Source organism: Squalius cephalus (assembly GCF_949319135.1).
Source record: "Squalius cephalus genome assembly, chromosome: 7".
Lineage (NCBI taxonomy): Eukaryota > Metazoa > Chordata > Actinopteri > Cypriniformes > Leuciscidae > Squalius > Squalius cephalus.
In genome coordinates this window covers 2,273,700-2,345,788 of record NC_137128.1, presented here as the reverse complement: position 1 = coordinate 2,345,788, position 72,089 = coordinate 2,273,700, and the positions used below count along the sequence as shown (strand labels likewise).

Below are 72,089 nucleotides of genomic sequence, written 5' to 3'. Positions count from 1 at the left end.
GCTAAAGCATGCTAATTCAATGAAACAGGACTTTGTTGTTACTCAAGAAGGCAATGTACAATCTACCCCAAACGTCACACGTTTGATAAGAGTTATCTCTTGAACACATGTCCATGCTCATATTTAGTTATAGTCATAGCGCCACCTGCTGGCAACAGGAAGTGACGTTTAACACTGTTCTTGACTCCTAATAACATATAAAAAAATGCCAGTAGGTGCTAAACATCCTACCAACATACTAGAGACATGCTAAAACATAATAGCAAACACTTAGCTAAGTGCTAAAGAATGATATTACTGCAATTAAATATGAATTTGCTGTAACTCAGGCATGGAATGTCCAATCTGCCCCAAACTTCACACTTTTGATAAGCGTTCTGTCCTGAACACATGACCATGCTTATATTCAGTTACAGTCATAGCGCCACCTGCTGGCAACAGGAAGTGACATGTTTAACACTGTTGTGGACTCCTAATAACATATAAAAAAGTGCCAGCAAGTGTTAAACATGCTAACAACATACTAGAAACATGCTAAAACATGCTAGCAAACTCTTAGCCAAGTGCTAAAGCATGCTATTATTGCAATTAAATAGGAATTTGCTGTAACTCAGGCATGGAATGTCCAATCTGCCCCAAACTTCACACTTTTGATAAGAGTCATGGCCTGAACACATCTACATGAGAATGTTCAGTTATAGTAATAGCGCCACCAACTGGCAACAGGAAGTGACATGTTTAACACGTTGATGCCGTTCTAGCAACATGTTAAAACATGCTAACAATGCTTAGCTAAGTTCTAAAGAATGCTAATTCAATGAAACATGACTTTGTTGTTACTCAAGAAGGCAATGTCCAATTTGCACCAAACTTCACATGTTTGATAAGAGTTCTGTCCTGAACACACATCCATGCTCATATTCAGTTATAGTCATAACGCCACCTACTGGCAACAGAAACTGACATGGTTAACACCGTAATGCAGTACTAACCACATAATTATTGTGTACTAAGCATGCTAGAAACAGACTGAACATGCTAGCAACACTTAGCTGAGTCATGAAGCATGCTATTATCACCATTATACAAAACATTTTGTAACTGACTTTGACATACTCTTACTATATATACCTCCTTAAATGTACATTTCCCAACCATGCTCTGCCTTCCTAAAGCCACCGAGTGTTGATGGCACGGGTGCGAGGGCCCTTTCATCGCTGCTTGCAGCTTTAATTATTATTATTATTATTATTCTCCGCATTGAATTGCATTTTTGAGGGCCTAAACATGCTCGAAAACTCACGAAACTTTGCACACGCGTCAGAACTGGCGAAAATTTACATCTGATATAGGTTTCAGAATTGGACGGGGCAAAATGGCTCGATAGCGCCACCTATAAAAGTTCAACGGAGTGTGCCTCCCGCAACGTTCCACGTACGTGCACGAAATTCGGTACATACATGTAATAACCTAATACCTACAAAAAAGTCTCTTGGAGCATAGCCCTAAACACAACAGGAAGTCAGCCATTTTGAACTTCCTCTCAGATTTTTGTGCAGTTTTTGCCATTTTCAGGCCTCGTACTTTAACAAACTCCTCCTACAGTTTTAATCTGATCATCTTCAAATTTGGTGAGTGTAATCTTAAGGCCTTTGGGACGTTAAATTGCGAAGATCTTGAGTTTTCGTCAAAGGGCGGGTCCTCGGCGGCCTGACAAATTTCGATGTTTCGCCATGAAACAGGAAGTTGCTGTAACTCAGGCATGGAATGTCCAATCTGCCCCAAACTTCACACGTTTGATAAGCGTTCTGTCCTGAACACATGACCATGCTCATATTCAGTTACAGTCATAGCGCCACCTGCTGGCAACAGGAAGTGACATGTTTAACACTGTTATGGACTCCTAATAACATATAAAAAAGTGCCAGCAAGTGCTAAACATGCTAACAACATACTAGAAGCATGCTAAAACATGCTAGCAAACTCTTAGCTAAGTGCTAAAGCATGCTATTATTGCAATTAAATAGGAATTTGCTGTAACTCAGGCATGGAATGTCCAATCTGCCCCAAACTTCACACTTTTGATAAGAGTCATGGCCTGAACACATCTACATGAGAATGTTCAGTTATAGTAATAGCGCCACCTACTGGCAACAGGAAGTGACATGTTTAACACGTTGATGCCATTCTAGAAACATGTTAAAAATGCCATTGAGTTCTAAACATGCTAGAAACATGTTAAAACATGCTAGCAATACTTAGCTAAGTGCTAAAGCATGCTAATTCAATGAAACAGGACTTTGTTGTTACTCAAGAAGGCAATGTACAATCTACCCCAAACTTCACACGTTTGATAAGAGTTATCTCTTGAACACATGTCCATGCTCATATTTAGTTATAGTCATAGCGCCACCTGCTGGCAACAGGAAGTGACGTTTAACACTGTTCTTGACTCCTAATAACATATAAAAAAATGCCAGTAGGTGCTAAACATCCTACCAACATACTAGAGACATGCTAAAACATACTAGCAAACACTTAGCTAAGTGCTAAAGAATGATATTACTGCAATTAAATATGAATTTGCTGTAACTCAGGCATGGAATGTCCAATCTGCCCCAAACTTCACACTTTTGATAAGCGTTCTGTCCTGAACACATGACCATGCTTATATTCAGTTACAGTCATAGCGCCACCTGCTGGCAACAGGAAGTGACATGTTTAACACTGTTATGGACTGCTAATAACATATAAAAAGTGCCAGCAAGTGCTAAACATGCTAACAACATACTAGAAACATGTTAAAACATGCTAGCAAACTCTTAGCTAAGTGCTAAAGCATGCTATTATTGCAATTAAATAGGAATTTGCTGTAACTCAGGCATGGAATGTCCAATCTGCCCAAAACTTCACACTTTTGATAAGAGTCATGGCCTGAACACATCTACATGAGAATGTTCAGTAATAGTAATAGCGCCACCTACTGGCAACAGGAAGTGACATGTTTAACACGTTGATGCCGTTCTAGCAACATGTTAAAAATGCCATTGAGTTCTAAACATGCTAGAAACATGTTAAAACATGCTAACAATGCTTAGCTAAGTGCTAAAGAATGCTAATTCAATGAAACATGACTTTGTTGTTACTCAAGAAGGCAATGTCCAATTTGCACCAAACTTCACACGTTTGATAAGAGTTCTGTCCTGAACACACATCCATGCTCATATTCAGTTATAGTCATAACGCAACCTACTGGCAACAGAAACTGACATGGTTAACATAGTAATGCAGTACTAACCACATAATTATTGTGTACTAAGCATGCTAGAAACAGACTAAACATGCTAGCAACACTTAGCTGAGTCATGAAGCATGCTATTATCACCATTATACAAAACATTTTGTAACTGACTTTGACATACTCTTACTATATATACCTCCTTAAATGTACATTTCCCAACCATGCTCTGTCTTCCTAAAGCCACCGAGTGTTGATGGCACGGGTGCGAGGGCCCTTTCATCGCTGCTTGCAGCTTTAATTTATTGTTATGTTTTGTAAAGTTTTTCATTCATAAATGCAGATTCTGTTTAAATCTAAACCCAACTTTAATCAGTGGATGAATGAGGTTAAACTCTTGTGCAAATCTTTAAAATTAGTTCAAAATCAGAAAGCCCTTAAATTGATTTCTCTTTTGGATACGTTTAAATTAATATAAAATGCCCCTTTTGATTTAGTTTCCATTTTATTTATTTTTGTACTTCTTCTTATTTAATCATTTGTTTGTTTTATTGTGAGTTTTCTGTTCTTTGTACTAGCTGTGCTTAACCTACGGCTGAACAGGTGCGGTTATATTCAGAGATTTGATAATGTTTGTTTGTGTTGTTGAAGCATAATAAAAAAATAAAAATAAAAACTTATAAGCCCATTCCTCCAGCCAGCAGAGGGAGCCGTCACTCCTCGAGTCTGTTCACACCTGATGTGTGGTTGGATTAAAGCATAGACAGTATATAAACTGGACACAGCGACCCCATTGGATTCAACGGAGAAAAGTGAAGTCAATTAGAAGCTCTTCTTCCTGATGGCTGAGCGACTGCGCAGACTCACACTGAGCTTGACGAAGTAGATGTGAAGTGAGCAACCCGTCTGTCTTCTAGTAGCTGTGCCGAGAGAAATCTGAATCATTCCCTTCCGAAACTTGCAGAGACGGAGAGTGTGAGTAGGAGCTGTCCATTAGCAGGAGCAGGAGAAACTTTTGCTATGTATTCTGATTAATTATTTTGTCATTTTGCCTCCACGTCCCCCCGATTGCCCGCGAGCTTCTCCTCCCGTCCATACGGTAATCTCTCTACTGTGCGACAGAGAGTCGCGTGGTTATGACGCAATCGTTAGCCTATTTTTACAAAAACTGCTTCTACAGGGCCATAACGTAAGCTACAAGGTAATGAAGCCTTTTATACATTTTCGTGTTTCTTTAGAAATAAATAATGGACAAATGGAGTCTTCAAACACCTCAGATGTAAAGTTATTCGCTGTCAAAGTAACGCCAAAATGAATGGGAGTCAATGGGAATGCTAACAGCAGGTGATGGTCCGCTAATCAATGGCGGCGCCCGGGGAAGCTTCAGTGTTTTCCGAAACACTGCCCCCTGCTCGCATTCATACTTAACGTGATCAGGCTATATAGTACCTACTCTTTTAGCGCTCGTTAAACAAGTACTTATTGAAATTAAGTGCCTACTCAGTGAATATGCGGATTCGAACACAGCCAGAGTGTAGCAAACACACTCACAGTCCTTTTAAACAACAATTAGTTAGTCATGTGACAATCACCTGATTACGTAATGTAGAATAGTCACAAGAGAGACGAAATTGTTAGATAAATATAGAGGACATATCTCACCAAAAAAAATACACAACACAACATAATAAAATATATATATATATATATAACATACATACATATACATATATATACACATATATATACACACACACACACACATATATATATATATATATATATATATATATATTGTTTTATGGTGCGTAATTTTAAACACCTTTAACCTTATTTTAACCCCCTGAGGTCGGCTATCGCGCCGGCGCGATAGGCTCGTTTTTTTCCTTATCATTTTTTTCCTTGACTTGAAAGACTTGAAACGCAAATGCTCTGAGGCGATCCATACAAACCAGTGAAACGCCCATATCAGCTCGAGAACACACACCGCGAGTTCACTTTCAGACTTATGTACTTTACGATGCTGTGAGGAATAATACTATCTTATTCAGGAATGATTCCTGCTTCCTGCTTTGCTACTGTTCGGACGCTTTTGCCTACTGCTCCGCACTTTTGCCTACTGCTCCGCACTTTGCTCTATCGCTTTCGTTATTATTACATTTTATCACCTAATTTTAACTTCAGTGAATCAGCACAGTGCTCAGAACGCTTGGATTACTATAAAAAAGCAGAATTATTTTCATTCCTTCAGAATTCACTGAAGCTTACATTCCGAGGAAGAGAAAACTGAACTGCTTACATTCCGGCGGAAGAGAAAACATTCACAAGGATAAGAGAAAATGCGTCCTTTTGATTCTACTTGCTGTACTAACTGCCAAAAACTTTTACAAAGGATTACAGTTCTTGAAACAAAGCTAATGGTAGGATCAAACCAGACGGAACCCACAACAGAGTTTCATCATGGACAAATACAGCGCACAGCCGGTGAGTGTCATGAATTTAATGCTCCTCAACAGAACATACCTAGTGCAGAGAAACAAGCCGATCGACCTACAAACCGTTGGTACAAAGAGGGGGCAAAACCCAAAAATAGAGACATTAGACTCTCTCAGGCAAAACTAGTTTCATCTACACCATACACAGCTACAAGGATTACAAACACTGGTCGTCTTCCACAACCTATTCATCTTAAGAACAGATTTGAAGTATTATTGAATGAGGAATGCTCAAATTTGTTAAATGTGGATGAACACAGACAGCCAGGAGCTCACTCTGATACTAACAGGCGCTCAAGGTCAAGCAGACAGCGGCACTCAGCTCAGAGCGCAGCCGAGGTCAAAACATTGATAGTTGGGGACTCTACGATCAGAGATATCAGCTCGAAAGATACAACTACATGCTGCCTTCCACAAGCAACAACCTCTGACGTAAACAGAGAAATTCAAAACATTTCGATGAAACATAAGACTGCAAATCGACTCATCATTCATGTGGGGAAGAATGATATCCATAAAGAGCAGTCAGAACAGCTTAAGAAGGATTTCAATGAACTTTTTGAAACACTTAAAAGACTGAAAGTACAAACATTCATCAGTGGACCACTCCCAGCAAGAGGAAGTAACAGGTTCTCACGGTTGCTTGGGCTTAATTCATGGCTGCAAAAAACCTGTAATATAAAAGGAGTGAACTTCATAGACAACTTTAATCTTTTCTGGAATCAGAGGCCACTGTTTCAACAAAATGGCCATCTTCCAAACAAACTGGGTTCAAGAGTGCTAAAGGACAATATCCTTTTCTCCCTTCATCATCCTTCTGCCAATCCAATCAACCAGAATGGCACATACTCACCTGGACACAGTTTGAATGACCACAGGACTTCACTTCAGGACTTGAATGGACATGCGGCTGACACATCTCACAAAGACAATGATAACACCATGCAGCCAAAACAACTTCTGCTCACGGACACAACTTCAGCTGAGCCCTGCCCACTGAGCTCACCAGAGTCAGACTGTGACATATTAGAAATGTCACAAGATTCAGCTCCCAAGGACAGCATATTACAGCCTCGAATAACAACAGATTCAGCACCCAAGAATGACCAGGGAAGCCAGGACAGCATATTACAGCCTCCAATAACAACAGATTCAGCACCCAAGAATGACCAGGGAAGCCAGGACAGTACATTACAGCCACCAGTAACAACAGATTCAGCACCCAAACACGACCAGGAAAGCCAAGACAGCATATTACAGCCTCCATTAACACCACAGCCACTCTCACCGCTATCACTATCTCCTACATCCCCATTGATGTGTTTCTCAGAGAAAATGGAAAAACTAGTGTATGCTGGAACCCAATTCGCTGGAAGCCCCCAGATATCAACCAGAAAAACATCACTACCACCAAAGTCTATGAGCGCAGCTCGCCCTCTCCCCCCTCCCCCTCTTCCTCCTCCTCGAGCATTAAGGCCCCTTCCACAACGCCAGGGCCCACAACTTCCACCGTCTGCTCGAGGTGTTACAAAATCAACCGATACCAGCTCCAAGTGATTTGTGCCGGGTCCCCGCTGTGATAACAGTAACTTTCTCAAATGTTTACAGAACAAGTGGGAACCCAGTGTTCCTGTATCATCTGTTCATTCACATGTTAGAAAGTCTAAGGCCTTTAAAAGCCGTACAGCAAACCCATCTAATCTGGTGCCTTATCACACGACAAACTAAGATTGTGGACACAAAAAGCAAGACTGTTAAGTTAGCACTTTTAAACATCCGCTCACTTAAAAATAAATCACTTCTAGTCAATGACTTTATAAGCACATACAACCTGGACTTTATATTTCTAAATGAAACTTGGCTAGAAGACAGCTGCAGTGCAACAATCCTCAATGAAACATCTCCTCCGAACTTTACCTTTATGAGTGTCTCCAGAGCTGGAAGGAGAGGTGGGGGTGTAGCTGCTCTTTTTAAAGATGTCTATCAATGTAAGCAAATATCATTTGGTAATTACCCGTCTTTCGAATATCTGGGTATTGTGTTAAAAGGTGCTCCACGGATTTTACTTATCACTATTTACAGGCCTCCAAAATACTCTTCAGCCTTTGCTGAAGACTTTACAGAACTGTTATCAATAATTTCCTCAGAGTTTGACAGTTTCACTATTGCTGGAGATTTTAACATTCACATAGATAATGCAGAAAATAATATGGCAAAAGAAATCATTACTGTTTTAAAAACTTTTGATCTGATTCAACATGTACATGGGCCCACACACAATCGTGGACACACTCTAGATTTACTTATCAGTAAGGGTCTAAACATTTCATTGAATGATATTAAGGATGTCGCACTCTCTGATCATTACTGTATTTTCTTTGATTTATTGATCTCTCCTGCCATTGAAGTTAGATCTGTGTCTGTCAAGAAGAGATGCCTAAATGAGAACACTTGTGTACTATTTATGAAGGCCATATCCCTAAGACCGAGCATATCTGCTGACTCGGTTGATTCTCTCCTTGATTCTTTTAACTCGAAGGTTAAAAATGTAATTGATGATATTGCTCCTGTGAAAGTCAGGAAGAATGGTAAACAAAAAGCACCTTGGAGAAACTCAACAGCAGTGCAAATTATGAAAAGACAATGCAGAAAATCAGAGCGCATGTGGCGAAAGACTAAACTTGTAATCCACTATAACATCTATAGAGACACCATTCGTGCTTTCAATATGGAACTAGGCAAAGCTAGACAGACTTTCTTCTCCAATATCATAAACAGAAACCTAAATAATACTCGAAATCTCTTCGCTACTGTCGACAGACTAACAAATCCCCCAAGCCAGATTCCCAGTGAAATGCTCTCCGACAGCAAGTGTAGTGAGTTTGCTACCTTTTTCTCTGAGAAAATCAATAATATTAGAAAGGTGATCAGCACATCCTTGAGTTGCGCTGGGGTCAGTCAGATCAGACTACAACCTGAGAAAGTAGTTACTATGTCTGATTTTGAAGAAATTGATGGCAAAATTCTGAAAGAAACCATTCAGCACCTTAAAACATCAACCTGCGCCCTTGACACACTTCCCACATCTTTTTTTAAAAGTGTGTTAGACTGTCTAGAAGCAGATCTCCTAGAAGTGGTAAATGCCTCACTTTTCTATGGAAGTTTTCCAAACTCCCTTAAAACTGCTGTTGTCAAACCCCTCCTGAAAAAGAGCAATCTGGATAAGACTATATTAAGCAACTATAGACCGATCTCAAATCTTCCTTTCACAGGCAAAATCATTGAAAAAGTTGTCTTCAACCAGCTGAACAAATTCTTAAACTCAAATGGATACTTTGATAATTTTCAATCTGGCTTCCGATCGCATCACAGCACAGAGACAGCGCTCATAAAGATAATAAACGATATTCGCTTAAATACGGATTCAGGCAAATTATCAGTGCTGGTTCTACTCGACCTCAGTGCTGCTTTTGACACTGTCGATCACAAAATACTTCTAGACAGGCTGGAAAACTGGGTGGGGTTTTCTGGGACAGTTCTAAAATGGTTCAGGTCATACTTAGATGGGAGAGGTTATTATGTGAGTATAGGAGACCATAAGTCTGAGTGGACGCCCATGACATGCGGAGTCCCTCAAGGCTCAATTCTTGCGCCACTCCTGTTCAACCTGTACATGCTCCCAATGAGCCAAATAATGAGAAAGAACCAAATCTCTTACCACAGCTATGCAGACGACACACAGATCTACTTAGCCCTATCGCCTAATGATTACAGCCCCATTGACTCTCTGCTTCAATGCATTGATGAAGTCAACAGCTGGATGTGCCAAAACTTTCTACAGTTAAACAAAGACAAAACTGAAATCATTGTGTTTGGAAACAAAGATGAAGTTCTCAAGGTGAACGCATACATTCACTCTAAAGGTCAAACAACTAAAAATCAGGTCAAGAATCTTGGTGTGTCTTTGGAGTCAGACCTTAGTTTCAATAGTCATGTCAAAGCAATAACTAAATCAGCATACTATCATCTGAAAAATATTGCAAGAATTAGATGCTTTGTTTCCAGTCAAGACTTAGAAAAACTAGTGCATGCTTTCATCACCAGCAGGGTGGATTATTGTAATGGACTCCTCACTGGCCTTCCCAAAAAGACCATAAGACATTTGCAGCTCATACAGAACGCTGCAGCCAGGATTCTTAGCAGAACCAGAAAATATGATCATATCACACCAGTACTCAGGTCATTACACTGGCTGCCAGTTACTTATAGGATTGATTTTAAAGTATTATTACTAGTATATAAATCATTTAATGGCCTAGGACCTCAATACATTGCAGATATGCTCACGGAATACAAACCCAACAGATTACTCAGATCATTAGGATCACATCAGCTAGAAGTTCCAAGAGTTCACTCTAAGCAAGGAGAGTCTGCTTTTAGCTATTATGCCAGCCGCAGCTGGAACCAGCTTCCAGAGGAGATCAGATGTGCTCCTACAGTAGTCACATTCAAATCCAGACTCAAAACACATCTGTTTAACTTTGCATTTAATGAATGAGCACTGTGTCACTGTTTGTCCGACTGTTTATCCTGTGTCTTATTTTAGTCTTTATTCTAAACTGTTTTAATTATTTTTAGTTCTTTCTTGTTTCTTTATTTTAAACTGTTCTTTATTCTAAACTGTTTTAATTATTTTTAGTTCTTTCTCGTTTCTTTATTTTAAACTGTTTTGTATATTCTTATTTCTTCTGATTATTTTTAATAGTATGTAAAGCACTTTGAATTACCATTGTGTATGAAATGTGCTATATAAATAAACTTGCCTTGCCTTGCCTTGCCTATCTTGATAATAATCCTGGAAAATTTACCTCAGAAGTGCTGGAAGTTTCATTTCGAGGAGCAACGGATCCGGCTGAGGAATAGGTCAGTTCTATATCTGCTTTGTTCTAATCTGAATGATTGAACGCACAGATGCGCGCTGTTGTGGAGCTACTACAGCTGGCAAAAATACTGTTTAACCCTCTGAGGTCGGATTTTTGCTGGATTTTCTTCACATTGTAGAACTATAAACTTAAATTACTCCGTCATTTATGGTCATACAGAAAAAAGAAATATAAAAAAAGAATCTGTGATATTTCTACTTTTGTATGTGTCCACTTACAATCAAATCAAAACATTGTGATTTTGTAAAATAAAGAAAATAAACAGGGTGTGCGTTCTGCCTCTCCGTCGCGGTGAACTTTTTTTTCTTGAGCACGTCTATAAACTGAAACAAAACTCAGCGAATACTTGTCACATATTTATGAGCCATATACCTTTATAAACATTTAAGTTTTAAATGATCGGATTCAAACTGAAAACAAATATTCTCTGTTTAAGTAATTTGTATAAAACCAACAAGATGTCCAGCTTCTCAAACGCTTCCTAATTATTTTTAATTTGAACACGCCCACTCGCGCAAAAGATATTCACATGCAAATCTCCACATGGAACGCGAACGCGCTCATTACCTCAAAAACAAAACACCAAAACTCTTCACAAGTCTCTGCTTTTCGTCGAGTTTGAAAGGCGCACCGTGAGCTTACATTGGATTTAGGCTACCTCAGAAGAAGAAGAATGCGATTTGAAGACAAGAAAGATGTAAGGTAAGAAATTCTTACTAGTTTGTTATTGTTGCATAAATTTCACATTGCAGTTGAACTGTTGCTAGATATATGGTGAATATTATAATATTTAGACCCGTGTTTACTGTTACTGTGTTTGTGGATATCTGCTCAAACGTAGATATGTATATGGTAACCATAATGTTTTATATTTGTTTTATAATTATCATATTTGATACATTCGAAAAGCAAAACGCACAAAACGGCTTCATGTTTTTACTATTATCTCATTTCATATCATCATAACGAATGGAAACATTTGAAGTAACATGATAATCAATATATTTTTCTCTAGTTTAGTTGTTACTGAAATATTTTGGAAGATTTATAGGCTGCTATGGTTATTGTTATTATTATTTTATGCAGCACTGCGCATAGCCTATGCCTACAAGGCACAACAAACCTGGTGTTCATTATATTATATATTGTTGGAAACATTTGTGTGTGTGTGTGTGTGTGTGTGTGTGTGTATTCTGTGAATTTTAAAAAGCAATTTTAACCAGAAAAATCTAAAATGTATTCCCAAAATCGTGCAGGCCTTTCTCTTGATATCAGTATGTTCACTTTTTTTTTTTTTCAGGGCCCAGATGCCACTGAGTCCTGCTGACTTCAACATTCACATGAGTCTCTGTACATGAACCTGGTAAAGTGAAAATCAAATACCTTGGAAATGAAAGGTATGTACAATGTTTTTAGGAATGGCACAAAGGTCTCTGTCTTTGGATCATTGGTTTCAATGAGTGCTTTTTGTCATTTGTTGTGTATCTTTGGATGTTGTGTTGTAAATAAATCAAACAATCTAAAAGCCATTCTTTTTAAAATCTCCTCATTCTTTGTGCAAGGTTGCTCAGAATGATAGGGCCTGATAGCTCCTTATAGGGCCGTTAGGGGAGGGTCTTTGTCTTTCTCAGGTGTGAAAAGCTTACATATTAATGAGCTCTCGCATAAAGCTTTGTCGCACAAAACACGTCGTAAAATTTTTAAATCAATATATTGTCTTATCTGAATGAGCAGTCAGGGTGATTTTCACATCGTTTTAGAGCAAATATTCTAGGCTACGTCATACAATTTTCAAAAGTCTTGTGAAGAAATAATCAGTATGGGTTTCATGACCTTACTTCAGTGAGAATTATTTTTGTATTTTCACAAACCACGCATAAATGTCATTATCTCTATAAACTACAAACTTTTACACACATGCTGCTGATATATTATTGTAGCAGAGTTTGTGCTGAATACAGTGTAATTAGACTTTAGCCATGAAAATGTCACAAGTAACAGAAATAAGCACAAATGTCAGAGCATGTCAGAACACCTCCAGGGCCCAGAAAACAGCTCAGACCCCAGAGGGTTAAATATGAATCGCGTTTCTATGTGTGAATGAATGAACAGCTTTTACCAAACTCTATTGCTATACTGAGATGAGTAAAAATCGACTACAAAATCGGCTAGATTATAAAATTTTTACTGTAAAATACTGCCACATCAAATAAGCTTATAATGTTGCCAATTTCTTCTCATATGAATTGAATTTGTCACAGTGTTGGTTTATGTTTCCTGGTGTCCACTAGAGGTCCTCTTCCCCCACGGTGTCATTCACATTAGGAACTGCATTCCCCACAATCCTTGTCTGTACCAATCACTGTTCATTGCACTCAGCTGTTCCACGTCATCATTGTTCCCAGCTGTTCCCTGTTTCATTGTTAGTTCTGTGTGTGTATATATACCCTGGTTGTTTCAGTGTTTGTCACGGAGTCCTTGTCTTATATCACACCACTTCTGAGTACTACCTTCTTGCCTGTCTTGTATTGTTCTTGTTTTGGATTGCTTCTCTGGTTTTGACCCCTGCATGGACTGTTTGTGAGTACGGATTCCCCAATAAATAATACTGCTTTTGGATCTAACCCGTTTCCGGTGTGTGGATCGTGACGGAATTACGTATGATAAAATGTATACTTTAGTTTTTACAAAGAAAGATTACACTGGAAATATTGTTACAATTTTAAATGTTGTAATTGTATAACCTTTAAAAAAAAAAAAAAAAAAAAAAAATATATATATATATATATATATATATATATATATATATATATATATATATATACAAGGATAGATGTAAACAAAATCTTAAAAGGTCAATATAAGCCTTCTCTTTAAATAATTTTATTATGCTTTATTAGTGACACATTTGGGTGGAGAATATATTCCAAATCTGAAAATACAGTATGAGAACAATTAACTGCACAATTACTAGAAATGTTTACCTTGGATATTGTACAATATGCAAGCACAATTTGTGGAAAAAACAACAACAACTGTGAACCAGTTATATATATATATTGTCCTTGCATTCTTGTGGCTCAGTCACACACCTGAATGAAAGGCTCATTAAGTATGCAGCCTCATTATGCGGGCCCCATTGTCTCCTCAGGTGTGAATCACGCCCACTCACATATTGCCTTTCCAAACAAAAAGTGTGTTACAAAATTTAAATCAATGTATTGTTTTATGTGAATGATTAGGCAGGATGATTTTCACATCATTTTGAAGAAAAAACTCTAGGCGACAATATCCATTAGTCAGAAGTCTTGTGGACACATATTTAGTATGTGTTTTGTGGCCTTATTTCAGACATTTTCATTTTTAGTTTTTTAAATAACCATGCATAAACATTATTCTCTCAAAAATACAAACATGTACATACATGTTGCTCACATATTATGGTAGCCCTGTTTGTGCTAAATAGAGTGTAATAACACCTTTGCCATTAATATGTTTATAAGCAACTGAAAAAAGCACAAATGTAAGGGCATGTCAGAACATCTCAAGGACCCCAAAAACACCTTAGACCCCAGAGGGTTAATTATTCTCAGGTAAGGTAAAGTAAGTCAAGTCTGCTATATACAATAAGCATGTAAATTTCCATACTTACAATATTTAGATCACAGAAGACTTCTCCGTGGTCAGTTCAGCTCAATCTTTCGAAAACAGAGACTTATGGCATATTAAATGCAGGTTAACTAGTTTACATATAACGTATTAATATATATATATATATATAAAAAATAAAGTAAAACAAAATCAAAAAACAACAGTTTGCAAGTCTTAACTGCAAGAGGCACAACAGCAAAGGCATATAGCACCGGAGAGGCAGTCCAGGTGGATCCACGTCTGACTGGACATTCCTTTACAGTCCTTTTTAAAGTCCATCAAACTTTTTGACATGTTCAGAAATCCCCTCCTGGAAACTCCCTCTGTATACATTGTCTTTTACAGACAACTGTCATTAGTTCTGTAAAACCCCTAAGGACTTTATAAAGCTCTTCGTCTCTTTGTCCTCTTTCTACGGGCTTTCCTCCTCTGCCTTCTCCTGCGTCCAGTCTGCAACACAACAATCGGTAATACTTGCATCCTTCTCTTAGTATTCCTTAAAATGCTTTCTAATACATGTTGCATTTCTCTTAATATTCAGCTAAATGCTTTCTAATACGTTACATTTCTCTCTATTCTACTTTTTGCTTACTAAATGTCTTTAACATTCAGTGTGGTATTTTTCTTTATGAGCCATTTTCTCAATAAATGGTTACAAAGATTATTATTACAAGTGTTTTACATTATATAACACTTTCTTAATAAATTGTTTAATAACTTATGGTACTTTTCTTTATAAAACCACTTTTTAATACAGTTACAATTGTGCTTTACTATAATAAAGTAATTCATATACCAAAAGGCATAATTAGAATAGAATAATTGCATATTTCACAACAATATATATATATATACACACACACACACACATATATACTGTATATATAACAAATCAGAGTCACAAATGTATTCCAAAACATAGATTTTACAAAAAAATCTATAAATAATCATTTTTTTTTTATATAAGACATGTACAACTTCACATAAAATATCAATTCAATTTACAAATCAGAATCAACAATATATTCCCAATTCCAAAACTTGGATTTCACACAAAACTAAATAGATATTTATAATAATGAATTATTATAAATAATTATTAAACATCCTAAACCAACACTGATCATTCAATATCACGTTTCTAAAACGCATGCTAACACACACGCTGCTTTATTTAATTGTGAAGTCTGAGTCTCTTCCACCTTTATGAAACACATTTACACATTTATTTCTCCTCATAGACAGTAGTGAGACTCTTCTGTGGATCACCTGATGGTTTCTGCTCCTCTCATGATCATTTCACACTACGATATAATGCATTTATCAGAGTTTGGTGATCGAACTTTATCAGGGATGTTTGGTGATCGATCTTTATCAGGGATGTTTGGTGATCGATCTTCATCAGGGATGTTTGGTGATCGATCTTTATCAGGGATGTTTGGTGATCGACCTTTATCAGGGATGTTTGGTGATTGATCTTCATCTACTCTGTAAAGTGGAACAGAAGAGAAAACAATCAGAGTTCAGTGGAACAAAGTGCAAATTATTATATTTCAATTACTGTTTTTTTTTTTTTTTTTGTAAAAATAAGTTAAATTGAATTCCTGTAATCAGATTAATTACTGACTCTACATGATGTTGCATAGATATTTGTTTTAAATATAATAGATATAAAGCATGAATCATGTTCATATGTTTGTGTGTGTGTGTCGGTGCGACTCCTATTCAGTCTCTGTAAAGGAGAAACTAATGAGTGTACGGCGTATGGAATAAACCACAGGGAGCAAATACAAATGTTATTTTGAGTTCAAACACAAACCTTTAGTTAAAGCCGTTTGTCCTCTAGTTTAAACATGTTTGTAGGCTCTTAGCAAATAACTGAGAGTAAAGTAAGTGTAAAGTAGTGTGACGTGTGTCTTGTCACAGTAAAAACACACAAGAGACAGAGACATTTCTCATGTGAGCTGGACGCTGTGAGCTGAAGCTGGAACTGCACTGATTTTAGCAGGAGTGCAGCGTTTCCTACAATCTGACCAAGTCTGTTTTCACACTGAAATGATTCACTTCTACTGACACAGTTAATAAAGCAGGTGTTGATGTATAAAGCTGTGACAGTGAGCTTTTCTTCTCTTTCCTCCTTTGTGTTGAACATTTCAATAACTTCACATTTTGTTCTCACACAAACCCTTTGTTGCAATAAAGCTTAATGATAATTTCCTTTCACGAATGTTTGAAAGGTTTGTTCACATATCAGAGGTAAATGAAGATCTCTTTAATATCTCAGTGATGTTTCCTCACCTCAGGACACAGTTTGAGTCTCGTAGCTCGTCTCTGAGCCGCTGCTTTGAGTCTCCTATCTTATTGTCTCTCAGATCAAGCTCTTTTAAAAACTGCAGTGCTTTTGATTTAGTCAAAGACTGAGTTAAAGAAGAAACATCTGTAATGCCACAGTCATATAGACTAGAAAGACACAAACAGAGAAAGAGAGATTATCTTACAAACAAATCATGAATGTGAAGAATTTTACACAAATATGATGTGAACTCAGACTCACTGTGAGATATTGAGTATAAAGTGTTTTAGTTTAAAAAAAAAAACAGAAAGTGCACTGCTATAAACAATGAAACATAAGCCCTGCTGTCTTCAAATAAATAAACTTCAGTCACACTGTAATTGCTGTACAGTATAATGATACTAACTGTAGTTTCTCCAGCTTGAATTGTGGGTTCATCAGTAGATCACTGAGGTTTTTCACTCCAGAGTCTCTTAGTTTATTCACATTCAGGTCCAGCTCTCTCAGGTGTGACGGGTTTGATTTCAGAGCTGAAGTCAGGATGAGACTCTGTTTCTCTGTAATACTGCAATTCCACAGACTGAAGACAGAGAAATAACAATAGTTCACATGATGTTGTGAATTAATTAGAATATAAATGTTTAATTAATTATCTTTAATAATAACAGAATCAGTTTTGTCATTTACAAGGTTGTTCAGCTTTAAGAAAAGTCTACCCATAATGCATAGTGGGCGAGAGCGCGCAGATAGAAAAAAGATAGAGAAGTGAAATGAGATTGACTCCATGTGTGTGCGCTGTATTTGTGTAAACCCGGGATAACTTGCAGGCTACATCCGAAATGGCGGAACGACTTGAAAGACTACTCAGAAAACGGAGAGCTGTACGCGGTTCCACGACGAGACTTTTGCAAGACATAGAAACAGAGGTTGGCAAAGATGATCCGATTGTTGACAGATTATGTGAACTGTTAGCCCTGTTATCTGCAAAAGAGGAAACGCTGCTGGAGTTAGATCGCGAAGTAGAGGAGTGTACAGAAACGGATGATTTGGAAAATGAAGTTGTTGATGCGGAGGAGTATGGAGAGCGAGTCGTCAGCGCGTGATGCAGAGAATCCGGGAAAACACCAACAGCAGGCCGTGTGACGCAGTGCCATTGCAGCGCGGACAGACAGTTAAGTTACCCAAGTTAATTATCAGCAAGTTCAGCGGTGAAATTAGCTTGTGGCAAGACTTTTGGAATCAGTTTGAAACCGCTATTCACAGAAATGACGCGCTGAGCAAAACAGAGAAGTTTAATTATTTAAAGACATATGTAACCGGCGCTGCTTCAAAGGCAATAGCGGCACTGATGTTGCCAGACGGCAATTACGATCACGCGATCGATCTGCTTCAGAACCGGTTCGGAAGGAAGGATCTGCTCATTAATGCGCATATGACCAAGTTGTTGAATCTCTGCCCAGTAAAGAATCACACGATGTCAGTGCTCTGAGACAACTCTACGATGAATGTGAAGTACAGATCCGTAGCTTAGACTTGCTGGAGTTGCATCAGAAGCATACGGCAGCCTGCTAAGCCCTGTTCTGCTACAGATGATTCCAGACGACATTGCTCTTCAGTACAGTCGCCAAAGAGGAACCAATGATGAATGGAAGGTCTCAGAAGTTATGGAATTTCTGCAGAAAGAGATTCTGAGCAGAGAAAGAGCCATGCAGCTGATTAAGCCAGGTAGTTCCAAAGACAACCAGAGCTATCATAAACCATTTAAAAAGACCAGACACATCAATTGAAATGAAGCAGAAAAAGCATCACATGCTTCACATGCCGTCAGCTGCAGTTCTGCAAACCACCAGTCAAAGAATACAGAACTGTCTTTTCTGTGACAGTACAGCACACAAAACAGAACTGTGTCCAGGAACTGATATTGCTGCACGAAAGGTAAAATTGATGAAACTGGGACGATGCTTTGTTTTTCTTGGGCCAAAGCACATTGCACGATTCTGTAAAGCCAAGGTGTGCTGTAATGTGTGTGGAGGCAGACATCATAGTGCTGTGTGTGAGAAAGGAGAAACAAACACTTCAGACACTGACTACAAAGATGATGTAGTTTCTTCATTTGCTTCACATTCTGTTAAGATCCAGCCCAATAAACAGAACACTGTGCTTCTTCAGACTGTAAGAGCATGGGCAGAAGGACCTGGTGGACGTAAAAGCATTCGCTGCTTACTGGATGGGGGCAGACAGAGGAGCTTCATCAGTGAGAACACAGTAAGAGCTTTAAAATTGCCTGTGACAAAGCAAGAAACTTTCACTCTTCATACTTTTGGCTCTGCAGCACCAGTAACATCAAAGCGCAACACAGTTAAGTCATTCTGCAAAGCATCTGGAACAAAGAGCAGAAGGTGGAAGTAGAAGCACTCGAGACCCCTCAAGTGTGCAGTGCTGTGATGAAGATTCCAGGGGAGCACATCCAAGCAGAGTTGAAACGAAAAGGCTTGCAGTTGGCAGACTATACAGACCCCAGCACTTGTGATACAGAGTTGTCTATGCTGATTGGTGCAGACTATTATTGGCATGTAGTGTCAGACCAAGTGGAAAGAATCACAGATGCTCTTGTGGCCATTGAGAGCATTTTTGGATGGTCAGTGCAGGGCCCAGTCACAATGTCCAGTGTTTCTGACGCAGCATGCATGCACATACAAATGAATGAAGACACGCTGGTCTCAGAACGTCTGAAAGCCTTCTGGGAAATAGAGTCCCTTGGCATTACCATGCAGCAGACAGACCGCCCTGAAGAAGAGAAGGCTCTTCACATGTTTCAAAAAACAACTCTGTACAAAAACGGACGATATGAAGTTGAGCTGCCATGGCGACCTGACAAACCAGAACTCCCAGATAACTACAGAATCGCAAGGAAAAGATTTGAAGGGCTTAAAAGAAAGTTGCAGTCAGATGTAGTGCTGTATCACAGATATAATGAAGTTGTGAATGATTACCTTGAGCAAGGCATCATCGAAGACGTGATGGAGGATGGATCATCTCCAAACGCTGTAAAGTATTACATGCCTCATCATGCTGTTCTTCGCGAAGACAAGGTAACAACAAAGCTCAGAGTAGTGTTTGATGCTTCATCACATGACATTGGCTTTCCATCACTAAATGACTGTCTACTTACTGGTCCTAACCTGAATCCAGATCTGTTCAGCATACTAATAAAATTCAGACTGAATGAGATTGCATTTACCGCAGACATCAAGAAGGCTTTCTTGCAGATTTCTCTTGCTGAGAAGGACAGAGATGCAGTGCGGTTCCTCTGGCTCACTGCACCACCCCATGAAGACGCAGGTGAGAAGCTGCGTGTGCTACGGATGACGAGAGTGGTGTTTGGAGTGTCCCCCAGTCCATTCCTCCTGGCAGCTACAGTAAGAAAGCATCTGAAGGAATACAAAGACCAACTTCCTGAGGTAGTAAAGATAATATAAGAATCACTTTACGTTGATAACTTAATCTCAAGTGCAAGTGATGTCGAAAATGCCTTCTCCATAACTACTGGTGCAAGTGAGATTATGTATGCAGCTGGCATGGACCTTTGCAAGTGGACAACCAACTGTGCTGCATTAAGGGAGAAATGGAAGACCACAATGAGTGAACCTGCAGAGACAGAAATGCATGGATCAGTACTGAAGGTACTAGGCTTGGTATGGAGAACTAAAACAGATGAGTTCGTCTTTGACCTGACTGCATTGCTGGATGCTGTAGCTAAAAGAGAGAATACTAAAAGAAGTGTTCTAAAGCTCTCTGCTCGCATATTCGACCCAATAGGCTTTCTTACCCCATTCACTGTGCGAGTGAAATGCCTTTTCCAAGAGATGTGGATACGAGGCCTCGGCTGGGATGAGGAGCTGCCCACAGATCTTGCACAAGAATGGCAAGGATGGTGTTCAGAACTTCCACAGATCCACCACATACACATTCCTCGTTGGTATGGAATAAAACCAGTGCACAGACACGACGCACATCAACTCCACATGTTTTGTGATGCAAGCGAGAAAGCTTATACTACTGTCGCTTACCTGCTACGAGTAGCTGATGATGGAGCAAAGACCACATGCCTTGTTGCTTCAAAGTCCAGGGTAGCCCCCCTGAAGAAGATCTCACTGCCTCGTCTTGAGCTGATGGGAGCAGTGATTGGAGCAAGACTAGGAAACAGTCTGTTAAAGCCTCTGAATATGGAGCTCCATCAAGTTTATATGTGGTCGGATTCGATGATTGTGCTGCAGTGAATTCGCAGTCCAGCTTACAAATGGAAACAGTTTGTGTCAAACCGAGTGTCAGAAATCCAGTCTTTAACCAATCCTGCAATGTGGTCTCACTGTAAAGGCAAGTTCAATCCTGCAGACCTTCCCACCAGAGGTCAGACTGCAGCTAACCTGAAGGAAAGTCAACTGTGGTGGAAAGGACCTTCATTTCTGACTGCACCGAATCTATTGGAAGACAGCGATGAAGATCAAAGTGATGAAGATGTGACTAGTGAGCTAAAGCAAGGTCAGCAGATCATTGTGCAACTCAGTAGCGGCAGTGACGAAAAGAGAATGGAACCTGTCCTGGATTTACTGAAGTACAGTAAGCTAAAGCGAGTTCTGCGAGTCACCACTTGGATCAAGCGGTTTGTGCACAATGCAAGTTCAAGCTCCAAGATGCGAGGTGAGCTGACTGCTGAGGAAATATTTGAGGCCGAGAAGTACTGGATAAAGTTGACACAAGATAGCAGCTTTAGTCATGAAATCAGTTTGCTGAAAGCTGGTAAGACCCTGAACGCAGATTCAAAAATCAGAGACCTAAAACCTTTCCTTGACGAAGATGAATTGCTCTGTGTTGGAGGCAGACTGCAACAGTCAGACTTCAGTTACAGAGAAAAACATCCATGGATTCTGCCCAACAAAGACAGATATTGTGAGCTGCTGGTTCAGCACAATCATGAATTTATCATGCATTCTGGTCTGAGAGACACACTAGTACAAATTAGAAGTAGATACTGGATTTTGCGAGCCAGACAAATTGTGAAAAGTATTCTGTCAAAATGTACTGTGTGCAAAAGATTTAAAGCAAAGCCCGCACAGCAGGACACTGCTCCATTACCACGAGACAGAATATCAGAGACCCCCCCATTTGAAGTAACTGGCATAGACTTTGCAGGTCCACTGTATGTGAAGAATGATTGTGCACTATGCAAGGCTTATGTTGCTCTGTTCACATGTGCTGTCACTAGAGCAGTGCATTTGGAACTGGTTTCAAATCAGTCAACAGAAAGCGATTTGTTTCCAGAAGAGGGCTGTGCAAGGTCATCTATTCAGACAATGCCAAAACCTTTAAGAGAGCAAACCAAGACCTTAGTGAGCTGTGGAAAGCCATCAAAGATCCACAAATTCTGGAATACTTCTCAGGGAAGGGCATCACTTGGCGTTTCATTGTAGAACGAGCAGCCTGGTGGGGTGGATTTTGGGAGAGGCTTGTTAGGTCTGTGAAAACGAGCCTGAGGAAGGTGCTAGGAAAGGCATCGCTCACCTTTGAAGAAATGTCTACACTCCTTGCAGAAGTAGAGGCCACACTGAATTCCAGACCCCTCACCTTTGTCCACAATGAGCTCGACGAGCCGCAGCCACTAACACCAGCACACTTCTTGGTGGGTGAATGACTTACTTCACTGCCTCCAAAACCATTTCCGGCAGACTATGATCATCCCACTGTGAGTAAAGAGGATGTGACAAAAAGGTGGAGATACAGGAACCGACTCATGACCAACCTGTGGAATCGCTGGAGGAAGGACTATCTACTGGACCTGAAATCTGCACATTCCTGCAACACACAGAAACCTTCTGAGATGAAGATGGGTGACATTGTTCTCATAGGAGATGCCAACATGCCGAGACAAACCTGGAAATTAGGAAAAATTGAAGAGCTGTTCCCAGGCCGAGATGGCAAAGTTAGATCCTGTGCTGTTCGCACATCCACAGGGACTGGGTTAAAGAGACCCATTCAATTGCTTTACGCATTAGAGATTTAAGTTGATGAACATTTGTTCATGGGGGGAGGATGTTGTGAATTAATTAGAATAGAAATGTTTAATTAATTATCTTTAATAATAACAGAATCGGTTTTGTAATTTACAAGGTTGTTCAGCTTTAAGAAAAGTCTACCCATAATGCATAGTGGGCGAGAGCGCACAGATAGAAAAAAGATAGAGAAGTGAAATGAGATTGACTCCATGTGTGTGCGCTGTATTTGTGTAAACCTGTTCAAACTTCAGTAAACAGTTCGTTTATTTTAATTCAAGTCGGCAGTGGTCATTACTGCTTGTGAAGGAAGAAAAGACACGACACATCTATGATGATCATCTTATTGAAGAGCTACAGCAGCATTTAGTTTCCAATAGTTTGTTCTGAAACCCAGTCACACTAGTTCTGTGTGCTGGAAGACACTGTTTCTTCTCTTTCATTTTTACCTATTTATTTGACATCTCTCTTCTTTATTCTCTGTTGAAAAGGCAGATTTCTGCATGTACAGAATCAGTACATTGTATCAAATGCTGGAAATTAAACAATTACTAACTAGATAAAAAACACAAAAAAAGTGAGCAATAGGGAAAACCCAGAAGTGCACTGCTATAAACAATGAAACATAAGCCCTGCTGTCTTCAAATAAATAAACTTCAGTCACACTGTAATTGCTGTACAGTATAATGATACTAACTGTAGTTTCTCCAGCTTGAATTGTGGGTTCATCAGTAGATCACTGAGGTTTTTCACTCCAGAGTCTCCTAGTTTATTCTCGCTCAGGTTCAGCTCTCTCAGGTGTGACGGGTTTGATTTCAGAGCTGAAGTCACATAAGAACAACCTTCATCTGTCATATCACAGCATCTTAACCTACATTAGCAGAGAGAGAGCGGAAAATAAGACAGAAGAAAAGAAAACTCTTTATTCTGTAAAGTCATCATCTTCATAAGCAAATAAAACAGAGAGAGGAAGAGAGATCTTCATCTTTATTTCACCAGATCACCAAATACTAAGTTTGCACAAATAATATGTTACATTGTTTTAGTTTAAACTGTTGAAGTGATTTCAAGCATTTTGATTCTGGTATGTGAATGTGACTGACCTCAATCTCTCCAGTTTACAGTTTGAATCCTTCAGTACGGCACATAAGTGCTTCACTCCTGTGTTTCCTAGTTTATTCCTGCTCAGGTTCAGCTCTCTCAGGTGTGACGGGTTTGATTTCAGAGCTGAAGTCAGGATGAGACTCTGTTTCTCTGTAATACTGCAATCGCTCAGACTGAAGACAGAAAGAGAAAATTACTCAGATCTAGGGGTGGGAATCTCTAGGCACCTCACGATTCAATTCGATTACGATTCAGAGGGTAACGATTATCGATGCATCTTTTCTTTTCTTTTTTTGTGACAACTTGGTACTTTTAAAGCAAAGTATTTATGATGACCCATAAAGAATTTACTTACAATACTTCCTATATTCATTTTATTAATAAAACAAATGGAAGTGATTTGGCAAGTCAACTGTAAGGTTATATTTGCCAGCATATGTCCCAACATTGCAAAGAACCAACAGGAAAATAAACATGTGCCTGTACTAGCAGCGTACAAAATCACAAACAGTTTTCGTTCACAAATATAGAATGATGTACCAGCAGCTCTCATACAAACATAATGCTTGTGGACTTACGCATATTCTGAATAATTAATAAAATGCAAAGCCGCTCTTATACACAACTAAATAATAAAGCGTTATGACTTGTTTGCTGTATACCACAAATCAAAAACAGCTTATACAAAAAAGTGAATGAACATCTGCAGAGAGCACAGTCAAAGTGTAGCTTGTTGTGACTGGCATTGCACTGATACACACTGTGCCTGTGGAGGGCCGTATAACGTATGTATAACAGATCGGTTTACAGCATATTGATGTGAAAACTAAACTATACAGAAAGCAGCTCTCATACAAAACATACTAAATAGGTCACAATTAAATTGCCAATTTTCCATACGTTAGCTTTTAACGAAGAGGGTGGCGTTCGAATTTGGCGCTCAACCATCATGCGTCTCTGTTATGTGCTTGTGTGTGTGTGCGTCTCTGTTATGTGCTCGTGTGTGTGTGTGTGTGCTAGAGGTCTTCACGGGTCCAAAAATTCGTGCCCGAACCCGAAAGAGACCCGTAATGTGCTAAACCGAACCGACCCGGACCCGTCTATTATTTCAAAAGCTGGACCCGGACCCGTGCAGATCCGAGGAATGCCTAACCGGACCCGACCTGGACCAGTCTATTATTTGAAAGCTGGACCCGAAACCGCCGGGAAGACACAGACCCGACTGGACCCGATTGTCACATATTCCACCTTAAACTGCTGCTACAAGTCAATAAACCTGTTGCGAAAAATACAACTTTTTGTCTTACCTAATTTAAGGAGCCGTAGTAGTCTCCTCTCCCTTCCTTGTAACGTTAACGTTACCTGACTGGCTGTGATCATGCATTACAATCCTCCGACAAGAAAGTTATTCATGTTATTCCTCTCGTTATTCCAAGTCCAAGCTTAATCCACTCATTATTTCAGCTTCAAAAGTCCACTTGATGTCACGGTGACGGATGACAAATGCAACTTTGCACATGTAACTTACATTCTGACTCGAGTTAACTAACTCGCATAATAACTTTGACTGTTTGCCCTTTTGAACTAACGTTATAATAACGATTGCTCCTTCAGTGCCATGGCCGCTGACGTTATTTATTTGCTATCATGTTCTGCTCTGCATCGAGTCTGAATCTGACCACTAAAACTTTAAGATTAAACAAGACGGTTAATATATATTGTAAAATCTAAAGCGCGGTTTGGCGGTCCCTCACTGAAGCTGGTAACTGGTTGCCATAGAAACATGACACGCGCTTGAGACTGCACATGCACGCTCAACCTAAAATATGCTTTTTAACGCAATTTATTTTGAGTGTCCTAATTTTACAAGTTGCAAGTTACAAAAAAACACAAGCAGTGTCTAATCACGGCCGGGTTTTCTCCGAGTCTGATCTGATGACTCCGATCGCACGGGTATTACACACAATGTTAAACAGACCCGGGACCCGAAGTAATAAATTCGGACCCGACCCGGACCCGGCTGATCATTTAAAATATAGACCCGAACCCGTACGGGTCCCGGGTCGACGGGTCTCGGGTTCACTGTGAAGACCTCTAGTGTGTGTGTCTCTGTTATGTGTGTGTCTCTGTTATGTTAGGAAGCATGGCATTAGCTTTCACTGTTATGCCGACGATACTCAGCTGTATATTTCTTCAAAACCTAACGATACTTACTAATTCACAAAATTAACGGAATGCACTGCTGATAAAAAATTGGATGACTCGTAATTTCCTACTACTAAATTCTGAAAAAACAGAGATTCTAATTATTGGACAAAAAAACTTCCTCACGTAATAACCTAGAATACTGTCTAACAATCGATGGCTGCTCTGTAAAGTCTTCGTCGTCGGTTAGGAACCTGGGTGTGCTCTTTGATACCAATCTTTCATTTGAAAGTCACGTGTCTAGTATCTGTAAAACCGCATTTTTCCATCTTAAAAATACATCTAAATTACGCCATATGCTCTCATTGACAAATGCGGAACAATTAGTTCATGCGTTCATGACCTGAAGGCTAGATTATTGTAATGCTCTACTGGGTGGTTGCCCTGCACGCTTAATAAACAAACTACAGCTAGTTCAAAACGCAGCATCTCGAGTTCTTACTAGAACCAGGACGTATGACCATATTAGCCCGGTTCTGTCAACACTGCATTGGCTCCCTATTAAAAATTGTATACATTTTAAAATATTGCTGATTACTTACAAAGCACTTAATGGTTTAGCTCCGCAGTGCTTGAGCGAGCTCTTAACGCATTATAGTCCTTCACGTCTATTGCGATCTCAAAATTCCGGCCAGTTGATAATACCTAGAATATCAAAATCGACTGCTGGCGGTAGATCCTTTTCCTATTTAGCACCAAAACTTTGGAACAGTCTTCCTAACATTGTCCGGGAAGCAGACACACTCTGTCAGTTCAAAGCTAGACTAAAAACACATCTCTTTGACCTAGCATTCACATAATACATTATAGACTTCTATAATTCAGTGTTAGGCTGCATAGATTAGATCAGCCGGAACCGGCAACACTTCCCATAAATCCTGATGTACTCGTTACATCATAAGAAGAATAGCATCTACACTAATTTTAGTGTCTGTGTTTATCCCGAGGACTTCCCGCAGCCTGCCGGATCCAGGCAGTATCCAGATCTGATGAAGGACCTTCGCCTGGACCCGATGACAACGCAGTGCTGAAGTGCCAACTAGTCTCTCCCTATGGAGGATCCCTTTACCACTATACAGATAAGGCGTTGTCGGGAAACTTAATTTGCGTTCCTACCCCGAATTGATAAAATCAAATAAAATTCTGTATCAAAACTTATAAGGAAACGCCAGTACTTTGTTTAGGCTTGGCTTGTAGGGAATTCCAAACCTGCACACATATATTCAAACGCACATAACTATAGAACCAATTCTTAATGCGCATGTGAACGCCATCAGCGTTTCTCACAGGTTCGCGTTTAAAGTCTGTGTAGAGAGAATGGTGTCTTCTTGGCGGCCCCTAATTTAATAACAAATGATCGTTGCGATGGAAGTGAATCAATCAAAACTAACTTTAGCAGGAAAATAACTTTATTAAAGAACCGCTATAAAGCCAAAACAATCTCTGTTACCTTAAATTATACGCTTATCTCTGTAAAGCTGCTTTGAAACAATCTACATTGTTAAAAGCGCTATATAAATGAAGATGACTTGACTTGACCTATGTGTGTGTCTCTGTTATGTGTGTGTCTCAGTTATGTGTGCGTCTCTGTTATGTGTGCGTCTCTGTTATGTGTGTGTCTCTGTTATGTGCTCGCCACAGACTGTCCGCGTTAAGGTTGCCAACTGTCCTGTATTAGCCGTAGGGGTGCAACGGATCAAAAAACTCACGGTTCGGATCGTTTCTCGGATCAGAGTCACGGATCGGATCATTTTTCGGATCAAAAAAAATAAAAAAAAGACAAGACAAGACAAATAAACACAAGTTTTGTCTTTTTGTTTATTAACACTTTTAAAATGAAGCGTGACTATAAACACACTGATAGCGTTTGTGATGGCTTTAGCCCGGTCTGATTGTGCAACATTGAGCAGCCTTCGTTTTCACTCCTGTCAGTGAAACACCGGGATGATGTCGCTTCAAATGCGTGGCCATTCTTGATGTGTTTCCACAGATGTCCCGTTACCACTTTTTCACTTCCGATACGATACCGATGCCGCAGGTTTGGCTATTTGCCGATACCGATATCAATCCGATATTTTTATTTTATTCTTGAACTAATACTACTAATAATAAAATATATGGAAGCACTTTGCTCAATTAGCCACATAAAAACATCTCACTCAAATGGAGAACAAATACTTCTCCAGTATATAGTCCACAACAACAGTTGATAATAAAAGACTGCCACCCTTTATTCAAAAGACCTTGAGATATGTTTGGTAATTGTAGGCTACCTGAATGAATTTAAAATTAATTTGCTATATTTCAGATCAATATATTTGTTTCCTTTTAATTAACTTTAACGTTATTCTCATCTGAATTATAAATCATTTATTTCTGTATAAAATGATACTACCATTAAAAACACATTTGATTTTCTTTTTTAATCAATGTAGAATGTGTAACTTCAAAATAAACAGATTACTCTGTTTGAGGACAAGAAATGAAAACCAATGCAATATGATGAAGATGAATGTCCAAAAGATGAGATAATTTTTGCTTTTAAACAGCATGTGTGTGTGTGTGTGTGTGATTGTTCGATCGCGCCCGTGCCTCTCTCTCTCTCTCTCTCTCTGACACACACACACATTCCAGCATACATCGCAGCCTGTTCATTTTGCTGCGTTCACACCATATGCGAATAGAGCGTCAAATTCGCGTCTAGTTCGATGCTTGAACAGTTTGAATCCTTTCGCGCGTCCAAAGCGAATAGGACGCGCCGCGCGCGTATAATGATAAAGCGAGCGTTTGAAGCGAAATAGACACGTGTTCCAGGGAAGCCAAAATGCTCCCATACAGGGGATTTAAATGACGCGGGGCGTTCAAGCTCCTCCGTTCCTCCGCTCGCCATGACCACGCTGTGTGTGGACTGAACATGCGCACAACTTTTTTTTTTTCATAAATCAATCCGCGGATCACATGTGCGCCGAACCGAAGATATTGATCCGAACGGATCACGGATCAATGATGATCCTTTGCACCACTAATTAGCCGGGACGTCCCGTATGTTGGGCCTAATTTATTTGTCCCGTGCGTGACCTCACTTGTCCCATTTTTTGACTAGCCTACTACGCTGATCTATCCACTGACTGATACAACAGCAGCAGTGCTGATCACGACACTCGAGAATGATTACCGACACTTGTCATCATTCAATCACAGCTTTTCTTAAAGGGGGGGTGAAATGCTCATTTTCACTCAATCTCCTGTTAATCTTGAGTACCTATAGAGTAGTATTGCATCCTTCATATCTCCAAAACGTCTTTAGTTTTATTATATTTATAAGTTAAAGATTGGCTGTACCGAGTCTTTCCGGAAAAAACCGAGCGGCTGGGGGCGGGCCGTGTGGGCGGTGTGCTATAGCTGTGCTAACTGATCTAACAACAACACAGAGAGACATTTGAAGTAGTTTACTCACCGTGACTGCTCGATCCTTAAGCATTAGACGATCTGCAAATAAGTCGATCTGGGCTTTGTTTATAGAACAATCATCGTCGAAATGCAGGGAACAAAGAGTCGTGCACAACCTCCGTTGATGCTTCGAAAAAACAAACTCCATCCACTATTCCCTTAACGCTGGGTTCTTTGGGAATCTGTGCAGGGTTGTCTTGCCCTGCCAACCAAAAACCCACTTCTTTGGTGACACTGACTTCCCTAAAAGCCGAGCATAGCGCTTTGAGGTAACGTACTGCTTTCGCTCTCTTCTCTCTCTGGTCTGCGAGTGCGCGCGCGGCTGCGGAGAAGTGCCCTTAGGACCCATATAAGGAAATTCCGCTCTATCTTACGTAAGACAGAGCCATACTCGAAAAAGACTTTCCGAAACTTGTGACAAACCGGAAGGAGTATTTTTGGAACAAAAATACTCCTTCAAACGTACAACTTAACTTTTGAAACTTTGTCCATGTTTAGCATGGGAATCCAACTCTTTAACAGTGTAAAAAACTCAGTATGCATGAAACAGCAATTCACCCCCCCTTTAATCATTGTTTGATTTGCGAACATAATCCTCTGCCGTCTGGTCGCTTCCGCTTCAAGCCGGACTCGTCTCGCGCTAACGGTAGGCTAATTCCCTTTCACTGTCCACGTTTTGATTTCGGCAAATCAGTTTTTTTCGGCAAATGTGATTATTGTTCATGAGTCTAACATCCAGCCACGCAAGAAAACATGTAATCTACCTTGAGGAAATAATATGCTCAAAATACATTTCTGATTATTATTAATGTTTAAAACTGTTTTTTTTTTTTTTTTTTTTTTTCTTCAGGATTCTTTGATGAATATAAAGTTCATAAGAGATTTATTTGAAATAGAAAGCTTTTGTAACATTATAAATGTCTTTACTGTCACTTTTGATTAATGTAATGCAACCTTGCTGAATAAAAGTAGGCAAGTTTCTTTAATTTCTTTCAAAAATAAAATAAAATTCGTACTAACCCCAAACTTTTGAACTGTAAGCCTAGTAGTTAATGTTAAAAAAGCTTTCTATTTTAGATAAATGCTGTTATTTTGAACGATGGTTTGTTTGTAATATGACATTTTTTATGTAGGCTATGACATTAAAGCTCTTTTTAGAATTAAATTGTACATAAATAGGTTAAGCAATACAAATGCGTTTATGATAACCTTTTAAACACATACTTAACTGCAGACACTGAAATGACGTACTGTGTGATACAGTACAAATATTTTGAGTGTCCCTCATTTTCCTATAAAGAACCACGATTGTCCCGCATTTTCCTTTTCTGAAGTTGGCAACCTTAGTCCGCGCACTGCACGTCCGCTTTAGAGTTCTGCCTTTTGCATTCAATCAATATTATGTTATTAGAGAAAAAGAGAAAAAAGAAAAAATATATATTTTTGACATTTGTGAATCGATTCAAAATCGTCCGCATCGCGATGCATCTTAGAATCGATTTGTTCGCCCACCCCTACTCAGATCTATGATGATCAACTAACGTGTTCATCTTCATCCAGCAGACTTTTGCTGACAAATAAACAGGGATATCAAGGTAAAGGTAACATGGCGAAAGACTACACATTGTTCATTTAAATATACAACCAACATTGTAACAATAAAAAGGTTGAAATTGTTGATGTATTTATGTTAGTTTACACATTAATTTCATTTAATCTTTAAGGTTCTTTCATGTCAATGTTACCCTTGGTTTGCTCACTGGGTCAAATGTGTTTATGACGGTTGTTTTCAGACACATTGTCTACTTGCTAAAGCTTTACAGTAAGGTTTCATTTGTTAACATTAACTACATTAGTTAACATGAACCCATGATGGACAATACTATACAGCATTTAATAACCTTAAGTTTAAACATTTACTAATACATTTTTAAATACAAAAGTTTTCTGTTAACATTAGTAAATCCTCTGTGAACTAACATGAAGAAAGAATAACTGTATAAACTAACATGATCAGATTAAGAAATAAAAGTATTTCCTCAAGCAGAAGACAATCAAACAAGTTTTGTAAAAGGTAGTTCATCTGCTTTAGTGCTGCACCGTGAGGCAGTGTCAGTGTATTTTATGGATGGCTTAGCTAAACAGGACAATAAGAGACTATTAACTACTATTATTGCTTTTAATTATACTAATGTCTAATTAAAACGTCTACAAATGTATAAAACTGATCAGAGATCAGGTAAAACCCACAGACACTTGTTCAATCTCAGTGATCATCACAGTGATCACCGCCCCCCAGTGGTGAACCATTGACATTTCTAAACGTTTGGAAACAGTTATGACGTAACAAAGCCTTGTTTACTAAAATCACGTGACTTTGGCAGTTTGATGGTTCGGAGCAGACTCCGAACCACTGATTCGAAACAAAAGATTTGTAAAAGTTTCATAGCTTCATGAAGCATGTTTCGAAAGCGCCCATCACTAGCGTTCAGTCAACTTACCTTCAGTGGATCTTATTACAGGCAGATACTGATCACAGCCTTTTAAAATGCACTTATTTAAATTTTTACAAGTTACAGTATATGTTGCACCAAAATTTGATATTTGTGAAATACAAAGATTAAATTGAAAGCAGTTATGAACAGTTCTGATTCGGATGTCAGAAAAAAAACATTGTTCTGCCTCTACAGAAACTGAAATAATTATTGACCCATGATCAAACTGTCTGTCTGGAAATATTATCATCAGCTAACATTACAACTAAAATTAAAGAGATATTATAAATAAATGAGCAATACTCACGTCAGTGTGTTGAGTTGACAGTGTTTATCCTGCAGTAGAGCAGCGATCTGATGCACTCGTGTGTATCCTAGTTCATGTCCTCTCAGATTCAGCTCTCTCTGGAGTAACAGGTTTATACCCACAACTCTATTCACATACTGACAGGCTTCCTCTGCAGCAGGACTCACAAACCTGCAGAAGAGGCAATTCAGGTATCAACTAAATGTCTGTTGCATTACAAAAATGTTTGATACGATAAAACAAAACGTATTTATTGTTTTAAAGACAAGCTCTAGTTAGTTATTTAAATACACAAATAAATATATATTTTAAAGAAACTAGAGCAACACTCAGTCCTAAAGCAAACTCATAAGAACAGAAACGTCTCACAGAGCAGAAGGGCAAAAGCTCACTAGATCATGATTTTCAGTGTGAATACAGAGTGTGAAATTAAGATCTTTCTGTCTTTAAAGCAGGAGGAGTGAGAAACGTCAGCACAGATAAAACTATTATTGTTCATTATCAAGGTATACTCCTGAATGTCAGCACATATACTGACCCATAATGTCTATTTGACCTGTAGCTCGTATCACAACTAAACTGTGTTGACGGTTATCATCATGACAGAACCTGCAGCATCTGATCTGATCTTGATAATTTTGATGCAACAAATTGTCCAGCTTATTATATAACTAAAATAATATATTAGTTATGAATATTTAGCCTGCATATAGCTAATTTAGTTAATTATTTGATCCCGTCTCACCTCAGTGTCTTCAGTTGACAGTATGGATCCTGTAGTAAATCATTGAGCTGCTTCACTCCTGATTGTCCAGGATAATTTCCTGTGAGATCCAGCTCTAACAGGTGTGAAGGGTTTGATCTCAGAGCTGAAGCCAGAGCTTTATAACCTTCTTCTGTCACACTGCAGTTAGAGAGTCTAGAACAGAGAGGAAAACATTCAGCTGATTAATCAGTTAAACCTGAACAATATAAATCTGAATGATCACTCTTCCAGTCGCCTCTACAATAAGGAAGCCTCTCTTTCTGGTGGTCTACAGCACATTCAGTGGTGTTTCACTGGTGTATTGCATGGATAAGTGCAGCGATTCCCCCCCGGGTCCATCAGCTTAAAGAGCAGTTTCCCTATGTTATGTTCGCTAGTTTCCGATATTCTTTATGGCTGTAAGGAGAATTAGCAAGAGAGCCAAAGTACTCTTCCTGTGAACTAACATATCAAGAACAGCAGCTATGACCATCTCCATTGTAAGCCCTGTCCCCATCCCATTGGCATGAAGGACTAGCATTTTGGACATTCGTGGGGTCAAGGGGAAGTTACGACTTAAGGACCCCATTTGTTAGTTGTTGAACGTGACTGACGTTACTGATGTAACCCTGTACCTCCTGTACCTCCTGCCACAACCCTGAACCATCCCACTGAATGGCCGGGACCCCGTCTCGGCTCCTCAGCATAAACCTGAATGAGTGGATGTGTGTATGTACGGGGGAGTTGCTGGGCATGCAAATTCCACTGGCCATTTCTAGAACTCAGAGGTGATTTGAACTGACCCCATTTGTCAGTCTTTAACATAGCGTCTCTGTTTCCTCTATTAGGGAATGAGAGGTACAATAGTAACCAAGACTTTCTCTTGTGCTTTTGTCTCCAGCATCCCCCTGTCAGTCATCGAGCCTCACTCTCGTCATGTGACTCCTGTGACTCAACTTACCTCAGTATCTCTAATTTACACATCTTCAGTCCAGTGCAGAGCAGCTTCACTCCTGAATCCTGCAGATTATTATTGTTCATGTTCAGCTCTTTCAGATTGGTGTCTGATCCAAGAACTGCAGCCAGAGCTGAACAGCTTTTGTCTGTTAAGTTACAATCATTTAACCTACAAGGGAAATAAATCACATCACAGAATTAGATGGAGCACATTCAATACATTTTTCAAAAAACAAATTTTTAAATAAAAATTTCCATTATAATTTTTTTACATAAACACTGTTTACATAAACTTATTGGGAGACACAGTAAATATATTAAATAGACTTACAGAGCTCTTCTGGAGGTTTTGATGACTGCCGATAATCTAATGAGACACTCGTCTGATTTCTTGAATTTCTGAAGCTCAAACACCTCCAGCTCTTTCTCTGATGTCAACAACACAAAGGCTAAAGCAGACCACTGGGCAGGTGAAAGGTCACCAGATGAGAGACTTCCTTTGCTAAGGTGGGTCTGAATCTCTTTCACCAGAGTTTGGTCGTTCAGTTCATTCAGACAGTAGAACAGATTGATGGATCTCTCTACAGGAAGATTATCTTCTAATTTCTGCTTGATGTACTGAACTATTTCCTTGTTGCTCTGGTCATTGCCGTATTGCTGTGTCAACAGACCTCGTAAGAGTCGTCGATTGGACTGGAGTGACAGACCGAGGAGGAAGCGAAGGAAAAGGTCCAGGTGTCCATTGTCACTCTCGAGCGCCTTGTCCACTGCAGTCTTGAGAAAATCAATCATGGTTTCATTTCTGTTTTCCTGTTCTGTAGACTCATGATCAAACACACTTGTCTTGTTGATGTCTAGAAACAGATGTGCATAAAGGGATGCAATAAACTCTTGAATGCTCAAGTGAACAAAGCAGTACATGGTACCAAGAACGATCCCTGTTTCCTCCTTAAAGATCTGGGTACACATGCCTGAGTACACTGATGCCTTATAGACATCAATACCACAGGCTTCCAGGTCTGTGTCATAGAAAATCAGGTTGTTTCTTTCCAGCTCATGAAACGCCAGTTTCCCCAGTGAAAGGATGGCGTCTTTATCCCAGGAAACATCTGGTGTGTATTCTCCATCATACTTTCGGCGGCTCTGCTGGATCTGAAAGCGGAGAAAGTGTGTGTACATTTGTGTCAGAGTCTTGGGAGTGTCTTCAGTGTTTGATTCCTGCAGTGTTTTAGAGATCTCATCAGCCTGAGTGTTTTTCACATCATTATTTCTTTTCTCCTCCAGAATGTTCTGGAGAACCGTGGCTGAAATCCAGCAGAAGACTGGGATGTGGCACATGATAAAGAGACTCTTTGATTGTTTAATGTGATCTAGGATTGTGTTGGCCTGATTCTGATCAGTGAATCTTTTTTTGAAGTACTCTTGCTTTTGTGTGTCACTGAATCCTCGTATCTCTGTCAGCCGGTCGATACAGTCAGGAGGAATCTTACTGGCAGCTGCTGGTCTGGTGGTGATCCAGATGAGAGCAGAAGGAAGCAGATTTCCCTTCATGAGGTTCGTTAGGAGAACATCCAGAGAGGCTGGTGACGACACATCACGCCACGTCTCATTACAATCAAACTTCAGAGGAAGGCGACATTCGTCCAGTCCATCAAGGATGAACAGCACTTTGAACTGATTCCTTCTTGTAAGGTTCAGTCCTTTTGTCTCTGGGAAAAATTGAGTTATAAGGTCCATCAAACTTAGTTTTTCTTTCTCCTTTAAGTTCATCTCTCTGAATGGAAGAGGAAATATGAAGCGGATATCTTGATTTTCTTTCCCTTCAGCCCAGTCCAGAACAAACTTTTGCACAGAGACTGATTTCCCGATGCCAGCGACTCCTTTTGTCAGTACAGTTCGGATCTCCTCGTCTTGTTCAGGAACTTCAAACAAATTTGTGCATTCAACCTGTATCTCTTGTGCTTCATGACGCCTGGAAGCAACTTCAATCTGTCTCACCTCATGTTCAGTATTTACCTGTTCACTGCCACCCTGAGTGATATAGAGATCTGTGTAGATGTTATTCAGAAGTGTGGAGTCACCTTGCTTCGCTATTCCTTCAAACACACATTGATACTTCTTCTTTAGGCCACATTTCAGCTGAGGAATGAGGAACAGCTCATCTAAACACAGGAACAGAAAATAGATAGTTTTAGTCTTCATTTTCTCTCCTACATTTATAAGAGACAATCAGACAGATGATCATGAGTCTCTTACCTTCTAGAGCATCAGCAGCTTCATCTTGCTTCATCTCTCTCAGGTAATGTAGTGTGAGATCAAGAGCGGATTCTTTGATACTGGATCTGTTCTCAATAAAGTCCTTCACAAAGTGTTGTGTGTTCTCTTTTTGTAATATTTTCTTAAACTTTTCCAGCTCATTCTTCAGAAACATGATTATTTTGCTCTCAAGATCCTACAAACAAAAGTAAGAGAAAAGACACAATTTAAACCAAATTGTACATCTACATTTGGTCAAAAGACTAACATGTTAACCCTCTGGGGACCAAAAACGCGCCGGCGCGTTTTGCTCGGTTTTTTTTTTAGCAATGAAAAATAAACACAAAATGCTCTGTTAATTTTGATCTTTAATTTTCGTGTTATACATCAATCGATCCTGTTCAGTTTCTATTTTTTTCTGTATACTCACAATAAAAATAAAGTGTTTTGCTTTTTGACAAATAAAGAAACTTTAACATGATGCGATTTCTGCCTTCTCTCTGTCAGTAAACTCCCATTTGAAACGCGTTCGAAAATGATCTATAACTCCGCGAAAATTCAGTCAAACAGGCAAACAGACCCACGGGCATAAAGCTTGAGATCGCATCTTTTAAATGAAGTCATTTATATAAAAAACAAATATTATCAGCTTCTGTAATCTGTATAAAAAGAGAGCGATTCCAGTCGAGCTCATTACGATCCTGCTTAGTGTGTATTTTTTTTGTGTATGCTCATAATAAAAACAAAGTGTTGTGCTTTTCGCCAAATAAAGAAAAATAAACATGATGCGAGTTCTGCCTACTCTCCGTCAGTGAAGTCAATTCTGAAACGCGTCCGAAAATGAACTGTAACTCAGCGAATACTCAGTCAAACAGGCATGCAGTCACACAGGCATGAAGCTTGAATTCTCTTCTTTAAAATGAAGTAATTTTTATAAAAAACAAATATTCACAGTTTATGTAATATGCATGCAAAGAGAGAGATGTCAGTCGTTCTCATCTCAGCTCATTAAGTTTTAATGTGCTCCGCCCACGGAGAGCGCGCGCTATTCAAACGCAAATGTGAGGCGATCCAAACAAACCTGTGAAACGCCCACATCAGCTGGATAACACACCGCGAGTTCACTTTCAGACTTATGTACTTTACGATGCTGTGAGGAATAATACTATCTTGATAATAATCCTGCAAAAATTTACCTCAGAAGTTCTGGAAGTATCATTTCGAGGAGCAAACGGATCCCGCTGAGGAATTAGGTCAGTTCTGTTTGCTTTGTTCTAATCGGAATGAATGAACACACAGATGCCTGCTGTTGTGGAGCTACTACAGCTGGCAAAAATACTGTTTAAATATTGATCGCGTTTCTGTGTATGTATGAATGAATGAACGAACGAACGCACAGATGCGCGCTGTTGTGGAGCTACTACAGCTGGCAAAAATACTGTTTAAATATTGATCGCGTTTCTGTGTATGAATGAATGAACGAACGAACGCACAGATGCGCGCTTTTGTGGAGCTACTGCAGCTGGCAAAAATACTGTTTAAATATGAATCGCGTTTCTATGAATGAATGAAACAGCGCACAGATGCGCGCTGTTGTGGAGCTACTACAGCTGGCAAAAATACTGTTTTAATATGAATCGCGAATACAAAGAAAGATTACACTGGAAATATTGTTACAATTTTAAATGTTGTTGTAATTGTATAACCTTAAAAAAACAAAAAAAAAACATATATATATATATATATATATTTATTTATTTATTTATATAAGGATAGATGTAAACAAAATCTTAAAAAAGGTCATTATAAGCCTTCTCTTTAAATAATTGTATTATGCTTTATTAGTGACACATTTGGGAAGAGAATATATTCCAAATCTGAAAATACAGAATGAGAACAATTAACTGCACAATTACTAGAAATGTTTACCTTGGATATTGTACAATTTGCAAGCAAAATTTGTGGAAAAAAAACAACAAACCAGTTATATATTGTCCTTGCATTCTTGTGGCTGAGTCACACACCTGAATGAAAGGCTCATTACGTATGCAGCCTCATTATGCGGGCCCCATTGTCTCCGCAGGTGTGAATCACGCCCACCCGCATATGGCCTTTCCAAACAAAAAGTGTTTTACAAGATTTAAATCAATGTATTGTGTTATGTGAATGATTAGGCAGGATGATTTTCACATAATTTTGAAGAAAAAATTCTAGGCAACGTCATCCATTAGTCAGAAGTCTTATTTACATATATTTAGAATATGTTTTATGGCCTTATTTCAGAAACTTTAGTTTTTTGTTTTTGAAAAAAACATGCATAAACATTATTCTATCAAAAATACAAACATGTACATGCAAGTTGTTCACATATTATGGTAGCCCTGTTTGTGCTAAATAGAGTGAATTTACACCTTTGCCATTAATATGTTTATAAGCAACTGAAAAAAGCACAAATGTCAGGGCATGTCAGAACATCTCAAGGACCCCAAAAACCCATCAGACCCCAGAGGGTTAAACGCTTCAAGTTTCATCATTTCGTCACCTGCGCGTTGGGAAGATGACACGGTACACCGGTGCGGAAGCCCTTCAGTTCGTCCTGGATACTAGCGACGAAGAGTCCAGATTTTCATCAGAAGAGGAGCGCGACTACTCTGATGACGACCGTTTGTATTTTGAAGAGCGACTTGATGCAGCCGTGGATAGAATTTCGGATGAGTAAGTATTTATTCTTACTTGCATTAGTTGACAAGCTATTCAAAACATGAGCTTACATATTATACTGGGTGGACTTGCCATCCAGAGTATTGACATTTGATATCTACATATATTCAACACGATCTAATGAAAGTGCATATCTATACCATGAATTTAATATCTCGTACCATTTCAACATCAAAAATGTTTTGTTTTGTTTTTTTGTGTACATATGCTACACCCCTTGGTTAGGAAATTTGTATTTGTATGTGTAGCCTAAATGATATGTTTAGATCATTATGTATGAAAGATGTTGATGAAAGGTGTTTAGATTATATTTTGACTATATAAATGCTGCCTCATTATCATTAACGATGCATGCTCGCAAATATCAGCTCGCAAAAATAAATGTGTGTAAAAATGTGTAAATATACCCAGTTAATGAAGTGCACAAATGTGTTAGGCTAATGTTTGCGGTGTGCCTCTCCGGTAATGGCCCATTGACACGCATATAGGCTTATTGCACGCGTCTAAAATTATTTACATCAGTTATTCATTATAGACTAATGCTACTATAGTTATATTTATGTAATAATATTCTTCAACTTTTTTAAAAGGAATGTAGCTTCATCACTACCTCTGCCTGCAACTCGGAGTGCGCTTAGCAACACAGTCAGAAATCAGAAAGAGTAAGTACATATTTACCCACTATTTTACAGATGTTAGTTCAATTTTGTTTATACTTAGTGTTAATAATATGAGCCTGTATGACTCAGGCATGTGATTGGCTAAGGACAAAAAAGCAGGAAAATATACTGAGACCCCCCCCCCCCCCCCCGCCCCGCCCCGCCGATCAAACTGAGACACCCCCCCCCCCCCCCCAAAAAAAAAAAGAGAGAGGTTATCGAAGCCCTCGCCCCACAGCAAATATCCAGATACTTACATAATTGGGATGAATTTAATCCTTTGTAAGTGATAATTTTGCAGTGTAAGATTACAGTTAACACCTTTAAATATTACATAAATGTATTATGTATTTTTATTAAACTTAGTGAGTGTATAAATCAGCAGCAAAAAGTAATTCTTGAAAAAATCTGCACAGTAATTTTATCAAATAAAAACAAATTACTATTAGTACTCTTATAAAATTCAATCAGGCAATCATACATTTGACAATTTTAAATTTATATATGAATGTCAAGAATTCAGAAGTGTGTATATTTATATAGCCTACACTACACTACACAGAAATAGCATACAATTAAATTATGCTTATTTTAAATGTATTGTGCAGGCTAGGTATACAAAAATATAGGCTTTTAATAATATTTCAGTGCGCAAAACTATGAAAATATGAAACGCTTCAAAACAGAGCGCACAAAGCGCGTATGCGCATCGCGGGCGCAGAATGATGTGCTCAAAGCAACATGGAGTCACAGTGTGCAGCGCTGCACAAGTGCGCATTTAAAAGTTCACGGCACAAAGCGAAGAAATGTCGAGCGCACAAATCCTAGTGTCTAAGTTATCTGTCCAACAGTTTATTGATCATTTGTTTCTTCACAGTTTTAAATTCCAGTTATTGTGCGTTTGATGCCGATTTAGTCCTTGTGATGTGTGATCTAACAGGCACACGGTAGCGAGTCGTTTAAAAACAGCAACAAACTCCAACAAAATAAAGTCATTTTATGCAAATCCACAGCCTTTTCTCTACAGATCAAGCATTATAATGTGAATATCATATTGGATAGAGTTTTACCTTGCTTGTATGCTGCTGTAACCGGACGAGGCGCGCGCGCTGTTTGTATACTGAATGTAGAATGACTGACAGCCGCAGAGGAGGGAAAACGAGTTTTCGTAAACTTTAATGATGTAAATAGACTTCTGTCCCTCACATTAAGCTATGAAATAGGCTTCAGATGAATTTGTCACCCAAACTGACGTGAAAAAAGCGGGAGGCGCCGAAAAGCGCACTGTTTGCATCCCTGTACTTGGAAAGGAAGGAAAAATGCATCTCTTTGCCATCTGTAAGCATGGTGACGTGCCGCCCGGTGTGGCCCTGTTGCGCGGGTACGGCGATTGTGGTTCCGTCCCGGGTTACCATGGTAACGGCTGTGAGACCCCCCCCCCCCCTCTGTGTTTTTTTTTTTTTTTTACAGATCTGCATGATTCACGTAGGTCACATTTTCAGGTCGGAAAATCCGGAATTCCGGATTAATCCGGAAAAATCACATCCCTGATGACTTTATTATTTATTTTTGGAGATTGGTTGATGTTACATATGCTTTGTAACTTTTTTGTAACCTGCCTTTACTTTTGTTTATTTATCGCTCACAATTGCTTTTATTTATAGCCGACTGATTATTTATTTTGGTCACATTTGATTTGCTTAGAGCTCGCATCAACGGGGCATAAGCATTTACTGTGAGATACCTGCCTTTACTTTTGTTTTTACAAAATTACAATAAAACAGATTGAAAAACAAAACATTTGAATCTCCTCATTCTTTGTTCAGGCTGCCTCACCTGATGGCCCATTATCAATTGGGGGAGCGTCTATGTCACACCCCTGGTCTGAATCTCATTAATATTGATGACCCATTACCACTCCCACGCATAAACCTCTTCTGACAAAAAAACTGTTTTACAATGTTTAAATCAATGTAGTGTTTTATGTGAACAATTAGGCAGGATGATTTTCACATAATTTTGAAGCTAGAACTCAAAGGGACAACATCAATTAGTCAAAAGTCTTGTGGACACATATTTAATATGTGTTTTGTGTTCTTAAATCAGCAACTTTCATTTTATTTTTTTCCAATAACCACGCATAAACATTATTCTCTTAAAAATACAAACATCTACATACACGTTGCTCGCATATTATGGTAGCCCTGTTTGTGCTATATAGAGTGAATTTACACCTTTGCCATTAACATGTTTATAAATAACTGAAAAAAGCACAAATATCAAGGCATGTCAGAACATCTCAAGGACCCCAAAAACAGCTTGGTCCCCAGAGGGTTAACCAGCTGATATTTTTAACAAATAGAAAAATAAACCATATACAAGAGCTTCAAAGGACAAAATGGATCTGGAGGAATTAAATAAAATGTCTTTGTTCAATAACATATTTGTTTGTTGTAAATATTAAACATTTATAAAAATTTGTTTTCCTACTTGGAAGATTCCTAGAAGATTGTCTTTTAAATTCTCGTGGTTCCTGTGAGTCTGAACATCTGAGTCTAATGTCTCATATTGAAGCCTGTAATCAAATAAATAAAATAAATACTGATTTTCCAGGCAAAATTTCACAGAAAGAGAAAAAAACATTAGCTGTGAATACACTGATAAATAGTTATCAGATCAAAATTTTATCAGAGTATTCAATGATAAATATCATGATAAATGATTCAATGATAAATAATGATAAATATTGGATCTAAAAATGTTTCATGATTGATATTCACTGATACAACTTTTAAACACAGTCAACATGTGACAAAAAATTAGAAACACACAAAATACCTTTCATTAGATGATGGTGTTTTCTCACTGAAGTTTGGTGGTCCTCCACCTTTAGACCAGTCACTCTTCAGAGACACAGAGCTGGACACATGTGAGCCTGATCTTACACTGATGACACAAAGAACAGAGAGAAAACACTTTACTACAGGAGATACTTTAGTCTCACTTTAAAAGGTTTAATGTTGCAAATAGTAGTTAAATGCAGTATAGCTGTGCATTTGTCCATTTATGACTACAGTCGGATGGATAAACATATATACATGTTTAGTTTCATGATCTATTTTCCATAGTGTATTTGTGTCTCCTTGTGGCTGCCTGTGTAATTGTGTTACTGGAATGGGTTTCATAAGGTTCCCAGGAACTGAGTTTTATTGTGGCTTATTGTTTTATTCAGTCAAGTTCAATCATATACACCACTGTAGACAAATAATACAACAATATAATGCAATGTAAACACACAAAATACCTTTTATTAGATGATGGTGTTTTCTCACTGAAGTTTGGTACATCACCTTTAGACCGATCACTCTTCAGAGACACAGAGCTGGACACATGTGAGCCTGATCTTACACTGATGACACAAAGAACAGAGAGAAAACACTTTACTACAGGAGATACTTTAGTCTCACTTTAAAAGGTTTAATGTTGCAAATAGTAGTTAAATGCAATATAGCTGTGCATTTGTCCATTTATGACTACAGTCGGATGGATAAACATATATACATGTTTAGTTTCATGATCTATTTTCCATAGTGTATTTGTGTCTCCTTGTGGCTGCCTGTGTAATTGTGTTACTGGAATGGGTTTCATAAGGTTCCCAGGAACTGAGTTTTGTGGCTTATTGTTTTATTCAGTCAAGTTCAATCATATACACCACTGTAGACAAATAATACAACAATATAATGCAATGTAAACACACAAAATACCTTTTATTAGATGATGGTGTTTTCTCACTGAAGTTTGGTACATCACCTTTAGACCGATCACTCTTCAGAGACACAGAGCTGGACACATGTGAGCCTGATCTTACACTGATGACACAAAGAACAGAGAGAGAGAGAAAACACTTCAGTAAAGGAGGATCAACTGTGTGTGAAACACATCTGTGTCTTTATCTAATCCTCCACAGAAATACACACACTCACACAATTTACTGTTTTATAGTTTTTTTAGTAGTTTTTTAGTAGTAGTTCATTTTATTTACTGGCTCAGATTAGTTTAACGATTTCTTTAATATACTGTCATGATTGCTAGCAGAGAAATGGGTTGATCCAAATGCAGCAACACAGTACTCAGGGCAGTCCAAATCATCGTCATCCATGCAAGCGTCTAAGTCATAATAATCAGAATCGTAGTCGTCCATGCCAGTGTCGAAAACCATTTAATCCGTCAGAATAACAATAAAACAAAACAAGCAAGAACAAAAACGAGAACAGACTAGAAACAGACCTTAGTGTAGACGAGTGACATACAATAATGACTCCGTGACATGAACTAACACAACAGGGTATTTATGCACAGACACTAACAACATAAATGGGAACAGCTGGGTGTAATCACAAGTGATGGGAACAAGCAAGGAATCATGGGAAATGTGGTTCCAGGAAGAATGGAGACTGGAAAGAAGGGACCTCTAGTGACACCCAGTGGAACACAACAGACACTGTGACATATACATGAGAGAGATTAAATATGTTAAAAAATACTTAACTCTAATTTAAGAGAACATGTCAAGTTTTTGTTTATTGACAGAAATAGAGAGCAGAAATGTCTGTGTGACACAGTTGTGTTAGCATACTAGAATTAAATTAAGTGTATAGTTGTTTCCTAATGTCTGCCAATAATTGTATGATCTAAAAAATAAAGTCATTTATTTGGAGTAATTCAGCATCTAGAAGGTTATTAAATTATTAACTGTGATATTTTCTATAGAGCAAACCTCACTTTACAGACAATGTCAGAGTTCATTTAAGAAGTTAAAAACTGAAGTTGTGCAAAGCATTTGCAAATATAAAACAATGCTTAAAGTTGTGTTATTGACAGGGAAACACAAAGTCCAGTGGAGTTTAAAGTGATGAAAACAGACGCAGTCTTACCTGTGTTTCTCTGAGAGACTCATCTGAGAGAGAGAGTCCTTTCCTCTTTCCTCTGACATACTGCAGCTAAACTGACACTGAAAACTGATCAGCACTGCTTTCTGGAAACACTCAATCCTTCAGCATCACCTGGAAATGACACCATTTTACACAGATGAAGAACATCTTATTTAAGACAATAATGAAGAAAGCTGAGTTATCATCAACAACAGCAACAGCAAAAACTATCTATAAAATAAAGTGAGTTACAGACAAATATATTGCCATGTAAAATAACCGAATGGTCTTAATCATTTCTGATTGTTTAATGAGTTTAACTGACTCTAAATATCCATTCATTGGGGAAAAGCAATTGTGTTTAAAACTTTGAGTGGGAAAACTGAACCTGATTTGTTATATTCTCTATTACAGTTTTATATCATTTTACTATCATATTTACCAAATCTTTATTAATTGTTGAATCGTTTGTTATTTAATCATTACTTCAAGTTCACAATGATGGTTGATTTAATTACTTTTAAATGATCCTAAAATAACTGATTGAGTAAAAATAAGCAGAATTATAACGATCAAACTGTATAACTACTATAATTGCTATATCTGAACTGAGATATTCAGTTTAATAGCAGATTGTTGTTCATTGACGTCAGGCTTCATCTGTCTGTCTACTGTAAACGTCTGCTTCAAAAATACTTTCGATTTCACATCACAAAAACAACAGCCTAAAACTGAAGAGGAAATAGAAGAAAACTTTCAAAAACATATTCGTTTTCAATAAACCTTTCTCAATAAAACTTTTTGTGTTTTAACTTCAAAAGATTGTAGTTTCTGGCAGATTCTTCGTCTGTTCGGAGTAGCAGAAGAACAGCCTTCTGTAACTTCACATTTAAATCTCGCTTAATATACAATATGAAGTTCCTAATAATTACAAATGACTGTAATGGAGAATGTATTAAACTTGCTTGCAGTCTTGTCCACTAAGAAGAGAATTTATCAGTATTTTAAACTCAGTAACGCTTGTTGTCAGTCCGCGCGCGTCGCTCTAGGATCCTTACTAAAAGTGTACGTGCGCCCGAAAGACAAAAATGGCGTACGCCATTATATTTATGTTATATATATATATATATATATATATATATATATATATATATATATATATATATATATATATATGTATGTATAATTATACATTTATATTTATTGAATATAAAAACTGTTGTGTAACTTCTCAGTAATGATTTTCATGTAATTTAAGTGTTTAACTCCATTAATGAAAATTGCATATTTAATCTAAATGTTTATATCAGAAGTAAAACATTTTTTAAATCATTCTTTTATTTATTTAAACTGTTATTGTGATCATGCACTGTATTTATGATTATGACTCATAATGAAGATTAGCGGTTGTCCTTCATCTGCCGTTAGATATAGGCTAATGTTAGATATAGGCCTATGCGGCAGCTTCACTAAACGGCCCAGCGCGCTCGCTGGCGCGGACATGTAGGACTGGATGGATGTTTGCTTCATGTGATAGGCTTGGTGAGTGAAATTATAGTTGTATTATCTCTCTGTATATGTTTAATTTTCTTAAAATGCTCTGTCTAAAGCGACCAAAACGACATTTAACTCCAGGTCACCATCGGTTCGCCAAACTGCTCCGTCTCCAAAACGTTCGTACACATGGGTCACAGTTTGCGTGCAGATGCGCACATTTTCCCGTCAAGTTTGTTTTTATAAATCACAGCTTATGCGTCGGAAGTGTCGTCCGCCTCTCTCAGGGCCTGTTCTGTGCGACGCCTCGGTGATAAACGAGGACCAGATGCTGTTACTTCTTCGTGTGTTTTACAGGAGGGTTTGGAACAGCTGAACAGTTGCACACCGACACCTACTGCACTGGAGCGGGATATTATACCACATATATCTCTAAATCCTGTTTGATGTATATTAATGCTTTATAAATGAATTAAAGGAATAGTTCACTTTAAAATGAAAATTCTGTCATCATATACTCACCCTCATGTTGTTTCAAACCTGTATGAATTTCTTTCTTCTGCTGAACAGAAAGAAGATATTTAGAAGAATGTCAGTAACCAGACAGTTTCTGGGTCCCATCCCATAGGAAAAATGTGTTGCTCATCTGTTGTTCAATCTCATCTCTTGAGATCAATTTGAGCTTCTTATATTCATATCATTCTGTGATCATTTGTTTCTGAGTTACTTCTCCTAAGGGTCCCTTAGGAGCAAGACATAAGCTAAAAAGAGACAAGACACCAGTAAGACAAAGGAGGTTAAATTGAGAAAACCATTTGAGCAATACTTGAGAAGTGGGATAAACAGCGGAGATCTCATAATTATATACCCCTGATCTCAATTATGTCTTGGTTATTTGAAGGAGAATTAAAGAGAATAACATGAGATGAATCTGAGACTTTTATGAGACAAATCTGAGAATTATGAGCCTTAAAAGAGATCTTATTATTGTGTGTCCAACGTCTCTTCCATCTCTTGATTATTTCTCTTTAATGTCTTACTGAAGCTATATATGAGAATGATATCTGAGGTATATTTGAGAAATACAAGAACAAATTGAGAATGCAATTTAAAGATTAATTATCTTTATTAATTAGAAATAACTGTAAAAACAATACTCAATATTGAAAAGTTGAAAACTGTATTTGTGTAACACCAGTACAACACTTCAAGACAAAAAACAACAATGTTAGGCTCACACATGAAACGTATGGTGGCCTGGAGGTGCAAACCAACATGAAAAGATAACAGGGTTTGGTTAGAATGCTAACTATAGTAAGGCACACTTGTACCAACTCAGCTCACTCCTCAGATGTAGGTGCTAGAGTGTGGGGACATCACTAGTACAGTACAGTACAACACTTCCAGATTGTAAAAATAAAACACTGACTAGCACATGGAACAATAATGTTTGGCTCACACACACATGAAAAGTACGGTGGCCTGGAGGTGCAAACTAACATTACAAAATCTGAAACACTTTTACAGAGCTTGAGACCAATTTAAATTTTAGAAAATATTTTTACATATCATAAAACAAATTACATTACCATAACACATTTACAAGTCCCGAAACAAATTTAAATTTCAGAAAACAAATTACCAAGAACACACTTTTACAAACACCAAGACAAATTTACAAATATCAACAACCGGAAAGGGAATGTACCAACTCCGAGGTTGAACCGGAGGTGAATGGGAGCAGCCAATAGGAGTTGTTGTCGTTGATGGTGTTCATTCTGACCCGATCGGTGCCGTTGCCGGCAGTAGACTACCGTATGTGAATTTGCCATGGTCATTACCGGTCTGGCGGTCCCGTTGCCTACTACTACTAACTATATTAACATATTACCATGAAAATGAATAAGAAAAATAAAAGAAGGGGTAGAGAGAGAGAGATAGGGTCCACAAAGGACAGGCTATATCAGTGGCCTACTCCTTGGAGCCTGCTCTGGCCCTACATTTGTTCACAAAGGCTTTCTTGAGCTTGGCCTCCTCAATTGGTTCCCAGTCCGGTAGAGTTGCACATCTCAGGACATAAGCTGTAAGACAAGAGCATTAAAATCTGTCATGAGTAATTAGACCAAAAAAAATTACCACATAGACCATATACAACTGCACTTCAGGTTAAATGGAAATAACACCGTGAGACGTCCATTTCAGTTCAGAGAATTGCAAATCAGCAAGTAAGATTTTTTGGCCAATCATGAATATAAATAAAACAACAGTGTTATCCTTAAAGGTGCTATAAAGTGATACTGGATTAAACTTCATTTCTGGTTTTAAACTTCTATTCTGACAGTTTAGTCAGACAACTCTGAAATTAGAACAAATAATTTATAAGCATTGCAAGCTGAAGCACAGCATCCTTGAGCATGGATGCAGCAGGTTTGGCATCAGGCTCTGACTCAGTAATTTGTTCCTTGAATGATCTGCTTTGCAAGACATTACAGGGAATGAAGCAGACCCCCTGCAGGGGATCATGAAGACAGAGCTCAAAGGTGGATGCTGGGGAGGAGGTGGGTTTGCAAAACCTAATCAGTCCCTCCAGGATTTCGCGATGTCGCGATCGCAACTATTAACGCAAATTCAACAAATCCCTGTGAATTCAGTGCGATTTGCAATTTGGACCAATCACCGCAACGTTTCTGCAACTTTGACCAATCATTGGCGGTCTCCTGCAAAGGGTGTTGTCATAAGTCAGCAAACTCACTTCCTTGTTTTGTTCAGAAGACGCCGCAGACATGTATGTGTGCTACCAATATCTCACATTTGCCTACAAAAATAACAGCAAAAGGCGGTGAAAAACAGTATCCAGGGGGCTATTACACAAAAGTAGAATTTAACAAATCCAGGATAACTGAAAAAGCGAGGCTTGACCAAGTCTAGTATGTGCATCTTGGCTTGGTCACAACTTTAAATAGTAATAGTGCTTAGCTGAACATCAATTATGCACCTATTGTATTTTAATACAGGCTGATAACAATAAGATAAAACTACTGCTGAGTGAACAGAAAAGGCCCCAGGATTAATAAATCCTGGCTGTTAGCCTGGTCTGGAGCAGGCTAGCTGCACAGAATAAATCTCCATGGTAACTAAGGTGCCTCTGCTTTTGTGCAAACAAGTCAAGACTAAATTCATCCAGGATAACTGGAAAATCCCAGCTTAATCCCTTATCCTAGTTTTGTGCAATACCCCCCAGGTGTTCTTTACGAAAGCGGGGGTAAACTGTTTTGAAAGATGTGCAATATAGTTGTCAAACATAAACAAAAATCGACAATTAAAAAACACTTTGCCACGACTAAATATACGCGGAGAATTCATTAGTTGTCAGTTATAATCATCAAAATTAAAAGAAATAAAACACTTGATATATATCAGTCTGTGTGGAATGAATGTATACATTATACAAGTTTCACTTTTTGAATGGAATTACTGATATAAATCAATTTTTTTATGATATTCTAATTATATGACCAGCACCTGTATATCACAATAAAGGAAAGTGAAAAATACAAAAAGCATAATATGAGCACTTTAGGTAAAAATCTATCTACCTTTGCAGTTTTAACCTATAAAAAAAATTGCAACTTTCATCACAACTTTTTAGAAAACCTGCCGCAATATTAGGCATTTTAGCCCGCAACAATTACAAAAAAAGCCCGCGAAATCCTGGAGGGCTAATGGGTGACAGCAGCAGCAAGATGTATGCAGCAGCAAGGCAGCAGAGCAGGAAGTAGCAACGGCAGCAGAAGCATAGCCAGGGATGAGAAAGTAAGCTTGGGGGGGGGGGTTAAATAGCCCGCCCTATTTGGATGAGGAGGGCATGTGACTGATCAGCTGATCAGCATGGGCGCAGCTTGAGTTGTCTGCCAGAAGTAGTTTTGCAGACTTTGCATCAATCATTGCTACACTGTCATGATTGGATATAATCATTCCCACTATCCTGGCCTAAAAACACACAGAGCCTAATTTTGAATAAACTTACTTAGGATTCCGTCAACTTTTTTACGGTCAAGGACCTGCTTTCCTTCCTTTCCTGAGGGGTTGTTGCCAGGGCGACCAAAGGGCACTGCATTTTGACACTCCTCAACAGTGAAGAAATGATCAAAAAGTGCATGAAACAGACGCATGCAATTTGGTTTTGATGCGTGATTCATGGCAGCCAGGCGGAATGATGAGATGAATATGCCGCTCCCAGGAAACAGCTCCTGCTGGCCTGATGGTGAAGCTGGGCTGCCACAAAATCTCTCTCCAATTAAGTCGCAGAGAGTCTGAAGCTCTCTGACCTGGCCTGGATCTGAAAGGGAAAAATAGTACAAACAATACAGGAGTGAGAAAATACCAAGCTACTCTTTAAAATGGTTAAAGAGCTTTAATGGCAGGCAAGTTTATTTTTGAACATAATTAAAACATGCCTAGATAACCTTGCATAGGCTACAACACCACAAGAAAAAAAAATATTTAGAGAGAGACACTTTGGAATATGTCTGTGGGAGGTATATAGAATGAACACTTGAGGGATCATTAATAAATAATAATCTTGTCATTTTTTGTCAAGCCTTGATTATATTGATTACAGCTGATGTCATGTGTTAATTCTAAACATCTATCTTCCAATGATGTATACCTGAGTATTCCCCTTTTCCACAGCTGATGGTTATTGCACTTATGGGACCAATAGATGCATATACAGTAGCTTGTTCGTGTGGTATCATGTCTTTCTACATGGCCTGAAGAATGCCTATGTAAGGCCAAACATATAGGCATGTTTTAATATGTCCCAAGACTTAAGTAGCCCACCATTAACTAGTGTGTCCCCTACAAAGGCTTTACTTGGGTGGCCCGCCCAAGAAGATGAAACAAGAACTCAAAACTAATACTGCTGCACTTAATTTATATTAATATTGAGGAAAAAGGAGTGAAAATGGATTTTACTTAATTGTACCAGTTCAGATTAATTTGATCACCTTTAGCCCATTTACGCACTTTCATTAAACTATCACAATAATAATAGAATGAATTGTTGTGCTGTTAAATTATGTTCATACTATAATATATTATTGCTATAATTTAATTGTTAAGTGTTATTTCTAATTTGCTAACAATATCAAGGATTATGTGCAATAAATAAGCTTAGTTTATAAACCTTCCCATACCATTTATACTTTTTAACACCACAACCCACTTTTCTGCCTTTTTTCTAGGATAGTTCAAACAGTGTTATGTGTTCAAGGCCCAATCACTAATATAGGTACAGAACAATTACATCACGAATGAATTAGCAATTAGAAATTACTTGCCTATTCTCGAGATGACTTCATCGATCCTTCTCTTTTCCTGTAGGATTCTTTCAAACTCCCCCTTACAATCCTGACATGGTGTCCATGCATTTTCTTGCGGGCTGGCTGCATGGCCTCTGCCAGGTGATGGACCAGAGGTGTTGAGGTTGTACGCTGATGGACTGGGTGTATGGCCTCCACCAGGTGATGGACCAGAGGTGTTGAGGCTGTACGGTGATGGGCTGGGTGTATGGCCTCTGTAGGGTGATGGACCAGAGGTGTTGAGGCTGTACGCTGATGGACTGGGTGTATGGCCTCCACCAGGTGATGGACCAGAGGTGTTGAGGCTGTACGGTGATGGGCTGGGTGTATGGCCTCTGTAGGGTGATGGACCAGAGGTGTTGAGGCTGTACGGTGATGGGCTGGGTGCATGGCCTCCACCAGGTGATGGACCAGAGGTGTTGAGGCTGTACGCTGATGGACTGGGTGTATGGCCTCCACCAGGTGATGGACCAGAGGTGTTGAGGCTGTACGGTGATGGGCTGGGTGTATGGCCTCCACCAGGTGATGGACCAGAGGTGTTGAGGCTGTACGCTGATGGGCTGGGTGTATGGCCTCCACCAGGTGATGGACCAGAGGTGTTGAGGCTGTACGGTGATGGGCTGGGTGTATGGCCTCTGTAGGGTGATGGACCAATGGTGTTGAGGCTGTACGCTGATGGACTGGGTGTATGGCCTCCACCAGGTGATGGACTAGAGGTGTTGAGGCTGTACGGTGATGGGCTGGGTGCATGGCCTCCACCAGGTGATGGACCAGAGGTGTTGAGGTCATACAGTGATGGACTGGGTGTATGGCCTCCACCAGGTGATGGACCAGAGGTGTTGAGGCTGTACGGTGATGGGCTGGGTGCATGGCCTCCACCAGGTGATGGACCAGAGGTGTTGAGGCTGTACGGTGATGGGCTGGGTGCATGGCCTCCACCAGGTGATGGACCAGAGGTGTTGAGGTCATACAGTGTTGGACTGGGTGTATGGCCTCCACCAGGTGATGGACCAGAGGTGTTGAGGTCATACAGTGATGGGCTGGGTGTATGGCCTCCACCAGGTGATGGACCAGAGGTGTTGAGGTCATACAGTGATGGGCTGGGTGTATGGCCTCCACCAGGTGATGGACCAGAGGTGTTGAGGTCATACAGTGATGGGCTGGGTGTATGGCCTCCACCAGGTGATGGACCAGAGGTGTTGAGGCTGTACGGTGATGGGCTGGGTGCATGGCCTCCACCAGGTGATGGACCAGAGGTGTTGAGGCTGTACGGTGATGGGCTGGGTGCATGGCCTCCACCAGGTGATGGACCAGAGGTGTTGAGGCTGTACGGTGATGGGCTGGGTGCATGGCCTCCACCAGGTGATGGACCAGAGGTGTTGAGGCTGTACGGTGATGGGCTGGGTGCATGGCCTCCACCAGGTGATGGACCAGAGGTGTTGAGGTCATACAGTGTTGGACTGGGTGTATGGCCTCCACCAGGTGATGGACCAGAGGTGTTGAGGTCATACAGTGATGGGCTGGGTGTATGGCCTCCACCAGGTGATGGACCAGAGGTGTTGAGGTCATACAGTGATGGGCTGGGTGTATGGCCTCCACCAGGTGATGGACCAGAGGTGTTGAGGTCATACAGTGATGGGCTGGGTGTATGGCCTCCACCAGGTGATGGACCAGAGGTGTTGAGGTCATACAGTGATGGGCTGGGTGTATGGCCTCCACCAGGTGATGGACCAGAGTTGTTGAGGTCATACAGTGATGGGCTGGGTGTATGGCCTCTGTAGGGTGATGGACCAGAGGTGTTGAGGTCATACAGTGATGGACTGGGTGTATGGCCTCCACCAGGTGATGGACCAGAGGTGTTGAGGTCATACAGTGATGGGCTGGGTGTATGGCCTCCACCAGGTGATGGACCAGAGGTGTTGAGGTCATACAGTGATGGGCTGGGTGTATGGCCTCCACCAGGTGATGGACCAGAGGTGTTGAGGTCATACAGTGATGGACTGGGTGTATGGCCTCCACCAGGTGATGGACCAGAGATGTTGAGGTCATACAGTGATGGGCTGGGTGTATGGCCTCCACCAGGTGATGGACCAGAGGTGTTGAGGTCATACAGTGATGGGCTGGGTGTATGGCCTCCACCAGGTGATGGACCAGAGGTGTTGAGGTCATACAGTGATGGGCTGGGTGTATGGCCTCTGTAGGGTGATGGACCAATGGTCCCCCCTTTGGCAGAGCTATAATAAAATTACATGGAACCAGAAATGACATTTCTGTAAACACAAATTGCCCAGAAGAGATTTGACCAATAACTACAAAGAACTGACTGGCATAGACATAAATGAAGGGTAGATGCTGCCTTGACAACTGGGGCTGTCTACTCTTTTTATGTATATGATGGCCAGTACCAATAATGAAAATAAATGTACTACGACCAAAATCTGCCATATTTATAATCATTTTATACTTTAAAAACATAAAACATTTCAATACTGGAAATAGCTGATCAACAAGATCACAATATGTTGTGACATGTGAGCTCGTAAAAAGATGAACGTAAACGATTCTGATCATTAAGCAAAAATAATAGCAAATAATTTTCATCAGGGCCCACGAGTCATTCACATACTATTTACTGAAATACAGTAATGGGCTCTACGCACAGCTCCACTACTTCCTGAATTTAAGGCAACTCCTTTGTTTCCTGTCTTACATTATTGGACAAACTGATTAATCCACTTGTGTCTGACCATTGTGACTCAGACACACGTGGATTAATCAGTTTGTCCAATAATGTAAGGCAGGAAATAAAAGAGCAGCCTTAAGTTCAGGAAGTAGTGGAGCTGTGCATAGAGCCTATTCTATTATCATAGATTGGATAACAAAGTTATCCTAATGCTGTTTTTTAATTGGTTTTGAACTTTGCCAAATCTGATCGGATAATGATAAAAAGTGTTGAACTCATGGGTCCAGGCGATTATGTAATAATTATGACAAACCTACCCATAGGGTGGTGGTCCAGCTGTGTTGCGGCCTGTTGCATGTCCCCCGTCAGGTGATAGATTCAGCGATGGGATTTTCTCGCCATGCTCAGACAGTGGGCTCCTATCTATTATAATGGTGTCAGACCCTGATGTTATGTCTGATGGCTCATCGCCTTTTAACATATTTAAATAGGACTCCTGTGGAGTTGGGTGGCCTTTTGGCAGCTTAGCCTGATCTTCCCCTGAAATATATTCAACAGTGGCCTTATAAAATGTACCATCTGACCACTTTGCTAAAACAGGGTCTCCTGATCTAAGATCTTGCAGCTGCACAGGAGCCTCATCTCTTGCCAAAATGTCAGATCCTTTAAAGATGTTGCCGGTATAACCATCCTCCCATCTGACAAATGCAACACACCCTGAGAGAGAGAGAGAGAGAGAGAATGTTTAATTTCTATTTCTATTTGGCCACAACAATTTAGACTGGTATTTTTAGACATTATTTGGACAATAATGTTATGATTATTACCCCCGTATATAACAGAAACTATTAGGCTACGTTAATACTTACCAGATTGCTCATTTGGGGGAGGGGAGCTCAGGTCCTTCATTTTCTGAGTGGGAACCCGTAGCCTCTTTTTTGCCAGCACTTTGTTTTTCTCCATCCTGTTAATGAAAAAAATACATTTTAGATCATTAACGCTAAGTATAATATAAATAGACACTATTTTAACCTAATTCACTTCATATCTTTGAGGCAAGAATGGTATCAAAATGAGCAAAAATCAAATCAAATTATTTTCCTAATTGATTGTTAGTTTTATAACCTATAAAACCACCAAGATTAAAATAATTTAAAGATCATGAACCATGATAGCATCCCTATTCTTGGGTGAGCTTTTGCAGAAAATCTGCTCACAACATACGGACTCGTGACACAATATTTATGAACTTGCAGATCTGAAATTTCAGAGATATTTAGCTAGTGTAGAGCAAAAATAGGAGGGCGAGTCCAGTCAACTAAGTCAAATTTAAATTTAATTAAATCGTGACCTTTATTTTTTTTAAATCAAAAGTCAAATCAAATCATGGTTTTCAAGAATTGCCACACCCTAGAATTTCACAGTCAAAGAAAATGAATAAAATAAATGAACATCTGGTAACATGTAGGCTAATCAATATTTCAATTAGATATTTCACAAGTGTACTGCGCGGACTGGGCGAAACGGAATGGTATTCCACACTGAGTTGTTGGCAGCCACCACAGGTGGATCTTAATTAGCTAGGGCGAGTTCATGTTACGCTCGGGACTGGAGCGAATGGAACGAAACAGAATGGTATTGCATACTGGGTTTTGTGCGTTGCGGCCCGTTCCATAAGCTCCAGTCCCGAGCGTAACATGAACCCGCCCTAGCAAATTAAGATCTACCGGCCGCAGCTGCCACCAACTCAGCGTGCGACACCATCCTGTTTCTCCCAGTCCGGTCATTAATATGAGCTCAGCTTCCCCAATTAAGATCCACCGATCGCCAGTTCTCAAACTGTTTTCATTTCAAGGACCCCCAGTTTGATATGCAACGTAGAACCTAACATTAGCCGTTAGCTAACGTTAACATTAGCTAACTTAGCCAACCATCCCATTTTCGACGGGCTGAATACAGTTCGGAGTTTCTTTGTCAATTACTTGTTGGACAGACACCTAATTACTAGGGGTGTAACGATACATCGATATGGATCGATGCATCGATATAACGTCTAATGATACGATGCATCGATTCCACACTTAAAATATCGATATACACCTTTATTTTGACACTCACATTCTCACGTAACATCCTTCCGCCAAAGCGCACATTTTCGTTTACTCACCAACCGCCTGCCGGTGTGTAACGTTAATCTCCTCATCTGAAAAAGACGCCTGACAAGAATGACTAAACCCTAAACAAGTTTTTTTTCACAAAAGTCGGTATTGTCCGCTGTCAAGGCATCGCGAATTCATGTTTTACAGCAGAAACAGACAAGCACTCGCAGCCTTGTTGGTGAACACAACACGATAAGTCCATTTTAGCGACTCAGCGCGCAGTATTCAGGTCAGATGTCACTTTGAAAAGACGCGCTGGCTAAGAGGAGTTTCGTCAAAGCTGACTAAAAGTGATCGAGGATGGATAATTTAAATGAACTCGTGATATCTTCTTCAGGGCGTAAAAGAAAAATAAAAGCTGAAACATTTTCACGGAACCTTATAAAGCAGCTCGTTTAGTGGTGAGGGAAAAGCTCTCTGTACTGCGTGTACGTTATCACAACAACAAAGTTTGTCAGGCGTCTATGTCAGCTGAGGAGATTAACGTTATGAAGATTAACCGAGTGTTGTATTATTTATCATAGCAATTACTTGGTTTTGTTTGACTTAGAAATATGAAATGTGAATGTATCTGCTCTGCTAAAAAAAAAAAAAAAAAACTTTTAACATATTAAAGCATACTTTCAATTAATTTTAATTTTGTAATTTACCAGTATTTTTTAAGTTATTATTATTATTAATCAAAACAACCCAGCTTCAGTTTGATTGATATTATTTGGATGCACAATAATAATAAAAAACATGATTTATGAAAATGAACAAGAACGGAGTACTTGCAAATGACCACTTCTGTTATAAATGTCCCAATTGGGAGAGGGTGTGCAATTTTCAAAGAGTTTAATTAAACGTTCATGTTATATATTTTGATTGCATTTGTGAGTTAATAAAAACGTAACTGGTTGTGTGAACATAATATCTAAATATTGATTAATCGATCGATATAGCCCTGAATCGAATCGAATCGAATAGTATCGTGGAATTTTTTGAAGTATCGGAAAATATCGTATCGCTGGCTGAGAGAATCGATATCGTATCGTATCGTGATGAACTGTCCGATTTACACCCCTACTAATTACCTAATCCCCACCTTCCATTATTATGATAATATCAAAAGAATTTCATTCTTACCTCTTCGGCGTGGCAGGGGCAAAAGCCAACAGGTGCAGCAGCAGTGACCAACGCACTTCTCTCACCCCAGCGAAATTACGAATTGGCGCCAAGACCCTCCAATCTTCTTCTTCTTCTTCTATTTTTATCTGGCGGTTGACAACTTGTTGTTGTATTACCGCCACCGCTGGACTGGACAGATTATATTTCCTTTATACTATTAAATTATTTTTAAAAGCCCTGTATTCTTTAAAAAAGATAACAAAAATTTGATTTGTTCAGGTCCTATCCCCTGACCAATCCGCTATCCTAACCTTAACCACTCGAGGTGAAAAGTCTAATCAATCGTGAGCCATGCAATGAGCTGCTTCGTAGGGCGGGTCTGGGCGCTACCGGTCACGTACTCCCGCGCGTGCAACGTTCAGCTTCTTCTTCTTTTTTCGGCGGTTACTGCACTGCCCGCTGTGGAGTGTGGGGCAGAAATGGCTCGAGTTTGGAAGAAACAGCAAAGCTCTCTGTAAAGGATAACGACTAACAGTAAGTAATAGTAGTGGTAATAGTAATAACGGACACTTTTATCACACATGAGGTAGGATTCTTGGAGTAACGTCACCGCATTGTGAATGCCACATTCAAGGGGCTACCACTAGCTATGCTAACGTTACTTAGGCTGCGTCTCATTTCTCTGTCTTACCCTTAGGGCCAATCTCATTTCTCTGTCTTACCCCTTCCCCTTCCCCTACCCCTTTGTCTGCGTCTTCCCCTTGCTCCTCAATACCGAGTGAAGAGGGGTAGGGGGAAGAACGTTTCTCTAAGAAATGAGACACCACTCGATTACCGTTTGCGTCATCTTCCCTTTCCGCTACCTGGCTGCTACGTCAACAGAGGCGATATGCGTTGACATAAACAAACGAAGATGCCGTCATCTCGGGTTGTGATATCGATTGCCTGGTCTCTCTTTATCTTTGCACGCTTGTGTGCCATCAGTCAAAGACATTGTTTCATTGTATTTAACGGCGGCGACGGCGACACCATAAGCAAAACATTAGCAAACGGCAAATAGCGCATAGCTGCTAGCTAGCGGTTAACTAGTGATTCAAAACAAAAACATTACAATTAAAACCGCTTGAACGTTTTATTAAAGGTATCATAAAACACGAGTGTCATTAAACTGCTGAAAATACATACATTTGTGCGACTCACTTCTGAGAAATTCCTACCCCTCTCTTTCAAGTGTGGTCCTCCGCAGACTTCGTTTCAAGGGCTATGTAGCCCTACGCCTTGGCCCTAGCCCTTAATCAAAATGAGAATTGGGACACCACTTCCCCTCACATGAACGCGCAAAACCGAGGGGAAGGGGTAAGAGTAAGGGGTAAGTCAGAGAAATGAGACGCAGCCTAATGCTTTCTGTACACCTAAAGACTTTGAAAAGATTTAGAAAAGACTTTATAAGATTATCAGCTCACATCTAAAGACTTGGGGTTCACAGTTTTTAGTCTCAGACTAAAGATTTTACAAACATTGAATCTTGTAGTGACACTATTTACAAGACTACAACTAGATTATTTTAGCTTTTTATTCCCACCAAATTCCTCCTATCATGCTCAGCAGTGATTTAACAAAAATGGAGGAGAAGCAGCTAAAGTTAGATATCAACATGTATCACATTATGTTGCATGATCCAAAATATTTCTGAAAGTAGGCCTACAGTGGTGGTATATAAGATAAGATCTCTCCTTCACACATTTGGGGTGAAGGAGTCTATCGCTAAAGGAGCTGCTCAGTGCAGTGATGGTGTTCTGCAGGGGGTGGGAGTCACTGTCCAAATTATGTGATTATCATCATTAAATAATAATTAAAATAATAATAATATTAATAATACATTATCATTATTATTAAATTATATAAAGGCAACCATACAGTCATGTGAAAAAAATAGGACACCACGAAAGCCTGTCTATTTTTCAACATATGGACATGTAATAACAATTTGAACAATACTGAAGGACCCAGTGATTTCTATTTAAAAATAAGGAAGGCCTTTTTAAGACTCTCTGTGAAATGTAATTTTAAAAGAATGCAATTTTTGAGGAGGAATAAATTAGGACAAATAATAAATTTGAGGGTACATAACCCCCATATATTTCCCCCACACTGCTTATGAGTGTGGAAAAGGATTTAAAAAGATATCAAAGGACTTTGACATCAGCCATTCCACAATTTAATGGTGATTTGTTTGATGGTATTGTTTAATTACAATAAATCGCTTTCTTTTCCAGGAATGAAAAAAAAAATCAAATTAGACATTGTTATGTGAACATTTCTTAATAAAGAGTTGACTATTTAATGCGATGACCTAACTTTTTCACATGACTGTATATGGGGGTTATGAATCTATATCATTATGATGAGAACAATAGTTTGAACTAAATATCTTGAAAGGGTATAATTTTAAATGCTGTGTTGAAATTATGAACAAGTGTTTCACAGTGAATATTCGAGGGTACATAATACAAGAAAAGATACATATCTACTATAAAATACAGAGAATGGACAATACTCACAGCAAGGGTCGCGAATTTATTGGTTGTTGATTGTTTTACGTCACTATGACTATGCTAAGACTTGCGATAATATCAAACATGTTTGATATGAAAGACTAGAGAAAGACGGGCATAAATCGGGTCGCCGACTGCAGATTATCACCTCACATTTAAAGATCGAGACGACGGGAGCGCGCCGAGACTCCAGTAAGATTCCTAAAAAATGCCGGTCTTTAGTCTGGGACTGTGAAAATCCTTTGGTGTACGCCCGGCATAACTCTTACCCCTTCCCCTCGGTTTTGCGCGTTCATGTGAGGGGAAGTGGTGTAGACAGAGAAACAGGCGTACGCCACAGGGGAAGGGGTAAGACAGAGAAATGAGATTGGCCCTTAGCTACACCTAGCTAATAGGTCTACTGTAAATGTTTGTCTACAGAACTCTAGTCTGGCTATGTGGAGATTGTAAAGTTGTCGACAATACGTCATCAAAAATCAAGTCCAGTGTGTGGGAGAAATTTGGAGTTATCTGAAGAAAATATTGTCAAGTCAAGTCAAGTCAAGTTTATTTATATAGCGCTTTTCACAACATAGGTTGTATCAAAGCAGCTTCACAGTAATAAATTAAAACAATACATCAATGTTTGTTTCTAGTGGAACGTCCACGTTTGGTAATGCTGATCAATGGTATCGTTGATTGATTAATTCAATTAAATATCCCCAAATATCCCCAACTGAGCAAGCCAAAGGCAACAGTGGCAAGGAACCGAAAAAACTCCATCAGGTGACCTAATGGAGAAAAAAAAACCTTGGGAGAACCCGGGCTCAGTCGGGGGCCAGTTCTCCTCTGGCGTTTATGAACTCGAGATCGGATTTAACTGTAAGATTAAAAGTATTATATGAATGCCTGGCTGAAGAGATGCGTCTTTAATTTAGTTTTAAACTGGGAGAGCGAGTCTGAGCAACGGACAGTATCAGGAAGGCTATTCCAGAGTTTTGGAGCTAAATGTGAAAATGCTCTCCCTCCTTTGGTGGATCTGGATATCCTAGGTATGACCAAAAGCCTCGAATTTAGTGATCTTAAAGAGCGCGATGGATTATAGGGCGATAGAAGATCCGTTAAATAGACTGGAGCTAAGCCGTTTAGGGCTTTATAAGTCAGTAGCAATACCTTGTAATTAATACGTGACTTTATAGGTAACCAATGTAGTGATGATAAAATTGGTGTTATATGATCATATTTTCTTGATCTAGTAAGAACTCTAGCGGCGGCATTTTGAACTAACTGTAGCTTGTTTATTGAGGATGCAGGACAACCAGCTAATAAAGCATTACAGTAATCTAGTCTCGAGGTCATGAACGCATGAACTAACTTTTCTGCATCAGAAACTGATAGCATGTTACGTAGCTTAGCAATGTTTCTAAGGTGGAAAAAGGCTGTTTTTGTAACATATGAAATATGATTTTCAAAAGACAGGTTGCAGTCTAGTATAACACCCAGGTCTTTTACTGTAGAGGATGAAGTAACAGGACATCCTACGATGTTAAAGTTGTATTGTGAGAGGTTTTGTGGGTGGTTTTTTGAACCGATAAGTATTACCTCTGTCTTGTCTGGATTCAATAAAAGGAAATTGCGCGTCATCCAATCTTTTATATCTTTAACACACTCTGTCAATTTGGATAATTTAGCGTTTTCATCTGGCCGTGATGAAATATATATTTGAGTGTCATCAGCATAACAATGGAAACTAATTCCATGTTTCCTTATAATATTTCCAAGTGGCAGCATATATATTGAGAATAACAGAGGGCCTAAGACAGATCCCTGCGTCACTCCATAGTTTACTGGAGTTATGATCGATTTTTCTCCATTTAAATAAACAAAATGGTAGCGGTCAGATAAATATGATCTAAACCAGCTTAATGCTTGTCCTTGAACACCAGTATAATTTTGTAGTCGATCTAAGAGTATTGTGTGATCTATAGTATCGAACGCAGCACTAAGATCAAGTAAAACTAATATTGAGATACAGCCTTGGTCAGAAGCTAAAAGTAAATCATTTGTGATTTTAACGAGCGCAGTTTCAGTGCTATGATGTGACCTGAATCCTGACTGAAACTTTTCATAGATGTCATTTTCATGCAAGAAAGAGCCCAGTTGAGAGGACACAACTTTTTCTAGTATTTTAGACATAAAAGGAAGATTTGAAATGGGTCTATAATTTGCTAGATTATGTGGATCTAATTGTGGTTTCTTAATGAGAGGTTTTATAACTGCCAGTTTAAATGTTCTTGGAACATAACCTAATGATAAAGATGAGTTAATAATATTGAGGAGAGGCTCTTCCACTACAGGTAACACTTCTTTCAATAGTTTAGTTGGTATAGGATCTAATAAACATGCTGTTGTTTTAGATGAAATGATAAGTTTATTTAACTCTTTTTGTTCTATAGTTGTAAAGCACTGTAATTGTTCTTGCAGGGTGATAATTGAGGCTGAATTATAAGGCGCGATTGAGGATTGAACGTTTACAATTGTGGTTCTGATGTTTTCTATTTTCTCAGTGAAGAACTTCATGAAATCATTACTACTAAACTGTAACAGAATATTTTGTTCAGGAGACATCTGTTTATTTGTTAGTCTAGCCACGGTGTTAAATAAGAACCTAGGATTGTTATGGTTGTTTTCTATTAGATTGCGGAGATGCTCAACCCTGGCCTCTTTTAGGGCCTTTTTATAACGTGACATACTGTCTTTCCATGCGATTCTAAAGACCTCTAAGTTAGTTCTAAATTACGGGTTTCTCTCTTTAGAACATGCGTAGTATTGTTGTACCTTGGTGCTTTACTTTTCTCTCTGACCTTTTTTAGTCTAATGGGTGCAAAGGCTTATATTGTGAAAGGCTTTGCTACAAACATTTTCGTGTTGGATAGCCGCAAATGTGGAACTTAATCCCCGAGGAAGCACGCAGAAACTGTGGTAAGAAAGCAGTTCTGTCGAACGGTATTTTTCATATTTAACACTGTTAAGTACAGTATGTGTGGTGTGCAGGGCGTGTTTGAACCCAAAATGGTCAGATGTAGGCTAGACGAAATTGCGTGGCAGATATAGTGTTGTAGCCGCGTCTGTTCAATTGGTAAAATGTGATAAGGCTCAGTTTTGTGGTAACGTTAGCCATGTTCTTCATGTACCGGCCTTTTGACAGCTTCGGCTGAAGTTGTCCTTGTGTTAATTGTCGTGTAATAACTTCTGTATGACCTGGCAATAAACATTTTTGTAAGTGTGTCTATAATGTAATAGTCTAAACTGATTTTATTTCGGGTGCGGGTCGGGTGTCGCTACTATTTTAAGCGGGTCGGGTGCAGATTTTAATTAGTGCTGTTGACGGAAAACGGGTTGGGTGCGGTTTTAAGCAGTGCGGGTACAGGCGGGTGCGGATTTACAAAATCGGACCCGTGCAGGGCTCTGGTGTACAAATCTCTGACCCATCGTCGTCTTCTTTGTTGAATATCTGTCGCTCTACATACGTCATCTGGTATAATTGAAACGATTGGCTATGAGCTACGTACAGGCGCATTTGATAGACATTTGTAGCGCCCAATAAACGGCTCTGGGCATTCGTAAACCACGCCTCAAATACGAGAAAATGCACATGTGGTTCCCAGACCACGTCTCAAAGAGAAAGTGGTCTGACGTTAGCCAGGCTATTCCATAGTAGGAAAAAAATATACTATGGAAGTCAATGAGACCAGAAACTGTCTGGTTACTGACATTCTTCTAAATATCTTCATTTGTGTTCAGCAGAAGAAAGAAATTCATACAGGTTTGAAACAACATGAGGGTGAGTATATGATGACAGAATTTTCATTTTAAAAGTGAACTATTCCTTTAACTGTTTACTGATGCTTATAATGATTAATAGCGTGGAGTTATTATAAAGTGTTACTGAAAGTTCCAGTTAAACAGCAGCTCTACAGTCTCAGAGCCTCTCTAGGACAGCAAAACATTCAGACTATAGACCTTTTACGCACTTCCGCATTTTTCGAACGGAAATACGTCAATGAAGTGTATTAGAACTTCCTGTTATCATAGCGGCAGATACGAAAAATGCAACATGACATCATGACTTTGCGTAAACATACACGCCACTTTCAAGTCAAGTGGCGTGTTATTTATACGCATTTTGAGCTTTCCGCGTGTATGTCCACGCGCGTGTATGTGTACGCCGTTAAACGTCCGAGTGATTCCGCGTGTATGTGTACGCCGTTAAATGTCCGAGCGAAACGGAGGAAAATGTATATCTACATCTGGGGAGCAATATTTTTTTTCCTAGGATGGTAGGGGAACACTCATAAATGGTATTAACCCGAGTGATGGGTAGGTTTAGGGACGCGGTTGGGGTAGGTCATATATATTTATATACAGTAATGTAACGTAAATCAACGGCGTTGATAAACACGCTGAAAAGCAATTATGCGTGTTGATAACACGCCAAAAATGGAAATACGAATTGCCGTGTCATACATACGCCATTTCATGAGATCAGTCTGAAAAATGGCAGAGTCGAAGAGTCGCAGTTTCTGTTGTGTTCCAGGCTGTTCGACTTCCAACCGAAAACAGCCCTACCTTTCATTTCATTATTTTCCTGTGGATCCAAACCTGAAACCCAAATGGATACAGGCGATCCGAAGAGAGGAAGGGCATAGTTTTAATGTAAAAACAGGTAGCACCTATGTCTGCAGCCGGTACTTCGCTCCGGATGATTACAGTGGTGGCTGCGTCGTTCGTCACCCGAAGAGTGGTGTTGTCCCGAGCCTATTCCCTTGGAACAACTTTACAGCTCCTTTGAGAAGGGAGTCAGTATATGACAGAACCTTCAAACGTCAGCTGTGAAGATAGCGACATGGTGGCTAAGGCAGTAAGGATGGATCACGACTACGTGACACACCCACCTGCAGGTAAGATTGTTCATAATGTGTTTAGTTAACGCTAGTCACCTATGTGTACCATTATTGGATAAATATTTCTACCTGAACAAATTAATGTTTATAATATAAGCTGTTCACGAAATTCAACTAACGTTAGCCTACATCTGTAACATAGTCTCATGCTGTCTAGCTGTAAGGGGCCAGAGATGGGCAGTAGGGCACAACCTAACGCTTTTTGACTTTATCCATTTTTGTAAACCTACTTTGGGTTCAGAGTATTTATTTTTCCCCAAATCAATTTTATAACACGACCATGTAACAGTTTACAAATGTAATCTGATCTATTAAAAAAAATAATTATAATATAATAATTGTCATTTAAAAAAAAAAAAAATGAAACAATTTATTGCTGTGGCAGCTAGTAAATACACTAAGTTTCATCATACTAGCATGTGTGGAAGTATTTAAAACAAGTGTGTTACAACTGGCCCTGTGTTAGGTTGTGCCCCGCTCTCCCCTATTTTAATTACATGTATTTAATTACTTTTGAGTATTGTCATTTGTATTTCCCTTAACAAAAATAAATGAAATGTAATTTGTAATTAAATACTTTTTAAAACATGATTATTGTGTTGTGTTGAAAGGTAGCATAAATATGTTAAGACTGGTTTTTAATTTCTTTATCTTTACAGGTGCTCTGGATGAGGCTTTGGATTACATCCATGACTGAGAAGCCAAGTTGCAAAACACTGGTCTACCACCCCCTACTCTCTTCAACCGATACTGTTCGTCGGACGACCAAATACGTTTCTTTGATTTCACTAAAACATTAGATGAACAAATAAAACAATTTTGGTCGAAATTGTGCATCATTTAATTTTTTGGTATGTGTAACATCAACTGATTAATAACAACTCAAATAACATCAAACATTTACAATAAAAAATAACATTAAAGGTCATCAACAGTAAGACAGAAGGCTAAACTGATTGGTAAAGACAAAATTAGTGTAATTCAAGGTATGCATTCATGTATGTGCCATAATAATATACATCTAATTTCTCTTTCATTTCCGCTATGAATGAGCCATCACGCCAAATTCTTTCCACAGTTAAAGTTGATTGGGTATCGGTAACAAAGTCACACCATGTCAGTCCTGTGATTGCCAGTTGGCCCTGAACCTGCCAGTAGTACTTATGTGAACGCCTCAGACTGGTGTGGCCTTCCTGCACCTTGAGGTGAGCAACCTGAGATGGATCAGTTTCTGTGCTGCTCTTCACCTCAACCAGGCCAAAAGGAGGCGACTCTGAAGGGTCATACACCCGACCGTCTGGACTGGCCCCGAGATGTGGTGCGTCAGGGTGAATGATGAATCCTGCTGGTAACACATTAACTCGCAACAGTTCAGCATAGTTTGCCAGCACTTCAGGCTCCACTAGTAGACCACGCTTCATTGCAGCTGTTTGCTTTGTGGAGCCTCTGATCATCTGAATAGCTGCAGACTCCAGCTCTGCACGACACGCCCTACTACAACAAGCATCCCAGAAACGACTAGCAGTCAGCCTTGGTCGCCGTAGCTGTGTCCACGCAGGACATTTGGACTGCTGCTGAGTTTCTTTTGCTATCTCGCTGGACAGCTGCGGTGACACTTCAAGAGACTGGAGATGCATTCACTGATGCAAGGTCGGGACGAAATGCAACCTGGGAAAAGTGTGCTGCATCACATGAAGGGATGGAAATTCTGGAGCCATGTGGTGTAGGAGGAGGTCACTGGACTTCTTGGGTGGACATATTATAAGGAAACATTATAAGGAAACATGGAATTAGTTTCCATTGTTATGCTGATGACACTCAAATCTATATTTCATTACGGCCGGATGAAAACGCTAAATTATCCAAATTGACAGAGTGTGTTAAAGATATAAAAGATTGGATGACGTGCAATTTTCTTTTATTAAATCCAGACAAGACAGAGGTACTAATCATCGGTTCAAAAAACCGCCCACAAAACCTCTCACAATACAACTTTAACATAGTAGGATGTCCTGTTACTTTATCCTCTACAGTAAAAGACCTGGGAGTTATACTAGACTGCAACCTGTCTTTTGAAAATCATATTTCATATGTTACAAAAACAGCCTTTTTCCACCTTAGAAACATTGCTAAGCTACGTAATATGCTATCTGTTTCTGACGCAGAAAAGTTAGTTCATGCGTTCATGACCTCGAGACTAGATTACTGTAATGCTTTATTAGCTGGTTGTCCTGCATCCTCAATAAACAAGCTACAGTTAGTCCAAAATGCTGCCGCTAGAGTTCTAACTAGATCAAGAAAATATGATCATATAACACCAATTTTATCATCACTACATTGGTTACCTATAAAGTCCCGTATTAATTACAAGGTATTGCTACTGACTTATAAAGCCCTAAACGGCTTAGCTCCAGTCTATTTAACGGATCTTCTATCGCCCTATAATCCATCGCGCTCTTTAAGATCACTAAATTCGAGGCTTTTGGTCATACCTAGGATATCCAGATCCACCAAAGGAGGGAGAGCATTTTCACATTTAGCTCCAAAACTCTGGAATAGCCTTCCTGATACTGTCCGTTGCTCAGACTCGCTCTCCCAGTTTAAAACTAAATTAAAGACGCATCTCTTCAGCCAGGCATTCATATAATACTTTTAATCTTACAGTTAAATCCGACCTCTAGTTCATAAACGCCAGAGGAGAACTGGCCCCCGACTGAGCCTGGGTTCTCCCAAGGTTTTTTTTTTCTCCATTAGGTCACCTGATGGAGTTTTTTCGGTTCCTTGCCACTGTTGCCTTTGGCTTGCTCAGTTGGGGATATTTGGGGATATTTAATTGAATTAATCAATCAACGATACCATTGATCAGCATTACCAAACGTGGACGTTCCACTAGAAACAAACATTGATGTACTATTTTATTTAATACTGTGAAGCTGCTTTGATACAACCTGTATTGTGAAAAGCGCTATATAAATAAAGTTGACTTGACTTGACTTGACTTGACAGTGATAGGACATGGGGGATCCACGAGGGACAGACCCAAATTTAGATGGCGTCAGCTCCATCTCAGAAACCCCATCCAATACAATAGCCATGAGAGGTTGGGGCTGCACCTGGCTTAGTTTGCTTCCAGATGCCATCATATATGGATCTGGCAGTGGTCCTAGACAAGAGAGCAAAGAGAAACAAGTTTATTGGTCACACAAAAGAAAAGTTAGACATGAGTGCTTAACTACATTTAAATGTTATTCATTTTATCTGCGGTAACCATAATTTGGTTAGTCATAACATTAAAAAAAACTTAATTTACTCTCACAAAGCAACAAAAGAGTTAAAGGGGGGGTGAAACACTAATTTTCAGTCAATCTCATGTTAATCTTGAGTACCTATAGAGTAGTATTGCATCCTTCAAATCTCCAAAAAGTCTTTAGTTTTATTATATTTATAAAAGAAAGATAGGCTGTACCGAGTCTTTCCGGAAAAAAACGAGCAGCTGGAGGCGTGCCGTGTGGGCGGAGCTAAAGCTGTGCTTACGCGCCAATAGCTAACAACACTCAGACATTTGAAGCAGACAAGCAGTTTTACTCACCGCCTGCGGTTCCAACGCACGACCGTGAACCTTTATCGTTGCGACCAGGGCCGTATTAAGACAGTGTGGTGCCCCCTGGGCACTATACCTCAACACCCACCCCCCCCCCCCACCCCCATACATGTAGGCATATGAGCAGTGAGCACTATATTAAAATGTCTCAATTCAAAATGTACATCAATTCATTGACAGCGTCAATTCACGTTTGCCCGAAAAAACTTAATTAATGTCCTCTTCCTCACCCGAGTCTTCCTCGCTCCTGTCTCCCCCAAGAAGAATATCCTCATTCGCCTGGCGGTCATCGCCGACGCCTAGTAGGCTAACATTAGCAGTAACGGTGCGCGGCAAAACTCCACTCAGTGCCACTGGCAACGCTGTAACGTCTCCGCTTTGGTTGCGAGTGTGTTTAATCGAAGTTTTTAATCGAAGTTCTCCGAACACACGGAGAGTATAATCATCAGCGATGCATGCGATTACATTTAGAAATAGACAAGATTTGTTTCCAAATGCACCAAGCAAAGATCCTTTCAATTTTATAAACTTTTATAAACCCAGCCAATATAATCGCAATGAACACATCCAAAATAAAATCTTTAACACATATATAACAACTGCAAAACCACTCAGTTGTTCATTTTGGAATTAGATTCATTTTTGTAGCCGTTAAAAAAAAAAAAGACACATTTGCGCGTACTTGTTGTGGACCAACTCAACTCTGACAGATTGGGGAGGGAGGGGGGAGTGATAGTGGTCAATCTGGTCTTTATTTATTTATAATTTATTATTATTATTATTGTTAAATTAGTGTTCATAAACGAGTTATGTATGGTCTTTCAATAATTTCAGGTTAATAATATAACAATTTACGAAAAATATTTTTTAAAGCTTGTGTCATGTGGTGCCCCCCTAGTGGTTGTGAATGGTTGGTGCCCCTGGGCACTGGCCCAAGTGCCCTTATGGATAATCCGGCTCTGGTTGCGACTGCTCCATCCTTAAGCATTAGACGATCTGCAAATCCAGCGTCGATCTGGGCTTTGTTTATAAAACAATCATCGTCGAAATGCAGGGAACAAACAGTCTTGCACAACTCCGTTGATGCTCTGGAAAAACAAACTCCATCCACTGGTCCCTTAACGCTGGGTTCTTTGGGAATCTGTGCAGGGTTGTCTTGCCCTGGCAACCAAAAACCCACTTCTTTGGTGACATTGACTTCCCTAAAGCCGAGCACAGCGCTTAGATGAGGTACTGCTTTCGCTCTCGTCTCTTGCTCTGGTCTACGAGTGCGCGCGCGCGCCCTTCCGGGAGAAGTGCCCTTACAACCCGTATAAGGAAATTCCGCCCCATCTGACGTCACACATGCCCATACTCGAAAAAAACTTTCAGAAACTTGTGACAAACCGGAAGGAGTATTTTTGGCACAGAAATACTCCTTCAAACGTACAATTTAATTTTTGAAACTTTGTCCATGTTTAGCATGGGAATCCAACTCTTTAACAATGTAAAAATCTCAGTATGCATGAAATAGCATTTCACCCCCCCTTTAACAAATTAATCACCTGTATATGCCTTGTACAGTGTGGACCTCAGACCGTCCTTGCCCACTGTTTTGGGCTTTTGCACCACCAGCTCACTAACCGGTTCAGGATGGATTCCCTTAAAAGTAAAAGACAAAAAACAATTACAGTCTGTAGTCACTACTGGGGGTGTTTTTATAATAATTTACAGTTGTTATAGATACACATCGGTTCTTAAATCATAATGACATGTTTATCACAAACCCACCTGTGTTCTTGGTCTGTGCCATCTTTGCAAGCCACTTGTGCAGGCCAGGGGGGGTGGAACAGCCTGCAGACCCAGCTGGGAATAGTGTGCGGTCTGGTACAGGATGGCAACTATGTGATTGCAGAATCCTTTACCAGCCGCACAACTGCAGCAGAAAGCCTTCAGGTTGGCACTTTCTGCCTCCAGTGATATCTAGACAATAAATTAAATAGGTTACAATAAAGTCATACTTATGTTGCTACATCAATGTTCATAATAACATGAAACTATAACTTTCAGTAGGGTGACCAGATTTGAGTTAGTAAAAAAGAGGAGTGAAGTGAGTTTGTGAGATATTTCATCGAGAGTAATGGGTGTGCAGAGCTGCGTACATAATGCAAATATGATTACATTTCATGTATGTTCAATGTTATTTTATTATATAGGTATCGAAAAAGAGGACGTCTGGTCACCCTACTTTCAGTAAAATAATAGTAAGTGAAGAAAGTGCCGCAACCGCAGCAAGAAGAGTGAACACGCAAGAACGGGCAACTTTTTGAACTTTTGCCAACCGGCATTCTGTCTATAGTCAAACCTCCAGTTTGTGAGGCTCCTCGCTCTTTCTCATTGACCTGAAGCATCTACCTCTCACTACTACCTGTCCCTGGAGTATATTTGATACTATAACCGCATGCAACAAGAAAACATTACGTGTTATCTCACATAGAAATACACAACTTTACAAAACAATGCCAGTAACATTTCACATTTACCTACTACAGCTTCACCAAATTAATAGTGATGGCCGGTTCGTGAACGAATCGTTCTTTTGAACCGGTTCTTTTTAGTGAACTGGTCGAACCAGTACACTAAATCGGACTGAATCGTTCGAAACAGTTCACGTCTTGCGTCAGCGCTGATCCACAAGTTAAGTTACTCACTTTCGGACATGCCTGAGTCCTGACAGTCCCTTCGACTCAAAATAAACCAATATCCCGGAGTATATATGTTACTCCAGTAAATCCAACAGTTCACTGAACTGAGACATGTTGTGCTGAGAGAAGTGATGAGCACGAGCAGTTGATACTGAGCATGCGCGCACTACCGAACGTACAGGTACAGCTGTTCTCGGACCACCAGTACAGAACCGAGAACTGTTTCTTTCGGACACGTTCGATACGGAGAACCAATGAGCTGATGAGCTGAGCATGCGTGCAGTTTTTTCAGAGGGACGAAATGCATGTTTCTTAAGTATTTTATTGAACATCAATAAGTGTAACAAAATAAAACATGTTAGAAACATGTTTATCACAAAGGCTACTGCCTTTTCACTGTATTATTTTAAAGATTGGAAACAATGAATGGATTATAAATCTAAACATTTATTATTATACTAAAACATTATTTTCAGGAACAGATAATTTAATTTCTAAGTAAGGTGATATACATTTTTGACGTAAACTCTTTCCAAGGTTTTAAAGGGTGCAAATGTAATGTGTTAATCAAAACATAACGTATTAAACATAGGCCTACTGGATAGGAGACATGCATCGAGTTTTTAGTTTTGTCGACTGAATTAGCCTAGTAAGGTTTCAGTAGTTCTCAGCTCACACACAGGCATATGCTACGGTTCTCGAGTCAAGAACTGGTTGTTGCAGCAGTTCTCGGATCACCAGCACAGAACCGAGAACTGTTTCTTTCGGACACGTTCGATACGGAGAACCAATGAGCTGGAGAGACTGCGCATGCGTGAACCGAACTTGCTTTTGGCCAACTGATGCTGTGTTTATATACTGTCTATCTATGTGCTGTGCTGTTACCTGAGCACGGGTGAACCAAGGACTTGAATGAGGGGCCGAATTCGGCGAAACGTAAGTTTATTTAATTGCAAATAAAATAAAAATGATGAAGACCAGTTTATTCACTTTAAGA

The 72,089-nt window shown here is 39.3% G+C and overlaps 1 protein-coding gene across 2 annotated transcripts; it reads right to left on the bottom strand.

Annotated features, from left to right (window-relative positions):
• Positions 1-13,666: 13,666 nt before the first annotated feature.
• On the bottom strand, positions 13,667-46,328 carry LOC307161630 (NACHT, LRR and PYD domains-containing protein 12-like). 2 transcript variants are annotated; one of them, XM_079876488.1, is made up of 16 exons: positions 46,131-46,328; positions 44,504-44,632; positions 43,334-43,438; positions 42,874-42,978; positions 42,408-42,515; positions 42,060-42,144; positions 36,190-36,385; positions 34,265-36,095; positions 33,938-34,102; positions 32,977-33,150; positions 32,232-32,402; positions 23,774-23,947; positions 23,368-23,541; positions 17,027-17,200; positions 16,626-16,787; positions 13,667-15,815 (listed from the first exon to the last, which is right to left on the bottom strand). In XM_079876488.1, exons 2-16 carry the CDS (start codon positions 44,560-44,562, stop codon positions 15,632-15,634), a joined length of 3,867 nt encoding a protein of 1,288 aa, XP_079732614.1. In that variant the 5' UTR covers positions 44,563-44,632; positions 46,131-46,328; the 3' UTR covers positions 13,667-15,631. The 2 variants fall into 2 exon arrangements, with proteins under 2 accessions (XP_079732614.1, XP_079732613.1); XM_079876487.1 differs by having other exon boundaries at positions 46,141-46,328.
• Positions 46,329-72,089: the final 25,761 nt, after the last annotated feature.

Excerpts from the sequence above, each read along its gene's own strand:
- LOC307161630 (XM_079876488.1), bottom strand. The coding sequence starts at position 44,562 with ATGTCAGAGGAAAGAGGAAAGGACTCTCTCTCTCAGATGAGTCTCTCA. Across the intron at positions 42,145-42,407 it reads ACACCATCATCTAATGAAAG|GCTTCAATATGAGACATTAG; the intron begins GTATTTTGTGTG and ends ATTTGATTACAG. Across the intron at positions 23,948-32,231 it reads TGTCAACTCAACACACTGAC|TCTGAGCGATTGCAGTATTA; the intron begins GTGAGTATTGCT and ends TTCTGTCTTCAG.